The following is a 72,089-nucleotide window of genomic DNA, read 5'->3' as shown; positions in this document are numbered from 1 at the left end:
AATACTTGTCTCGGGAAACTTGATAAAGTATTATCTCGAGGTCCAGTACGTAAAATACATAGTATTTGCTTCTACTCTTTCGGTGATTCTGTATATTCTAATACTTGCCACCAGAAGAGTAGAAATGGAAGGTACGAAAATGACTGTTTATGAAATATCTGTAATAACAGCTACATTTATGATAATGATGATTGCAGAATACTATGATGATTATGTGATGTGTGGTATAGCAATATTAATAGTTAGTAATGACTGGTTTTATGTAACAAAACTGTTAAAAGCTGGTAAAGAATATTGTCTCCATATTGAGCTGACAAACCCTTTTGTAATTTACAAATAGGATGCCTCAGCCCTTGGAGGGCAGAAGAAAAAATACATAGATTGCACCTCAGATGGAATTTGTGGACCCAAAAATGTGACTAAGAGACGAATGAACTGTATTATATGTGGAACACTTCCAGGAGGCTTAAGAATAAGATGTTTTTTGATGAATGAATGGCAAGACCTCTGTTCAAATTGTACTGTGATACAAAATGTGAAAATGAGTGAAATTGCACAAGTGACTGTAATTGAACGAGAGAGACGAATGAATCGTCACGGTCCCTGGGTGTCGGGGAGTTTTATAAAATGGTGTATGGCTATGAAATTTAAATGCTGTAAAGCCAGTGAAATTCTAAATGTGCAGGCTGGGTGTAGAAATACTTATACAGCTAGTAGATATCACCTGGAACCAAGGGTATTCCGAAAGAAAAAGAAAAATGGAGGCTTGAAAGAAATAATAGGAATTATTTACAGGCATTGGATCTTGGATAAGCCGAGCCAGCTCGACAATACCAAGCAAAAATTCAGCTATAGTTGTGTTTATGTTCCAACAGAACATCCTCATGCCAGAGGCCCCGGGAAAGTGGACAATGGTACCGCTAACTCTCGACGTGGCCGAAAGAGGACTCATCTTCGCAGTCAACCAATTGAATTTGGACAAACTGCTAAAAGTGTGGCGGAAGAACCACGAATTTCAGTGGCAGCCAGCACTCAAAGCCTGGCACCGGCAGAAAGTTATCCAGAGTCTGAAAACCTGGTGTCTTCAAGCTGGGATGAGCCAGGATCAAGCCAATTCATTAAAACTGATGATATGTAAAAATGATGGAATCAGTCACCGCCTGTACCAATTAGAAATTGACGGCTTTACACCTAGCATTTACTGTACTGATTTTGTAAGCAAAATAGATAGATTTGGTGTAAGGGATTTTGTAGGTAAACTGAAACGTAGACCTAAAGCTAGGCTGAACAAATACAGAAGAGTTAAGGAAGCTCATTCAATGACAAGAGGGGATGTGGAGAAAGGTGAAGAAGCTCCACCTGAAAGTGTCATTTCATTCACTTCAACCCCGCCTCAAACTCGACGTCAACGCAGAAAGGGTCACAATAAGAAACCTGTAGGAGCTGCTGAAGAATTGTCTGGTTTGCTAAAACACATGACTCTGTGAAGACATATTGTATTGAATGAAAAAGTCTTTTGTTCGTCCCTGTCTCTCTCAAATCACATGAGAAAGCAATGACAAGGGTCTGTGTTCTCCCATACAAGGGAGCTATTGTAGTTTCAAGAGGGACAGTCATGTGTGTGTGTAGAAAATAGACCAGGCTAGCTGGTATCAGCAGATGTGCATGTGATGTTTAGTTTATTTGTTCTTACAGTGAATATGATGTAATCACCTCGATTAAGGATATATAAAGCAAGGAATCTGGACGGATCTTTGCTCGTCCTTGCAATCTACAGCCCAGGAGGACATCAGTGCCTGGGCGCAGGAAGCCAGAAGACTTAATTGCCTAGCTAACATCACTCTGTTAGTTCAGTACTCTATTATATTCTGTAACAAGTTTTCTTTTCATTTTGATTCTTTTAATAAATATTGTTAAACATTTATTATAATCATCTGACTGGAACTTGGAATTCTTGAGTACGCTTTCACTTTTCTTCCCTGGACCAAAAGGATCCACTCCGGGAGAAAACACCAGAGGGTGAGCATTCATTTCTGTTAAAGAGAATTTATGCACTGTTTGATTGATTATCAGCCTAGCCAAAGAGGCAGTTAGCAACAGGGTTATTGTTGTGTAGCAATTCACGGTTGAAGAGTACCTAAAAAGGTAGACTTATACTACAAAGGGGAAATTTGTTATATTTATAATTCTTATTATCTTTATAATAAAATACGAATTTGTAGAGACTGTTCACCTAACTCTTAGAAGTACGACTAAGGGAGAGGCGCCTTAGTTACCGCGGGATTGTTTATATGTCCTTATTGGATGTAAAATAATTTGGAACGGTATTAATCGTAAGACATTCTTCTACACTATCCGATCGTGAAAAGACCAAATGTAAATGCCCTCCGAAACGCATTCGAGGCGGATTTAAACCCGATCGCTCAAACCACTTCAGGAGGAGATCTGAGACGCATTCCAGACGAAACTGGACAAGAGTAAATGCATCTGGTTGTTGAAACTACATATGTAAATTTGACTTATCCCAAAAATGCTAAGAAATAAACATGTGAGAGCGTTTTATAGGCCTAGGCTATATGTCATGTTATAGCCAGATATGACGGCGTTACTGGAACACGCATCACCACAGATGAGCATCTATTCAAGCCAACGTGCAAACTATCGCAAATCAAAGTGAAAGTCATTCGTCAAAACACAATCATCTTCATTAAAAGTAAAGAACCGAAATGATCTTACCAGGGCTGTTGCCGCAATATTGTTGCAGTCTTTGATTTAGAAATTTTCGCTGATGATCAATAAAATGCAGCTCATATCAGTTGCTTTGGACGTGCAACAATTTAAATATGTAGCGCGGGAATTCAAGATCGGATTTATATCCGTTTTGCAAAAACACATTTATATGACCGGGTGTAAATGGAATCGTTTTGATAAATCAGATAGCTATCCGATCTGAGAAAACGCATGAAGTTCCCATAGAACTTCTGCACCAGTCCACTGATTTCTGTTGAGAAAGATAAGCATGTTGACATGATCTGGGATCAGATGCGACCGCAACCTGGTGACAGCCAGTCAGCTGCTGAAAACACCCGCTCTGAGGGGACTGACGTTGCCGGGATGCACAGGTACCTCCGCGCTAAAATCAATTCCATTGCTTCAAGACTCACACTACGCAACGCAACCTGCATTAGATTAATCGATAACAAATACAAGTGATCGACGAAATTCTTAACAAACGATTATCGATCGTCGATTAATTATGCCCATCCCTAATTGAAAGTATGCTTGTTTTTAGCATATTTCTTAAAAATGTAATTAATCATATATTTATTACCAATGTACTTATAGTGCACTTGTTAGAAATATATTAAAAGTATGCTTGTTTTTAGCATTTTTTTAAAGTGTATTTAAGCATACATTTATTACCAATGTACTTATAGTGCACTAGTTAGAAATATATTAAAAGTATGCTTGTTTTAAGCATATTTCTTAAAAGTGTAATTAAGCATATATTGTCACGATCCACACAAGGAACAGGCAAGATCCAAATGCAGTGTAAGTTATTTATTAGGTAATCCAAATCGTAGTCTTCCATGCAAAAAGGTCAAAATCCAAATATCAATCCAAAAACAGAAAACAAACTGGGAATACAGGGAACTGAAGTGGTGTGAACAAAACAAGGACTCCGTAACACCTACTAAAACAGACAGGGTTATATACACAGGGAAAACAAGCTAAACAAGATAACAAGGGGGTGTGGTAAACTGAAACACCTGGGAAGACTAATCAACATAACGGGGAACAGTTGAACATGGGACAAGACACATGGCAGGATCACATGACAAGCAGGGAATACATGACAGACAAAAACAAGGAACAAGACACAAAACCCACACCGTGACATAACCCCCCCTCTACGGAGTGGCTACCAGACACTCCAAGACCACAAAACCCAAAACACAAAACAAGAGTCCAGGGCGGGAGGTGGACTGGTGGAGGATCAGGGGGAGGGATGGAGGGCCAGGTCCATGGAGGGAAACGGGGATAGGGAGTGACAGTCCATCAGGCAGCCAGGGCGGAGATGACCATTCATCAGGCGGCCAGGGCGGAGACTCTCCCTCGGGTGGCCAGGGCGGAGCAGACAGTCCATCGGGCGACCAGGGCGGAGCAGACTTTCCCTCGGGCGACCAGGGCGGAGCAGACTTTCCCTCGGGCGGCCACGGCGGTGAAGACCCCTCGGGCGGCCACGGCGGTGAAGACCCCTCGGGTGGCCACGGCACAGGAACTGGAACAGACACCAATGGCTCAGGAACTGGAACTGGCACCAACGGCTCAGGCACTGGAACTGGCACTGGAACTGGTACCACCCGCTCAGGCACTGGAACTGGCACCACCGGCTCAGGCACTGGAACTACTGGAACTGGCACCACCGGCTCGGGCACTGGAACTGGCACCCCCGGCTCGGGCACTGGAACTGGCACCACCGGCTCGGGCACTGGAACTGGCACCACCGGCCTGGGCACTGGAACTGGCACCACCGGCTCAGGCACTGGAACTGGCACCACCGGCTCAGGCACTGGAACTGGCACCACAGGCTCAGGTTCAGGAACAGACACAGCCACAAACACAGACACAGACACAAACACAGACACAGACACAAACACAGACACAGACACAAACACAGACACAGACACAGACACAGGCTCAGGCTCAGGAACAGACACAGACACAAATACAGACACAAACATAAACACAGACACAGACACAGGTTCAGGAACAGACACAGGCTCAGGAACAGACACAGACACAGACACAGGAACTGGCTCAGGAACAGACACAGGCTCAGGAACAGACACAGGCTCAGGAACAGGCTCCGGCTCAGGAACAGACACTGGCTCCGGCTCAGGAACAGACACTGGCTCCGGCTCAGGAACAGACACTGGCTCCGGCTCAGGAACAGACACTGGCTCCGGCTCAGGAACAGACACTGGCTCCGGCTCAGGAACAGACACTGGCTCCGGCTCAGGAACAGACACTGGCTCCGGCTCAGGAACAGACACTGGCTCCGGCTCAGGAACAGACACTGGCTCCGGCTCAGGAACAGACACTGGCTCCGGCTCAGGAACAGACACTGGCTCCGGCTCAGGAACAGACACTGGCTCCGGCTCAGGAACAGACACTGGCTCCGGCTCAGGAACAGACACTGGCTCCGGCTCAGGAACAGACACTGGCTCCGGCTCAGGAACAGACACTGGCTCCGGCTCAGGAACAGACACTGGCTCCGGCTCAGGAACAGACACTGGCTCCGGCTCAGGAACAGACACTGGCTCCGGCTCAGGAACAGACACTGGCTCCGGCTCAGGAACAGACACTGGCTCCGGCTCAGGAACAGACACTGGCTCCGGCTCAGGAACAGACACTGGCTCCGGCTCAGGAACAGACACTGGCTCCGGCTCAGGAACAGACACTGGCTCCGGCTCAGGAACAGACACTGGCTCCGGCTCAGGAACAGACACTGGCTCCGGCTCAGGAACAGACACTGGCTCCGGCTCAGGAACAGACACTGGCTCCGGCTCAGGAACAGACACTGGCTCCGGCTCAGGAACAGACACTGGCTCCGGCTCAGGAACAGACACTGGCTCCGGCTCAGGAACAGACACTGGCTCCGGCTCAGGAACAGACACTGGCTCCGGCTCAGGAACAGACACTGGCTCCGGCTCAGGAACAGACACTGGCTCCGGCTCAGGAACAGACACTGGCTCCGGCTCAGGAACAGACACTGGCTCCGGCTCAGGAACAGACACTGGCTCCGGCTCAGGAACAGACACTGGCTCCGGCTCAGGAACAGACACTGGCTCCGGCTCAGGAACAGACACTGGCTCCGGCTCAGGAACAGACACTGGCTCCGGCTCAGGAACAGACACTGGCTCCGGCTCAGGAACAGACACTGGCTCCGGCTCAGGAACAGACACTGGCTCCGGCTCAGGAACAGACACTGGCTCCGGCTCAGGAACAGACACGGGCTCCGGCTCAGGAACAGACACGGGCTCCGGCTCAGGAACAGACACGGGCTCCGGCTCAGGAACAGACACGGGCTCCGGCTCAGGAACAGACACGGGCTCCGGCTCAGGAACAGACACGGGCTCCGGCTCAGGAACAGACACGGGCTCCGGCTCAGGAACAGACACGGGCTCCGGCTCAGGAACAGACACGGGCTCCGGCTCAGGAACAGACACGGGCTCCGGCTCAGGAACAGACACGGGCTCCGGCTCAGGAACAGACACGGGCTCCGGCTCAGGAACAGACACGGGCTCCGGCTCAGGAACAGACACGGGCTCCGGCTCAGGAACAGACACGGGCTCCGGCTCAGGAACAGACACGGGCTCCGGCTCAGGAACAGACACTGGCTCCGGCTCAGGAACAGACACTGGCTCCGGCTCAGGAACAGACACTGGCTCCGGCTCAGCAGCGGCCATCTTGTCCAAAGACCCAGGCTCAGCGGTGGCCATCTTGTCCAAAGACCCAGGCTCAGCGGTGGCCATCTTGTCCGAAGACACAGGCTCGGAAAATGTGACGTGAACAGGCTCGGCGGCGGCCATCTTGTCCGAAGACACAGGCTCGACAGACGTGACGTGAACAGGCTCGGCGGTGGCCATCTTGTCCGAAGACACAGGCTTGGCGGCGGCCATCTTGTCCGAAGACACAGGCTCAGCAGTCGTGACGTGAACAGTCTCGGGATCGGCAGACGTGATCTTCCTCCCTCTTCTCCGTCCGCGACAGCGAGATGGTGGTTCCGGTCCGTCCCTCACGAGCCCAGGGTCGAATGGGGGCCATGGTGGAGCAATGCTGGACCTCCACTCGACCACCTCCTGCTCTGCGACCTCCCCGGGTTCCACGGAAAATGACAAGGTGGGTTCCTTTAAAGTACTCTCTCCTCTCCAGTTCAGTGGCTGGGGAAAAAAGGCTCGAACTCACACTACTGGATCTCTGCAGGACGGAGTCCTTCTGTCACGATCCACACAAGGAACAGGCAAGATCCAAATGCAGTGTAAGTTATTTATTAGGTAATCCAAATCGTAGTCTTCCATGCAAAAAGGTCAAAATCCAAATATCAATCCAAAAACAGAAAACAAACTGGGAATACAGGGAACTGAAGTGGTGTGAACAAAACAAGGACTCCGTAACACCTACTAAAACAGACAGGGTTATATACACAGGGAAAACAAGCTAAACAAGATAACAAGGGGGTGTGGTAAACTGAAACACCTGGGAAGACTAATCAACATAACGGGGAACAGTTGAACATGGGACAAGACACATGGCAGGATCACATGACAAGCAGGGAATACATGACAGACAAAAACAAGGAACAAGACACAAAACCCACACCGTGACATATATTTATTACCAATGTACTTAATAGTGCACTTGTTAGAAATATATTGAAAGTATGCTTGATTTTAGCATATTTCTTAAAAGTGTAATTAAGCATATATTTATTACCAATGTACTTATAGTGCACTTGTTAGAAATATGTTAAAAGTATGCTTGCTTTTAAATATATTTTTAGAAAATATACTAAAGTACTATTATTTTAAAGTGTGTTAAAAGTTGTATTATAAAAATAGATAAAAAGCATGATGCTAATATATTTTTAATATATTTAAAGATAGTATTTTTTTTTAATATATTTGCAATATACTATTGAAAAGGGAATATATTTCAAATATAATAAAGTATACTTTTTTTCACCAGGGAATACTGTCGTATATGAACAAAGAGAAGACCTAGAGTTCACTAACATTACAGCTAACTAGGAAACAGAAGTGAATCCAATGTTTTGTCACAAACACATCTAAAGCGTTTTTTACTCGTATGAGGAAACCTCTTGCAACATTACTAATCAATTAACCACAGAAATATTGCATGTCAGACTGTTTTAAATAAATTAAAGCATGAATAAAGATGAATCTTTATTTAAAGAATATAGAATTCTGATTTGCAACACACTGATGTATAACTGTTCAAAGTCGTTTGTGTCTTTGGTAATTTACTTCCAATCCATAGCCTACTTTGAAGCATCTTGATTTTAGGTCTGTGAAAATAGAGAATAAAAAAGAAATAACTACATGACTAACTGAGAAAAACTAAGGGTAAACTAAATCTACAATTTTGTGTCCTGTTTTAATACCAGTTTTTGTAAAGCAAGAGTTGTATTAATGTTTTTAAAAATAGTTTGAGACATATTTTAACTGTTGCATTATATGTTTTTATGCATGTGTAACGGTCACTTGGAGGATTTACGGCAATTTGAGGTAGAATGACAACTGCTCATGTACGTAGAGGGTATGTCCGTATGAGATGCGTGAGCTGTGCGTGAAGAGATATAACCCTGGTGAAAAAAAATATGTTAAGTATACTTGAAGCCAGACTAATTATTAGTATACTTCAAGTGTGTTAATGATTAGTTAACTTAAAGTGTGCTATTTTGAAACAACTAATTTTGTACTAAGTATATTTTAGTAGTAATTAAGTTGTAGTAAAGCATAACTTTAAATGTATTTAGTGTACTTTTGTGTACTAAATTCGAACAACTTTAAGTATATTTAGTATATTTTAAGTATATGCCTGTGTAGGGACTAGTTACATACTTGATTAGTGTATTAAAGTGTACTTTATTTGTGTTACAAGTACATTACAAATTAATTACAAGTGTCTTCGAAACATACAAGAAATATACCGTGAATTTATTAAAAATATATACTAAGTATACTTGCAGCCACACTAATTATAAGTATACTTCAAGTGTGTTAAGGATTAGTTAACTTTAAGTGTGCTATTTTGAAACAACTAATTTTGTACTAAGTATATTTTAGTTGTATTTAAATTGTAGTAAAGCATAACTTTAAGTCTATTTAGTGTACTTTTGTGTGCTAAATTGGAACAACTTCAAGTATACTTAGTATACTTTAAGTATATGCCTGTGTAGGGACTATTTACATACTTGATAAGTGATAATAAAGTGTACTTTATCTGTGTTACAAGTACATTACAAAATCATTACGAGCAATATACAAGTCTATTATTTTTGAGTAAAAATGATATTCTCCGTAATACCTTTGGCTTAATCCAAATACTACAAATAGCACACTTTGTCTTCAATAACAAATGCACATTAATAAACAAATATTACTTAGCTATACTTTGTACAATATACTTTAAAGCTATAGTAGGTAATGTTGGAGAGCTAGCAAGATTTGAAAGCGGCACCTCTTCTAAGCTCCACCCCCTCCCGTCAGTACTCCGTCCAAAGCTACGCCCCCACAAACATGAACGCGCATCCACAGTCGGAGTCAGCTGCAGGTCACAGGAAAGCAGAGTATTTTTGTCATGTTGGAATAAATATTTTGAAACGATAAATGCCTTTCCTTTACCATTTCAGCATAAACAAGCTATTACTTTTCTTACCTCCTTACATGCTAAATGAATAATGACAATGAATGTGGTATAACACTTTTTATTTTATTTTTTTTTTTAAACGAACAAGAGAGACCTAAGAGAAATACTTTTTTACACAAGTATCTGTACTTTCGCTGCTTTTGATTGTCATAAACAATCTGTATTTACATATAATAAATAAGAAATAAATATATATAAGAAAAGGAGTGTCCAGGGATGGCTGACAGGTCAGGCTTTGCATGAGGCGTCGTCTGCTGTGGTGATCTACTCCTTTGGCAGTGATTTACCTTTAAGAAGAATATCACAATTACACATCTGACAATAATTACTGCATCTCAAAGACACACAAAGAATGACAACAAAACTTTGTTTCCATTTCACACAGTAACAAACATTTCTTCTCGTAGATAACAAAACACATATGCCACATCACCACAGTTGTCCCGTTTATATTAACGTCATTTTATCACAATTATAATGCAGACACTTGCGACTATGGCTGTGCAATATGTTCAAAATGGCATGTCCTATAAGTCAGATAAGCAGACCTGTAACGCAACTGGCTTACACCAACAGAGAAGCTAATGTTAGCATTGGGCTAATACTAGCTACAAAAGTAGCTACGTTGCCTAACGTAACATACATCATGGAAATAACAAATCCCCCCGAAGCAAAACAAATAATTACCTGTTCAGCAGAAAGAACGCAACCTCGGCATCGCTTTTCATCACTTTTGCTCCCTCAGTTGTCTCCACCATTCAAATGCTGCAATGTTGACGCAAGTTTGTTCTCTGGCTTTATCCAGTGCCTGTTTCGTTGCAGCCTTTTCTGCCTCCGATTTTCTTTTTTTTAGGCTTTTTATCAGGGCGAGCAGTTACCAGCAAAGCTGGCATTGGTAGATTTTGCTGCATTTTCTCTTCCATTGTGCTGCAAACTCCTGCTTACTCGGTGTAGTGAGCTGAATGTTTCCGGGAACGGTGACATGTGATGAGTGCATGCAGGGCAGCACACAGTGGGGCTCGGGCACGAGACATGAAGGCATCTGATTGGTTCTTTACACTCGCACCGAATGGCAGTGATTGGTCAGAGTTTTTACTGTCCTGCAGCTGCTACAGAGGTCTGATTTTTTTTCATTCCTTTTTCTGAACACAAAATGTATTGACTACTCTCAGGATGGAAGGACCATTTCACCCAGTATAAAAAAAGTGTTTCTGAACAGGATTACCTACCCTAGTGAGTGAACTTCCATTTTTGGCCATGCAATATAGCCAGTGTTTACTTGGCTGCATGTTAAACGGCCACTTGTGACATCACAATCCAGTAGCTGCCACTTTCTGTACAGTAGAAAACACATTTTCTTGTGTGTTCCAATGGTGTGATGTTGATGTTAAATTTGTAATGGATTTGTGTTTATTGTACATTGTGCCTATCTTTAACATTGTATAAACTTAAATTAAAAATACTTAAATCACAATTACAAAAGTAGCCATTTGTACACTGCATACTCAAATCTATTTTAAGTAGATCAACATAAGTATGTTTTCTTTAAATACACAAAAACTTAAAAGGACTTGTAGTGTACTTTTTAGAAATATGTTAAAAGTGTGCTTGTTTTTAGCATATTTCTTAAAAGTGTAATTAATCATATATTTATTACCAATGTACTTATAGTGCACTTGTTAGAAATATATTAAAAGTATGCTTGTTTTTAGCATATTTCTTAAAAATGTAATTAAGCATATATTTATTACCAATGTACTTATAGTGCACTAGTTAGAAATATATTAAAAGTATGCTTGTTTTAAGCATATTTCTTAAAAGTGTAATTAAGCATATATATATTACCAATGTACTTATAGTGCACTTGTTAGAAATATATTGAAAGTATGCTTGATTTTAGCATATTTCTTAAAAATGTAATTAAACATATATTTATTACCAATGTACTTATAGTGCACTAGTTAGAAATATGTTAAAAGTATGCTTGCTTTTAAATATATTTTTAGAAAATATACTAAAGTACTATTATTTTAAAGTGTGTTAAAAGTTGTATTATAAAAATAGATAAAAAGCATGATGCTAATATACTTTTAATATATTTAAAGATAGTATATTTTTTTAAATATATTTGCAATGTACTATTGAAAAAGGGAATATATTTCAAATATAATAAAGTATACTTTTTTTTCACCAGGGAACGCTCTACCGACTTTTGGTCTCTTCCTATTATTCGCCTCTTGAGTCTCGAGTTGGTGAAAAGGAAATATATTTAAATTGTGCTTATTTTGATATACTTAATGTATTTTAAGTGTACTGTATTAATCATATATTTAATTGTGTTATTTTTAGACATCTTAAAGTATACTAAATGTACTTTAATATGTATTTAAGTTCAATTTTATGGTAATAGTAATATATTTTAATATACTTACTTGTGTTAAAATGGACCTATTTTAAGTACATTTAGTGTAATTTAATAGCACTTCTTTAAATTGTATTTTTTAATACACTTTAAATATGTTTAAGAACTACAGCTTAAGCATATTTTAAGCTTCACATTAATGTGTTCCCAGTATATTTTAAATATAATATCAGCTTATTAATAATGTATTAGAAGAACACTATAAGAGCCACTATTAGTATAATAAAAATACATTTTTATAAAACCATTCAGTATGAAAATATATATATTTAATATATTTTAATGTATTACAAATACAGTGAAAAATTATCATTCCGTAAAACACAGTAAAAAATATTTGTATAAAACACACACACACTTTGAAAGCTAGTAAACTTTAACATACTACACCCAGTGTACAGTACATCAGTACAGCAGCATAATGTAAACTGTAAAAAAAAAAAAAATACAGTAATCTGCAGAAGTATTATAAACAACAACAAAAAAACTAACTTGAGTCAATAAATCTAACTACAGTCAATAAAGTGCTGTCATTAATAGCTGCAAACAGTTACAGTACTGTTACAACTCAAACCATCTTCATCCTTCAAGTGAATTGGAGTGACTGGTCTTTGAGTTTGCCTCGTTGTATTTCCTTCGAATCAGTGCTCGCACCTCAGACGTGTTGGAAATTTTTTGATCACAGTGTCTGTGAAAGGGAAAAAAGAGGAGTTTATTTTTATATTAAAGCAAAATTAACCTCTGTCAAAAAAGTAACTGTTCCCTTTCAAAAGGGAACTTGCACTGCTTCGATGATGCTATTGGGGAACGATGTTCTCTAGGCGCCTCTTTAAAGTCCCTGTAAAGTCAAAATTAAGTATGTGTTCTGAGTTTGTCACACCACAGAAAAATGTGTTATTAGCCACCCAGTCAAATTTTAATGATAAAAAAAGCCGGCAAGTACATAAAATAAGTACGGAAGCCCTAAGAGGCCATGGATAATATTTTTTTTCTCTGTTGTTTTCTCGTGATAATGACTTAATTTTCTCGTGATCTCGAGATAACAAAAGTTGTTTTCTCGTGATCACGACTTAATTTTCTCGTTATCTCGAGATAACAAAAGTTGTTTTCTCGTGATCACGACTTGTTTTTTTCTGTGTAGTCGGCAAGAACAGTATAAGGACCAAAAGCAGAATAAAGCAGCATCATGGATGATCGCATTCGCTTTTACTTTGATAACGGGCTCACTCAAAATGAAATAGTTCTATGTCTGTCAGTGTTTGGCGACTTCCACATTAGTGTCCGACACTTAGAAGGAGGAGGCTGTCAGGTCTGCAACTTTATCGTAGAAGACAATATAGCTACCCTGAACGTGTAGTCAGTTTCATTGCCAGCCAACTTCAGGTCCTGGACGTCTGCATGTCTACCAGAATTATGTTTGAAAGATGCAGATTAATGTTTTTTTGCGGCTGACCCGAGAAATGGTCAGAGATCAGTTAAGTCTGGCCAGGTTCTCCTCTGGGACACCTCTCTCTCTCTCAAAGCAATTATAAAATCCATCTCTTCTGCGGGCTTTTTATGAAGTAGATTTCAAAATCAAAGAAGCCAGCTCGCACGTAGGCTACATCATGATATACACAACATTCAGAAGGAGCGAGATTTTCTCGCGAATCGCGATACATACACATGACGGCGTGAGAAAACGGTTTTATGTCGAGATCATATATTAGAAATTAAGTCGTGATCACGAGAAAACAACTTTTGTTATCTCGAGATCACGAGAAAATTAAGTCGTGATCACGAGAAAACAACTTTTGTTATCTCGAGATCACGAGAAAATTAAGTCGTGATCACGAGAAAACAACTTTTGTTATCTCGAGATCACGAGAAAATTAAGTCGTGATCACGAGAAAACAAGATAGAAAAAAATAACAATCCATGGCCTCTTAGGGCTTCCGTAAATAAGCGATCAAAATCTTGAAAAAATGAGCAGTAGTCTCTGCTCTCAAACGCTGGGGGCGTGTCCGCTGGCTGCGCTGAAACCACGCCCACTCGCGGGAAAGCTCGCTGCCGTCGACTCACAACAACACTCAACTGTCACCGCTACAGCCGGTGTTCTGGAGAATTCGGTTCCCCTGTTTCCCCTCAGCGCGCCGCGCGTGCGCAACATCAAGATGAAAATCATGACCTCATAATTCCGCGCAAGCTTCGTTCAGCGGATATATTGTGCATTTGTGTGTTTTTACTATTTACTCTCCATCGCAGTTATATACATTTACCTACTCTCCATCACAGTAATGTACAGTTTACGTTGTTTACTAGATAATTTGCGGTTACGTGTAGGTTTTAAAGTATAGAATGTATTGTTTTCAGATGTTTTAATGTACATTGTATTTGTTAATTTCAAGTTCTTTTTATTATTGTTATTATTATTATTATTATTACTGTGTGTTTTAATGTAGCCTACATCGTGTTTGTGTCGTTTTGTCAGTTTTGCTGCACACATAAATAAACTATATTGCACTGCACAATAAGTACTGTGTTGTTATTTTCATTTACGATATTTTATGATAGGCCTAGGTTACGTTTTGTCTACCCGGAGGCCCAGAAAAAGTGGTTCCCCCCCTGTATATTACCTTGTGAGGATTTATAACACACTACAGTGATGCTGGTGATGCATTTAATTGTCTTCTTTTACGTGTAAACACTGTCATCCACAGATCAGACTCTTCCACTGAGAACACAGGGGGAAGAGTATAACCTGGAGGCCCAGAAAAAGTGGTTCCCCCCCTGTATATTACCTTTTGAGGATTTATAACACACTACAGTGATGCTGGTGATGCATTTAATTGTCTTCTTTTACGTGTAAACACTGTCATCCACAGATCAGTCTCTTCCACTGAGAACACAGGGGGAACAGTATAACCTGGAGGCCCAGAAAAAGTGGTTCCCCCCCTGTATATTACCTTTTGAGGATTTATAACACACTACAGTGATGCTGGTGATGCATTTAATTGTCTTCTTTTACATGTAAACACTGTCATCCACAGATCAGTCTCTTCCACTGAGAACACAGGGGGAACAGTATAACCTGGAGGCCCAGAAAAAGTGGTTCCCCCCCCTGTATATTACCTTTTGAGGATTTATAACACACTACAGTGATGCTGGTGATGCATTTAATTGTCTTCTTTTACATGTAAACACTGTCATCCACAGATCAGTCTCTTCCACTGAGAACACAGGGGGAACAGTATAACCTGGAGGCCCAGAAAAAGTGGTTCCCCCCCCTGTATATTACCTTGTGAGGATTTATAACACACTACAGTGATGCTGATGATGCATTTAATTGTCTTCTTTTACGTGTAAACACTGTCATCCACAGATCAGTCTCTTCCACTGAGAACACAGGGGGAATAGTATAACCTGGAGGCCCAGAAAAAGTGGTTCCCCCCCTGTATATTACCTTGTGAGGATTTATAACACACTACAGTGATGCTGGTGATGCATTTAATTGTCTTCTTTTACATGTAAACACTGTCATCCACAGATCAGTCTCTTCCACTGAGAACACAGGGGGAACAGTATAACCTGGAGGCCCAGAAAAAGTGGTTCCCCCCTGTATATTACCTTTTGAGGATTTATAACACACTACAGTGATGCTGGTGATGCATTTAATTGTCTTCTTTTACGTGTAAACACTGTCATCCACAGATCAGTCTCTTCCACTGAGAACACAGGGGGAACAGTATAACCTGGAGGCCCAGAAAAAGTGGTTCCCCCCCTGTATATTACCTTTTGAGGATTTATAACACACTACAGTGATGCTGGTGATGCATTTAATTGTCTTCTTTTACGTGTAAACACTGTCATCCACAGATCAGTCTCTTCCACTGAGAACACAGGGGGAACAGTATAACCTGGAGGCCCAGAAAAAGTGGTTCCCCCCCTGTATATTACCTTTTGAGGATTTATAACACACTACAGTGATGCTGGTGATGCATTTAATTGTCTTCTTTTACGTGTAAACACTGTCATCCACAGATCAGTCTCTTCCACTGAGAACACAGGGGGAACAGTATAACCTGGAGGCCCAGAAAAAGTGGTTCCCCCCCTGTATATTACCTTTTGAGGATTTATAACAGTCTGCCCACCATATATTCCCGCCAGATTTATTTTCTCCCATCCCCCACCCATACTCGCACATACACACATTTGAATTTATAACACAAACACGTACTATTATTCATTCTCATTATTTCTTATAACACATCAATTTAAATAAATAAATAAATAAAAAAACGACATTAATTAGCGCCCTGTCACGGCTGTCACATACTGCGCTTCTGGTTATGTGGTGATCACACAATAATAATAAAAAAGGATTGTAACTTTTGCGTGTGAATGAAGAAACATTTATGAGGTACGTTTTGCTGTTTTATTTTCATACAACACCAAAAAATATTTGTATTAAATAATACGATGCATTTTCTGTCATGATTAATGACATACTGCCGATATTTTATAGTGATTGTTTAATTTACTAACTATTCCGAATGTGTAGCTAACTTTACTAATTCTACATTACAAGAAGTCTAAACACTTTAAATAAGATTAAATTTAGACCTTTTTATTTTTCAGAATGGATCCGACACAATATGAGGAGATATTAAACTACCAAATTAGTGGAAAATACCCCAAGAATTTAACAAAATCAGAAAAGTATGTAATTCGGCGACGTGCTATGTTGTCCAGGGTAAGATACTGTACTGTAATTCACACTTGTTTATAGTTTGCATATATCCGACAATATCAATATGTGGTAGGCTATTGCATAAAAAAAGAAATGCTAGCGCAGGTGGATGTCCAGTTTTCACTACAGTCAGAGTCGTCATTGCCCATTCAAACCGAGGGGGCACGTACGCGCTCAGCGCTCGTCATATTTCATATATCATAACTGTTCAGTGTTTTCAACCATAGTTTATCTTATATTTTTGTCTGACATTTAGATACAGATAAGTACTAGCAAAATATATAATAATAAGCTGCCAAATCTCACGCATTCACCGTGAGACACACGCAATTGACACTTTTCACACGCTCTCATGCCACATTTTCTCACGCACAGAAAAATCGCTGAGATCATCTAGCTAATAGTAAATAAACACGAATGAATGTTTGAAAGATACAGTACAACTTACCGAAATGTATATTCCTCATACATAATATCGACCAATCAATCAAACAAAGGGGTCAATAAAACCGCTGGAGAACAATTGTCACACAACATTTACCTCAGGAAACCATGATGACCATAATATAGGCACGTTAGTTGGCTAGAAAAAAAAGAGCTATAGAGAGTATTTTGCTAAATATGTGTACTATATTACATATTTATTATATTTTTACTTATATCATTAAATAAAGTTATTATAATAAAAACGTATTATATTTAATTTGAGTTATTTTTAACCTTAAATAATACTATCTGCTGATAGGGCTCTCTGTATGTTTACAGAATTAGGTGAGCTGTTTTTTTCATGAGGTAAATTAATGCCTATCTTGTGTAGCCTACCTAATATTTATCCAAATGAGTCAATATTAAATCAAATCAAAATAAATGAATTGCAATAATAAAAAAGTGTAGCTTACCAGAAATTGTACCATGTAAACACTGTAACATGTCACTAAACCTAATAAAATTCAGTTTAGTTACTAAAATATTTTGTCATTTTATTTTCACAAAAGTTTTTTTAAAAACATGAAAGTAGACACTTTACTTGCATTTTAATATGTTTTTTTTAATGTTTTATAAGTAAAATTACTTCTGTAAATTTAATTTGACGTGGACACACACACACACGCTAAAACACACAAACTATTTTGATTTCATTTTTCATAGATGGAGTACTCTTTTATATCCGCCATAAGGGCACAGAAAGACAGGTGAAAGTAAAAGTGGTCAGAGGTGCTGCAGAAGCAGACAGCATTTTTAAAGAATTCCATGCCAGTGAGGCAGGTGGGCATAGTGGCAAGGAGAAGACAACACATGCCATTTCTAATAGATACTATTGGCCTGGAATGTCAGTTGATATCGAAAACTGGGTGAGTTTTAATAAAATTTTGCTAAATTGTATAAACAGTGCCAGTTTCTATAAAAATAAAAAAATAAAAGAATACTAAACAATGTTTTTTGTTCCTCTCTTCAGATTAAATTGTGTTTTGCGTGCCAGGCGAATAGACCTATCAAACTCCAGGAAGAGTACACTCCAATAATTGTGTGTCTTCTTTTTCTTCTTCTTCTACAAATGTTGTCCAAAAATACATTGCCTGATTTGTTTGTGTAGGTGACTGAACCATGGCAGTTGGTTGGCATGGACTTAATTGGCAAGTTGACGATGAGTTCAAGTGGGAATCAGTACATCTGTGTACTCATAGATTATTTCACAAAGTGGGTGGAGGCTTATCCACTTGCAACCAAAACAGCCGAGGAGGTTACAACCTGCATTGTTAAAATGTTTTATCGTTTCGGGGCGCCGAAAAGAATACTCACAGACCAAGGCAGGGAGTTTGTGAATCAGGTTTGTATTTGCATTTGCTCAACTGTTTACTTTATTATTAATATTGTTATATATTTTTTTGTTATTTTTTTTACTATACCAATACAATTATTTTCTCCAGATCAACAAAGAAGTTTGTGAATTGTTCGGTATACAACGCAGTCTTTGTTCACCGTACCATCCACAAACCAATGGGTTAGTGGAACGCATGAATGGCACAATACAAAGGTAAGATTAGTAATTGTAAAAGTCAAGTCAAGTCATCTTCATTTATATAGCACTTTTAACAATGTAGATTGTTTCAAAGCAGCTTTACAGAGATAAACGTATAATTTAAGGTAAGATTGTTTTGTCTTTATAGCGGTTCTTTAATAAAGTCATGTTCCATCTAAAGTTAGTTTTGATTGATTCGCTTCCGTCACAATGATCATTTGTTATTAAATTAGGGGCCGCTAAGACAACACCATTCTCTCTACACAGACTTTAAACGCGAACCTGTGAGAAACGCTGATGGCGTTCACATGTGCATTAAGAATGGGTTCTATAGTTATGTGCGTTTGAATATATGTGTGCAGGTTTGGAATTCCCTACAAACCAAGCCTAAACAAAGTACTGGTGTTTTCTTATAATTTTAAAACAGAAATATATATAAATATAAATATATACAAAAACACCATAAATATAAAAGTATTTATGCATCTGTCTTTCAGGTATCATTTAATTGCATTTATGAGACATAAAAACTTGATGTGTGAAATATAGTAAATTTCTTTTTATGTTATATATTTTTTTATTTACTTTTTAGAATTTGAAAGAAATAAAAGAGATTATTATTGGAATATTACAATATAAGTGTAATAATGTAATTGAATTGTAGTCCTTGAAAACCAAAAATAGTGCTTGAAAACCCCTTGAAATCCCTGGAATTTCAATTTACAGTGTCTGTATGAACCCTGCAAATAATACCTACATCGGTGGCCTATGGGGCCTGAACATAAAGAAAAAGCAAACAAATTATACAGAGAAAGGGATGGATGACTGAAGGTGCACAATATACACCTACAGTGGGGAGAACAAGTATTTGATACACTGACAATTTTGCATGTTTTCCCCACTAACAAAGCATGTAGAAGTCTTCAATTTTTATCATAGGTACTCTTCAACTGTGAGAGACTGAATCTAAAACAAAAATCCAGAAAATCACATAGTATGATTTTAAAGTAATTAATTTGCTAAATTAATTTGCATTGTACTCCCCACTGTATATGTTAAGTGGACCTGATAACATGGACATTGAGTTTTCATACATTGGTAGGCATGAGTCCGGTTCATAGTACTTTAATAAAGCAGTGTTTTGCTTCATTTACACATTGTGTTGCAGAAAGTGGAAAGCAGTAAAGAACTTCACAAACAAAAATGTATAAACAGTAACCATATACCATTAAAGTAGTTGTTTTTTTCAGCGCCCTTGGAAAACTGTGTCAGGACAAACCACAAACATGGGACAAATACCTTGATGCTGTGCTGTTTAACATCAGGTCCAAAAAACAACTGACTACACAGTATTCACCATTCTACCTGATGTTTGGAAGAGAGGCACGCTACTTCTCAGAAGTTCCTGAATCTTTTAGTGTGAGTTAATTCACTGCATATCTATATCTTGTTTCAATCATTTTTAAATATTTACTTTTATAAATATATAATTTCCTATCATTGTCTAGGTAACTGAAACAGTGGAAGATGTGCTCCAGGAAGAGCTAATCAAGCCTGCCATACAGATGCAGGACCAAGTGTATGAGGCAGTAAAGAAAAATATGCAAGCCTCCAGGGACAAAATAAAAGCAAAAAAACAAGCCTCAAAGGCTGTAATTCACAAATTTGTTCTTGGGGAAAAGGTGCTCAGAAGGAACATCAGAAGTCAGCAGAGGAAAGGAGGGAAGTTAGACAGAGATTTTCTGGGGCCCTTCACCATTATTTCCTTACAAGGCAAAAGTGCAGATTTAATTAGTGATGATGGAGTAAAATTTAAGAAAATTAATCTAGATCACTTGGTCCCATATGTGGAGGAAGTAGCTCGAGTTCCTCACAGGCTCAGAAGGTTTGACACAGTGAACCCAGTGCCTCAGGTCCCAGACACAGCGTCTCTGGTCCTGGTCCCAGACACAGTGCCCATGGTCCTAGACACAGCGCCTCCGGTCCTGGTCCCAGACACAGTGTCCCTGGTCCTTGACACAGCGTCTCCGGTCCTGGTCCCAGACACAGTGTCCCTGGTCCCAGACACAGCAGTGCCTCCGGTCCTGGTCCCAGACACAGTGCCCCTGGTCCTTGACACAGCGTCTCAGGTCCTGGTCCTAGACACAGCGTCTCCGGTCCTGGTCCCAGACACAGTGCCCATGGTCCTTGACACATCGTCTCCGGTCCTGGTCCCAGACACAGTGTGCCTGGTCCTTGACACAGCGTCTCCGGTCCTGGTTCCAGACACAGTGTCCCTGGTCCTTGACACAGCGTCTCCGGTCCTGGTCCCAGACACAGTGCCCCTGGTCCCAGACACAGCAGTGCCTCCGGTCATATAAAATATCTCTTGAACAACTGTGAAGTCTACATGGTATGTCACTGTATCACAGCAAAAAACAGGGTTCGTACACCTTTTCCAAGGTCAAATTCAAGCACTTTCAAGGTCCATTTTAAAGCTTTTTCCAGCACCTTACACCACCGTTAATTACATACCAATACAGTCAAAATTATTATTTAGCGTTTTTATCACATTAAAAGAGATAATGCTATAAACAGCCAAAATTGTGTTTCGTACTCAGATATTTAAGCAAATCACAAGATATTTTTTTTTCAAAATGTATCTAAGTAGATACTGCATAATACTTTTCATTGTATAAATGTCCAAATATTGCTTCTCAGATAATTTTCAGATGAAAAAAAAAAAAAATTATTCTGTTCAGTATCGCGATATTTTGCGCACGCAATTATATCGATACAGTAGCGCAAAGTATTGCAAAATTTTATTAAAAAATGATCTGTTTTCATTTTTTTTTTTTTTTTTTCAACGGGCTGTGACGGTGGGAGGTTTTTTTTACCACTGCGGTGGTAATGGACCAACTACCGGCGGTGGTTGGGGGGTTTTAAAAAAAAATAAAAATAGTGTTTATTTGAGCAATTCCGTCAAAGAAACAACACACTAAAGCCTGTAAAGCATTGAAATAAATACTGTATCAGTAAATATTGGCAAATCAAATCAAATAATTTTAAAAAAAGGTGTGTGATACAGCCTGAAATGGGCATTTTGCTAACATTTGCCTACCAAGACTAACCGAATAGCCTTTCAACAAGCCTGATTCAAAAATTTCTATAACAGAGTTGATATGAGATTAAACCATACTTACAACTCTACTCTTTGTTTGTCACTGCACTCAGATTTCAGTTTTTCTTCTCAGCTGGTCTGAAAAACAACAAATATTAATATTTTAAAAAAGAGAGAGATTTACATACATATATACATATTTATATATCAGTCAGGCATGGCGCGTTTACATTTGTTCACATTAAGTAGCCTCTGTATATGGATAACTGATCGGATTTCTGTTTCCTGCATAAATTTAAATTAGGTCTGAAGCAGGACACCAGATTAAGAGAAAAGATGATACAAATTAAACATCTTTAACTCTATTAATAATAGAGTATCATCTATCATCATTCTATCATTATAATAAATCTATCATCTTTAGCCTAATCTATAATAAGATTTTGTAAACAATCTTTTTTTCGAAAAGTTTGCAAAAACTGACAAGCCAATTATGGAAGTGTGTACTGATTGGAAATTGATTGCAAATAAAGAAGCGCGTTTACACTTGCCTTTTAAATATGTAAGTGGACAACTTCCGGATACAGGTCGCATGTTAAAGGAGAAGTTCACTTTTAAAATGAAAATTCTGTCATCATATACTCACCCTCATGTTGTTTCAAAGCTGTATGAATTTCTTTCTTCTGCTGAACAGAAAGGAAGATATTTAGAAGAATATCAGTAACCAGACAGTTTCTGGGTCCCATTGACTTCCATAGTATATTTTTTTCCAACTATGGAAGTCAATGGGACCCAAAAACTGTCTGGTTACTGACATTCTTCTAAATGTCTTCCTTTCTGTTCAGCAGAAGAAAGAAATTCATACAGCTTTGAAACAACATGAGGGTGAGTATATGATGACAGAATTTTCATTTTAAAGTGAACTTCTCCTTTAATGTCAAAAAGTGTAAACGCAGCCATAGAAAGTTATCAAAAAGGCAATAAGGTTGTCAAGCTTGAACAAATATAAACACCAATCACACACTTCCATAATTGGCTGGTCAGTTTTTTTTTTTTTTTCCAAAGATCATTTACAAAATAACAATAAAGCCAACATTTTCAGGTAATCAGAAATAAATACACAGCTTCATTTTGCAAATACAAACAAAATTAATGTCATGTTGTACATGTTATAATAACTAATTCTGTTTTTTTGCAGATGCATTGGACAATGTTTTATAGTTGTTTTAAGACAGAGACAAATCTCTCCACATTGATTTTTTAAACACATTTATCAAAGACTTTAGACTTTGACTATATACCCAGTGCTGAAGTTGCTAGAAATCAGTATCAGCATCATGGTACAGCGGTTAACGTCAGTATTACACGTACACGTCATATTAGCAAATGCATGAGACATATCCAACTAAGAAAAAAAAAAACAGTGAGCTATTTATTTATGTAAACAGCAACTAAAACTTACCAGTAACTTCTGATAGCAGTATTCATCTCTTCGAGTCTGATTCGACTTCGACTTGAAAAGCTTGGCTCTGATTGGTCAAATTGAATATAGCTGAACTGAAAAAGACGTGCTGTTACACTGAGTAAAAATACGACTGGCAAAGACAACGTAAATGTAATACAAACCTAGAATCACAACATAATGAGGTTCCAAGTGTCACACGTCTTGCAAACTTGAAGTTTGGGGGGGTGGGGATAAAAACAACACTAACAGTTACGTTTTCTATTAACGTTAGATAAAAAAATATATATATAAATGCTGTCATGATCACTCAACCTTAAGCAGTTGTAAAACATTTAAGAAAGTTAATCGCAAAAAAAAAAAAACATCACCTAATCCATATGAATCGCGTGGTTTCCTCCAAGTCCTCTAAAGAAACACGATCTTAAAGGGGTGGTTCAGGATTTTTGACATCGGACCTCATTTTTAAGTCAGCCTGGTTGTTATTCATCAGTGGAGACACTTTTTAAAAAAAATTATCCAGTCCTTATATTTGGATAGTTAGCCGATGCTAGGCTAGCGCGAGTCAAGGGTAGATGTTAGCCAGCCATTAAAAACCGTTTTACCCACTCCACAGTGCACCAAACGCAAATCAATTATAACACTAGACTATCGATGCAAATGTACGTTGAGAGAATAATGTTAGAAATCAAACTTACCTTGTAAACTTATATTGTGAATTGAAACACAAATATATCCCCTGTATTTTATTCTATTCTTACTGAGAAACAGCTGATTGAATTATGAAAATAATTAGAAGATTGATGTCCATTTTCCTTGCCCCTTACTTCCCTTTCCTCAACTCCATTGAGGAGTTTTCTCAGCCTGGAGATGAAAGGTTTTTGACCATAGTCCACAGGACCAAATGTCCCTCCTGTATGCAAAAGATGCTGCATACCAAGACATCACAGCTGAACACTGCCAGGGGTGGATAAGGCATGTTACTGTAAAAGATTCTTCCCAAGATGCCTTGCCAGGGAAGATATCAGGTGTGATGTGGATGAGAACATGTGGACAAATGCAGAAGACCGGGCAGATTAGAAGATGGCCTTTTCTGTTTGTATATTTTGTATTTTCACATACAGTAATACAGTAAATGGCAGCTATATTGCATATTTTTGTTATCTTGCAGAAATGTCCTGTTGCAAATAAAGCCGTTACTGCAGCAATTCTGTTTGTCTTCTTTTTTCATAAACCATACATTCTATAAAGCTACTCTAAGAAGGGTCATTTATTTTGTTTACATTACAAACAAAACAAAAATGTAGAGACTTCAAAAAAAAAAAAAATACAATATAGCCTACTGTCTATTAAGGGCATTCCTGACACATATAAAATAATGCAGTTTCTGTAATTTCAGCTGATGATAGTGTTTTTTTATTTGTCATTGTGTTATGATTGACTAAATGTTCCTGTTGGAAGAGAACATGTGTTAGTGTTTTGAATAATTATTTGATTTTGAAACATGTTTGCAGTGTTTTGTTAGACATAGTGTATTGTGTTAGTGTATTATTGTATTTTGAAAATTAGTTTTGGAGTTTAGTTTACGTGTGATTTTGAGCATGAAATTAACCGTTTTGCCAAATGTGTGTTTTAGGTGTGTTGGTGCGTTAAGAGTTTAGGAAACTTGTTAAATGTATTGAAAAAAACTGTCATAGCGATTGTAAAAAACTGTAGTTATAAAATAATTTGACAGTGTAGGAAACTCAGAATCGAAGACCAGGAGACGTTGGGATCGCGTTCAGAAGTTATTCTTTATTGAGAACTTCGCTGTGCATTGCTGCAGTTCTTCCAACAGTCTAATCTAAAGTAACTTTTCATGGTATCTTATAGGCATTTTAGAAGGAGGGACTTCTGGAGGTGGAGAAAATTTCAAACAAAGCATGCAAATGTAGGGATGATTTGATTCTATCAAGTGAAAACCGGTTAGGCAGGTTATCTGGCTTGCCCAAGAGAAACAGGCCCAATCAGCATAACACTATCATTCAAATTGCATAGACGCTAATCCCATCAGTCTGAGTGAAACTAGGACTCCAAGAGCCATTAAAGACAATAAGGAGAAAACAGGAATTGCAACTTTGCTGAGCAGAATCATTCGTGTGATATCATCATCTTAACCTTAAAAGCCAAATACAATATTATTCACCATGATGTTATGTAAGGAAGCATATCTGAAATAGTTTCTTAAATTTGTTATTCCACAACAGTATTTACACTTAATGACAAATTAAATTTGTATCACTGTAGTTGAGGTCAAGAAAAATATTCATGACACTGTTATAAAATAATTTGACAGATTATTAACACTTAATGACATTTTATTGACAAATAAAATGTTTACCACTGGAAAAAAAAAGTGGTCAGCAATATAATGTAATGATAACCCATAAAGCTAAGTAGTTTCTTAAGTTTGATGATTAATCTGCTATGTCATGTTTATGACATATTTATAACAGGTTATGTTGTCTTGGTAATGTCAAGTTGTCATGACAAAGACACTGACAGGTTATGATGTATTGGTTTATGTCAAGTTGTCATAACAAAGCCATCTCAAACAATGTCATTTTTTGCATTAAAAATGACATAATTCAGCGAATGACACTTAATGACAATTGCCATTAACATGCATAAAACCTCCTTCATTTTAATGACGTGTCATGTCATGATTATGAAGCTGTCATGTCAGTCTTATGCACACCCCTTCAAGTAAAGTGTTACACAATACTTTATATAGATAGATTACAATAGATTTTTTCAAAGCAGCTTCATATACTTGCTGCTTGTTGGATCAGCACTGATCTATTGAAAAGCTGCACTGAGATGCAATACTGGAGTCAATGAGCATTTAAAGTTGTTAGAAGTTCTTATTTACTTGACCTAAGAATTTTTCAGAGAAGAAGTTTTACAGTGTTATTTGTTTAAAAAAAAAGAAAGGGAAATAAATCCAGGGACTCATGTGTTACTGTAAAAGAGGATTGTTAAAAATTGTCCCATAGATGATAACCAAACCTCCCTTAAGCCTCAAATGTTTTGGCCTAAGTCAAATCTTTTTAAATAAAGAAAAACATATGCCTTTTTTTATAGAGGTGATACCGGTTATCCATGGGTTGTAATGTGATGATTAAAAGATGGCGAGAAGACAAAATGTCCTTTTTCTTTTATTGTTGTACAGTAAGAAAAATAAAAACATGAAATACAAACGTGCTTAAAGATCTTCTGGGATGATCTTCTAGTATTAAGCATCTCTACATTCTACATGTATAACAAATAGACATATATTTTATAATTTTATTCAAAATCAAGTAAGAAAACATACGCACCCTTTATTCAGAGCATTCCTTATTCAAAACCACAACATTCCTTGATTTAACAGGAACTACTTATTGGCACACACAAATCATGCCATAATTCACTTGAATTACAGTTTGTTTTGTTTTTTCTCCCAATTACTAACACCCAAAGATCATGTGTGAAAGAACTTATACATAAATTGTTCACTTAGAAATCAAAACTCAGTGTTTTGAGAAAGAAAGAAATTATTTTACCCCCTTGCATTTCTGTTTATAGTGTAAATATGTATTGAATATATATTCAAATTCTGCTGTAAAGCAGCTCTAACAAGCCAATAGTGTCATAATTCAGTTCAAGTTAGTTCAGTATTGATTCAGTTTAGTTCCATAACAGTATAAAATTCATCAGTTGTGCATACACACTGTATTTACTGTATATTTGTGCACATGTGCATGTGAGTGCTTGTGTGTGGCTAATCATTTTATGTTTGTGTAGAGTTACTATGCAAAAATACAATTTTAAGAAGAGTTAAAATAGTTTTGAATGAAGTATTTGCTTTTGCAAGATATGTGTGACATTTTGCATGTTGTGTGTGTGTTTTTTTTTTTTTTTTTTGTAGAGTTTTGATAAATGGAGCCATAGTTTCAAGAATTGTGTGTAAGCATTTTTTAAAAAAAAAACCTGTGATTCTTTTTATTTAACAGTAATTATTAATTGAGGTAAGACTTAAGAGAGATCTTTCCTCAGACAGTGATACAATGGCAGAAGTACAAACATAATTACAAAAAACTGTATGTGAGTTAAAGCAAAAAAGTGTTCAAAGTTGTCAAAATTATTAATTTAGGGATAATTTCGGACTCCCTTCCTAAAAATGATATATTTTCAGGTGTTTTCAGATTGTTAGAATAAATGCTGTTAATGGTTGATGTATAATGTATCAATATAATGTATTAACACTTACTAAATAAGCATACATATGTTGTTACTAAGCAGCTTTACAGAAAATGTGAACACAATCCCCTCAGTGATTAAGCTAAAGGTGACAGTAGTGAGGATAAACTTTCAAGAAAGATACAAAAAACTTTTTACAGGACTATAGATTTGGATTTTATTTCCTATTGCTGAAAATATATATATATATATTTTTTTTTAAATAATCATGAGTAGTGATTTTTTATGTATTTCTGACCAGGCATATTGATATATTTAATCAATTTCAAAATAACCTTGACAGCCATTTTGACAACATTTTGTAAAATCTTTCCTAACATTTTCAACACACCTCCTTATACCCTCCTTGGCCCTATAGACCCCAGTTGGAAAACTAGTGTTGAACCCCAGTTACTAGTGATGAATTTAACAGTTATAGTGCTCCCTTCATGCTCCCTAAACCCACATTCCGTTGTAAATGTAAAGAGAAGTGATAACACTTTACAATAAGGTCTCATTAGTTAATGTATTAACTAACTTGAACAAACAGTGAGCAATGTATTTCTTACATTCATTAATTTTTGTTAATGTTAGTAAATAAAAATACAGTTGTTGATTGAGATAAATAAATGCTGTAGAAGAATTGTTTACTGTTAGTTTGTGTTAACTAATGTGGTGAACTAATGTTAACAAATTAAACCTTATTGTAAAGTGCTATACCAGAGACATTGAGCTGATTTTTAAGTCTTTGTAATCTTAAAGTCATTACAACAATCAGTAACTCACAGTAACATTACAGTCGTGTGAAGCAGCTGCCATTTTCTTTATACCTTCACTTTTGTTTTAGGTTAAATGGTGGCTGTGCTGACCTCAGTATGAAAATCAGGGCTTAGTTTCAATTTCAGAGGCTTCAAAGATTAGGACTAAAAAAAAGACAAATAGAGAAGTCAAATTTTCAATAATATAACTTATGAGCTAAAACAAATAACGTGTTAACTATTAACTAATATTAAATCGTAATAATCATAACATTGCATTGATCTGTGCCTAAAAGCACAAATTAACTGTGGGCCTACCGTGTTGCATGATTCCTCATCATCGTCAGCAGTTTTTCCAAATTCATAATCTATTTAAAAAAAACATGATATATTGTTAATTGATAAGTAACATTAGTGTAGAACTATCATTCCTGCACAAGATAGAGCCCTTCATGTGTTATTCACAAGCCCAGAAAATTGGGTCAAAAAAATAAACAAAAGTGGATTAAAATTGGATTATCCACTTTGGTGACCCTTCACAATATTTGGCGGAAAAGTACTGGAACTCTGTCCACACACACACACACACACACACAATTAGTGTGTGTGTGTGTGTGTGTGTGTGGACAGAGTTCCAGTACTTTCCCACCAAATATGCTTTCAAACTTATCCACACAGATGTATGTAACTCAGATTAACCATGAACATGGAAAAGTAGAAAAACGAAACAGAAATGATCTACAGGGAGACTCTATTTCAAGCTGCAACTGATTGTTAAAACAGAAACAAGAAATGTTTCAGAGAGAGGATGTTTATCCCAACACCATTGTAAATATAAAATCACATGCATTTGTGTAACATACTTAGAAAAGGATGGGCAGAAGGTCGTCTACCATCTGTGAATAAATCCAGTGCAAAATTATATATCACTATGACTACTCAAACCCATATTGTAGAATAACATTTAATTAGAGAAGCAGTTATGAGATATTGAGCTTCAAAGTTTTTGCATTCCAAGCGACTTTGTTTTCTAAATAAAAAGTCCCAAAATGTACACTCAACATTAAAACAATCACGTAGCCTAATATAAATAAGTTGTCACAGAATAAGAATGTGAATAACTCAATTTTGAGTTATTCAAAATTGAAAATTTAAAGTCATTGTTAAAGTCATTCAAAGTCAAAGTCATTGTTAAAAACGCTATATAAATAAAGATGACTTTGACAAAAATGTCAGATAGAACCTTATAATTCCAAGTTGACGAACTATAGAGAAGTAAAAACACCACTTCATAAAACCTATGACTGCAGCTTAACTTAAACAGAAGTCACAAACAAATCATGATAAGGAAGTACTATACGTCTGTGCTATCTAAGGACTTTTGGTACCACAAGAATTCCCCTTAGACAAGATCTGCTGAGGCCTCTTATTTCTAAACTAAGCATTGCCACATTTCCCCTTTTGGCTCCAAAAAATGTTAAACATCTGTTTCACAGAGATCCTTTCTCAGACATAATAATCACTGAAATGTGTATATAATAGAAAATACAAGTAAACAACAGGTTCAGTATTATTTAGAACAAATGTTAAAAGTATACTCACTTTGAACATTTTTTTTCCGGAATATCAACAGAGCACACAGAAGACCAACAATAAGTGATCCGATGACCATCACACCAGCGACAATGTGTGTTGTATTAGATGTTATAGAAGATTCCTTGTCAGAAGCATCTGAAGAAATAATATACAAACAATTGACAACAGCACATATTCTCCATGAAAATGTTGTAAAAATATATACTGTACTACACAATTATCTACATGACAATGCGCAGATTTACAAATTTGCTGACTCAAAGTAACCTGAGACATCTGATATGTGGCAATATCAATGCTTTATTGTACTAATCTAAATTACATTGCTGAGAAAAAATGATACCAATAAAATGCCATAATATGGCCAGCTCCCTAAAATTTGCTTTGTCTCAAAACATGCCCAGTGTCTTCAGAATCTTCAGAATCCATTATATGGTTATGTAAACACTCCTGAAACAGTGCTACTGTTAACCCTGAGTTGACATTTGTCTAAGAGCTAAAAGCAAATCTATTCAGCAGATCATATTTTTACACAAACTTCTAACTATGTTAAATAAGCACTCATAAGAGATGGTAAGAAAATTAAGCTTAATTACTTAAAGCAGATGTGATCTGTAATGTGCTTTCTCCGTCTTGCATATATTTGCTGGTCAAGACAATGCATCTAAATGGTGCCAGGTCCAAGTTAATTGACTTGAAAGTCAGTTTGCTAGATAAGGCCACATATTTTAAACCATTGGTGTCCTTGGTGGTTTTTGTCAGGTCTGAATTCATGGTCCAATTCGTTCCAGAACGGTCAAACCAATGGATGAAGCCTGCTGGGTAGCCATCAGTAGCATTGCAGTAAAGGTCGACGGGCCCTCCATCTGTTACATCTTTAGGCCATGTGCTTGAGAATATATTTTTGTACTTGGCTTTATTGAGGGGAAGAAAAATTCGATAAGTGTCAAGAAAGTAAAAAGTATTATAATAACCAATTTTAAAACGAAATGGCTACGAATTTCAGAATATTTTTTTTTATTTCATGTGACTGAAGAAATTCAATCTCACCTGTGATAGTGATTTTAAGTTGCACCATTTTTGCACCTCTGTCTGTTAAAACACTGTACAGATATTCACCCTCATCAGAAAACTTAGTGTCGGAGATTTGCAGCGATGGACCCAATGCTGGGTCTTTAAGACTAAAGCGTGGATTTCCTGAATTTTCACCATCATATTTGAAAATTGTCGTGTTCTCTGTGACTTTTGTTAAAGAAACTGCTTCTATTTCAATTTCTTGGATGTCTTTGAAATTGCAGTTGATAACTGTGGTCTCAGCAACAATTCCAACAGTAGGTAGGCACTCCAATGTCCACAAATCTGTTGAACATAGAAGTACAAACATAAAATTCCATTATGGTATTTAAGTGAAAGCATAACTAGATATTTATAATCAAAGGAATGTTCAGAGCGTGATAGAAGTATCTATTGACAGAATCTAGGGCATGCTAACCACAGAAAATAATTTACAATGTAAAAAAAATAATTATCTTGAGCCCAGAACATTCTTTGAAACTGCTTTAAGCACAACAAACAGTCTTAGTCTCTACTGGATACAAACATAATTGTGACAATAATGCTACTGTGCAAATCAAATAAATCTCTGAATATTAATGCATTGTACCTGAACTGGGCCTCACAGCAGGGATGAAGAGAGAAATTATTACAAGTGCCATAACCATCACCGAAGACATGTTTACTCTGAAAGGAAAAGCTGAGAGAGAGAGAGAGAGAGAGAGAGAGACTTCACAATAATGCAATCATTGTACTTTGTTGCTGTGTGTACGTGTTGGGAACCTTATCTCTACTATTGTAAAAGTTTAAGCTGGGTTTCAGAAAGCAATACTAAGTAGAAATCAGTGTTAGTTCCTTCAAATAAATAAAGCTTAAACACAATATGGTCATTAATCAGAAAATGTTGTGCATGTCAACATTCATACATTGTTAATGGTGCAAAAACTTTGATAGGCATAAGTAATTAATTGCAATAGAGAGATGTCATTAAATCTCTCAGACAAACTAAAATATTTTGTCACTAAAATACAATTATTAACTATTTCATATAAAACAATGGCATTTTTAATAATGCAGCATAATTCAAAACATAATAATAATAAATAATTTCTGAACATTGACTTTTTCTTATGATTTCTCAATATAATTCATAATACAAATATAGAATATAATAGGTTAGTTCTAATAGGGGCACATTAAATATAAGATATAAGATCAAAATAATATCAGATTTGTCCAATTAAAATAACACATTCTAAAATCAGAGATGAAAAATTAGTTTAAGAAATTTACTGTTGCTATGGTCAAATAAATGTTCCGTTATATCTTCCACAGATTTAAAAGTTTTGGCGCAATTGTTCTCCTGCCTATAGTGTTGAATACACTAAGTTTCATCATGCTGGCATGTGTGAATGTTTTAATTCATGTGTGTTACACTTAACTAACCCTGCGTTAGGTTGTGCCCTCACTGCCCTGCTCACCCTCAACCTCATTCTGTCTTCAACAGAATTTTTCCATCTCATTTGGTCTCGAAATCTCCATCTCCATCTCCAACAGTCTCCTCTTTCGCGGTTTCTTTCTAACCTACAATATTAGCCCTGTTCTTCGCATTGTGTAGCCTAACCTATAGCCTACAAATTATTAAACCAAACGTTGCTACCTGCCTTCATTTTAACATTCTGTTGTTCATTTTTGCTCCTAGATCCATAACGTAATGACTTTATACCATTTAATGAAAAGTGGTTGGTATGTGTTAAAATAGTAGCCTACTAGTCTGTTTCTAAAGCCCGAGTTACTAACGCAGGCTATTTTTGTTGTGTTGACGCATGCGCAGTTTTTACACAGATATTTCCGTGTATGAAATAGGCTACGTTAAAATAAACTATACAAAATAGCCTAGATGTTAAGAGCCAATAGGATATATTCCATCCACATGTGCCCTAATCTTACTGCTTCTGTCTGTTTAGCGCGTCAGTAAGGGCTAAACATTTTTTAAGGTAAAAAATGTTTTACCTTAAATTGCTGTTAATGTTTACAATCCTAAACCGTATAACATGGTTGTTCAACCTTACGGATATTAAAAAACGAAACCCTCGAATATAGGCAAAAGATTAAACAAAACTTACGGTGTAAATGCTCTTCAAATGGACAAGGAAACGAGAATGCAACCGCATGAAGCACGACGGACTGCTTTGTAATGGAAATATTGCATGCTTTCACTTTCAGTATGACGGTAGACACGTACGCCTACTCTCATAATAGCCTAACAACGAATAGTTTTACAAACCCTTTAATTATTTTGCAAGCAACTGTTAGTGAAAATTATTTTCAATAAAGTTAAATCCCAACATATAGTCTACATTAGACTATGTAAATAAACCAATATAAGGCTAGGTAGCCTACTAAATAAAACAATTAAAGAAGTAAAATTAGGAAGAATGACCGAGACATTTTAAATACATTTTTACTGATGTGTTTGAAGTTCTTCATAATAAAGTCACAGTTTAAGTCGAGTTTCTTTCTTTCTTTCTTTCTTTCTTTCTTTCTTTCTTTCTTTTTTTTTCTTTCTTTATAAATTCCAATTCAGCAACAGGTTTTCTGTTCTTTTTAATGACATTTTTGAGGTCTAAAATGGTATTTAATTCAACATTTTATTGTTTTATTTGTTTAGTTTTCTGGCAAAATGTGAAATGTCTTAAAGCAACACTATATAACTTTTTTTTTTACATCTTCATTTCATTTTAACATCTTCGTTTCTGATGTCGCAATACATCATACTTTCATAAAATCATGCACCATGCTCTACCTTGTCTGTGGAAATCGTTCATTCCAAATCCGATGCTGGATAAACAGTGGGCGTGCGTGCAACAGCTGCGGTAAGCTAAATGATTTACGACAGCGGTTCTGGACAATTCCGTTTCCAACCATAGGGGGACCGCAGAGGAAAAAATCCATAGTAAGTGCATGTTAGGAATCAGCTGTTTGTGACTTTTTGTAATGTCTTATCATCCCATGTTAGCTGCAGATTCAGGGCTAAGGACTAAAAATGAAAGAAATGCAAATATATAAAACAAAACATAGAGAACTTCCAAATAACTGAACATTTGGACGATACTAAATAACTATGAACTATTACAGTTTTTTCAGTCGCTAACAAGTGTTTGTCCAACCAGTTGTCACATTTTCAAAACTCTAAACACAATTAGCACAGCATCGGTCTTTTGTTGCCATAAAATTCACACACTTCATGTCGTTTTCACACAATATGCAGTCAGTGAACACATTTCCATAATGCTTACATTTTCTTAACAGACAAGCTATACCTCCCAACAAAATTATGGATTGTTTTTGTAGTATTTACGAATGTTAACACACAACATCCCACAATAGCAAAAACAATATTCCAAAGATACAGTATAAAAACCTCTGCTTCTGCAATGATATCAGTTAAAAAACGTACTCGGTTACTAACGTAACCTCGGTTCTCTCTAGAAGAGGGAACGAGTGCTGCGTAATATCTTATGCTATGGGGAAATCTCTTTTCCGCGAGATACTGAAGCCAAAAATTATCTTTAATTTTGGAATAATGTAAAACGCGTTGCGGCGGCATGCAGACATAGGCGAGACAGCTTGCGCACCTATTTGGCTGCCCTGCGGCAACTGCAGCAGCCTATTGAAAGGCCCCATCGTGACGCCAGCTCCAATGGGGGTGCTTCGCGCCCACTGCGTCACGTCCCGCCGAAACGGGCGTGGCCTTGGGCTATAAACAGGGGTTGAATTGGGATTTATTATGTGGGGGGGCTCTCCTTAGGGGGGTCCGGGGGTATGCCCCAACCCCCCCCCCCCCCCCCCGGGAATTCTTTTGAAAAATAAACTATTAACAGGCATTTTCTGGAGAGTTTTGTGCAAAGAAATTGAGAAATTGAGTCTTACATGATATGTGAAAAACTGCAAGGTTATGAGCATATTTGCATTGTTGTAGTATCAACAGGTATTAGGACATTTAGCATTTACATTACTGTTAATCAGCAGTGGTGGAATGTAACAAAGTGCAAATACTTCGTTTCTGTAGGCCTACTTTACTTAAGTACAATCAATAGTGCATACTTTTGACTTTCACCTAAAAGCTGTCACAAAGAACTGGCAAAAGTAATGATTATGAATATGTAAAATATAGCAAGGAGACATTTTAATTGTTTATTAATAAACAAGTGTTTTCTGTGTCAGTGCCCTGCATAGATAAAGTTGACGATGCAATCCTCGCAATCTTCGCAGTAGTGAAGAGAAATGCACATTTTATACGGATTACACAAGCAGCAGTCTGTTTTCTTTCGTTTTGAATTGTTCTGTTTAAAAGAAGACCTTCCAAGCTTTCTATAGATGTATTTATCAGGTCTGTCAGGCAAGTAGGCTCCCTTATACGCTGAGTTTCGGTTCATTTATGAGACAAGAGTCCAGTTCACTCGCCGGCGCGTCCGTGTCATGATTATCTATTGTCTATATACTATATACTTAAATCCAGGCAATTGGTTGATGAAACATTAATTAAAATTAAGATACAATTAATACAAAACGAAATTCATTTTAAAGAAAGGCTTTGTGCTTTCTGTTTGAGGTCTCAGTGAAAGTTTTAAACAGTCTTTTAGTGCCGCTTTCAGAGCGGTCCCGTAACATTGTTTTTTCCTCATAAATGCCAACATGAAAAATAAAATAAAATGAATATGTTATGTTCTGTGGAGAGCCAATCCTTCTTCATCCGATGGGTAGTATTACTTTGGTTTGCAGTGTAATTCACAGAATTACAAAAAAATATTTTGCCACCTAAAAGTTAAAGATTTTTTGTGTCACGTCCACGGCATGTGTAGCCTATTTCCCTCATATTAAATATAAAACGCTTGATTACACATTGTATTACCTTTTTATGATATAGTGACCCATACAATGTGCCAAACATATTTTCCTTACCTTGTCATTCAAAGCCAGGGCACTTTTTGTACAACCAACGTTGTGCTGAACTTGACAAAATTGATCTGATGCTGCAGAGTTTTTTTTTTTTTTTTTTTTTTCAAGGCAGTAGAAGGTTCTGGAACTTTTGTGCACTTCCACATCCCACGCAACTACGGATCTCCCAGGAACATTCATTATTGCTGCGTACATTTACCCATGTCGGAGTTCTGAGTAGTAGCCTACCTAGATGCGCATGGCATGCGCGAGCGGTGAGCGATCATGGTCGACTGACAACGAGATTAAGCAGCTGAACAAGAATACGTCCGTGTCCCGATTGTTCTCATCTCAGCTCCGCCGATACAAAATAGACATGCCATTTCAAAATCTTTCATTTATAATCAGAAATATGTTTTCAAAAGCATCACTTTCATCAAATTTTATATGACATAATTTCCAGTAGGCAACTGACTGCAAACGAGCAGGCTTATGTGCCGGGGCTGAGCCCGGCCCAATTTAACCACTGGCTATAAATATAGCTTCGTCAGGCTGGTTTAGCTGGTTTTTCATCGCCGGAGCGAACCAGAGCATGTAGCAGGCACAGCAAAGATATGCAGTACTCGTTCCCTCTTCTAGAGAGAACCGAGGTTACGTTAGTAACCGAGTACGTTCTCTTACGAGAGGTACTCTCGTACTGCGTAATATCTTACGCTATGGGGAACACAGTGTAAAACGCTGTGCATGCTGAGATCCAATACCAAAGACCCAAGGGCAAGTGCCCGGGGCTCATATAGTACATGATCATCAGGAACTCACAGAGAGTCCAGGAAGAGGGGCTAGAATAGCATTGTTCCTGTAATAAACAGCCTCCCATAAGGAGCAATTATGCTGATAGTGTTCCACACAGCCAGGGCGTGCAAACTCGGCCTGGTCTGATGAATATTGTGGTTCTTACACACTGCCCATAGAGCTGCGTGATCGATCAGCGAGCGTTTGCTCAAACAGTTTCAGTATCCTGGACCGAAAGCATCGGGGCAGACAATACCGATTTATTAGACCGAAAGCAGCTTAGCCTGCAAAGCGGGAACCTCAAGGTTATAAAACCTTATAAATGTAGACGGGGAGGCCCAGCCTGCCGCCATACAGATATCTTGCAAGGCAATCCCACTAGACCAAGCCCACGACGAGGCCATGCCTCTTGTGGAGTGCGCTCTAACACCTAACGGGCACTACAAGCCCTTTGAGGCGTAAGCCAGTGCTATAGCATCAACTATCCATCTGGATAGGCTCTGTTTCGACACGTCTAGTCCCTTAGAACGTCCGTTGGACCGGCTCGAATGGGGCACCTTTCATGGCCTCCAATACCGTAGAAAGGTCCCATATGGGAACTGAGGGAGGTCTGGGAGGATTTAACCTCTTAGCTCCTCTAAGGAAGCGAATGACCAGATCATTCCTTCCAAGTGACTGGCCAAGCGTTGGTTCAGTGAACGCTGCTATAGCCGCCACGTAAACTTTGAGCATGGATGGGGTTCTGCCCTTATCCAGTAGCTCTTGCAGGAAGGAGAGAACCTCCGTCACCCCACAATTTGGGGGTGATATGCCACGGTTCGTGCACCAGCTAGAGAACACAGACCACTTTGAGGAATAGAGCCGTCTCGTAGAGGGGGCCCTAGCCTGCGTAATCGTGTTTAACACTCCATCCGGGAGGTCAGTGGGTACCCGTTGATGGCTCACGCATGCAGGGACCAAAGCTCCGGGCAAGGATGCCAGATCGAGCCCTTGGCTTGAGAGAGGAGGTCCTTTCTCACTGGTATCGGCCATGGGGCAGTGCTTGTCAGCTGCATCAGAACTGGGAACCAAGCCTGGTTCTTCCAGAATAGAGCCACTAGTAGCACTGAGGATCCGTTTTCCCTGATCCGCTCTAATACCTGAGGTAGGAGCGCAACGGGGGGAAAAGCATAGAGCGGGCAGCAGGGCCAGACGTGGGCCAGCGCATCCTTGCTCTTGGAGAAAAATCTCGGACAGTGAGCATTTTCTTGAGACGCAAACAGGTCTACTTCCGCTCTGCTGAATGTTTCCCACAGCAGCTGGACTGTCTGCGGGTGTAGAGACCATTCTCTGCTGGAACATTGTTCCTGGACAGTCTTTCTGGTCCCACATTCAGGAGGCCAGGCACGTGCGCTGCTCTCAGCGAGGGCAGATTGTGCTGAGCCCAGACCAGGAGGCGTTCCGTCAGCCTGTAAAGGTTTCGGGACCTGAGACCTCCCTGGCGATTTATATTGGCCACCACTGACATGTTGTCTGAACGGACCAAGACGTGGTGTCCTGCTATCTGGGGACAAAAGCGCTTCAGCGCATTGTCGACTGCCATCATTTCCAAGCAGTTTATGTGTAGAAGCTTTTCCTGTTCTGACCACTGGCCAAAGAACGGACTGCCCTCGAGCAGCGCTCCCCACCCCGAGGTGGAGGCGTCCGTAGACACCACCTTCACACTCGAGGAAGTCCCCAGGCTTACACCTGACTGGTACCAGTCGATCGCTCTCCAGGGTTTCAGATCTGAGACGCATTTCTGATCGATCTTGAGGCGAAAAAGACCAGAGGTCCAAGCTCGGCGCGGCACTTGCGCTTTTAGCCAGAACTGCAGTGGGCGCATATGAAGCAGACCCAACTGAAGTACTGATGATGCTGAGGCCATGAGACCTAGCATCCTTTGAAACTTTCTGAGCGGGACTAAAGCGCTGCAGCGGAAGGTTTCCGTCATGTGCTGAATATCCAGTCTGCGCTGTGGTGATAGCTGAGCTGTCATAGACAGCGAGTCCAGTTCTGTGCCCAGAAAAGATATTTTCTGACTGGGAGACAGTGAACTTTTCGCCCCAATTGACTTTGAGACCCAGATTCTCGAGATGCTCGAGTATTATGGTCCTGTGTTCTATCAGCTCCGAATGAGACTGAGCTAGAACCAACCAATCGTCCAAGTAGTTCAAAACTCGCATTCCCCGAAGTTTCTGGGGAGCGAGGGCCGCGTTCATACACATCGTGAATGTACGGGGTGCTAGGGACAGGCCAAACGGTAGGACTGTGTATTGATATACCTGGCCCTCGAAGGCGAATCTCAAAAATCGCCTGTGACGTGACGCTATTTGTATCTGAAAATACGCGTCCTTCAGCTCTATTGACACAAACCAGTCCCCTTGGCGAATTTGCGAGAGGATTTTCCTGGTTGTGAGCATGCTGAACCGGCATTTTGAAAGCACTTTGTTCAGCCGTCTTAGATCTTGAATGGGTCTGAGACCCCTGTCTTTTTTCGGTACCAGAAAATATCTGCTGTACAGACCCCCTTCGCTCTGAGCTTGAGATAAAGGCTCTATGGCCTTTGCTCAACAGTTTCGCCATTTCAGCTCGAAGTAGATGTGCTACTTCCTTTTCCACCGTGGTTTCGATTCACGCCGCGCAACGGCGGGGGCGTCGAGCGAACTGTAGCGAATAGCCTCTTTCTATAATGTTCAGCACCCATTCTGATACCCCGGGAAGCTTTGCCCACGCATTTGCATGAATAGCTAGCGGTTGAATGAGATCTGGGCTCTGGCCGTGACCTAGTGGCGGCCAGGGAGCTTTGATATGCTGTAACATAGACGCTGTGCTTGCAGCGTTCGAGGCGGGGGGCGTGCTGATCACAGCGGGCAGCCTGCCTGCGCTCGACTCTCTTATGGCGGATAGCTGAGAGAGAGCGAGCGAGGAGCCCCGTGGGGCTTGTCATGTCTGTGAGTGAATGTGGGTGCAGAACAGCGGGCACATTTACTATAGTAAAAACTATGTCGGCCTGAGCTGACTGTATGTGTGTTGGTTTCGTTTTTACAGAAACCGAGAGACATGCAGTGTGTAGTGTTTGTGGGCACTGGGTCGTGGGCACATTCACTACATTTAATGCGCAATCGACATGAGTCGATTTTATGTGCGCGAGCCCTGTGGGACGGGCTGTGTCCGTGTGTAGGAACGAGCACTGGGCAGTGGGCATTTTTACTACACTCATAACACCATCGGCCGTGGCTGGAATACCAGGAAAAACACTCTTTGAGAGATTCATCTGGGTCGCCGTAAAAACGGCGTTTGTGTGCAAGCAAGCGGGCCGTGGTACCAGCTTGTTTACTGCAGAATACACGGGAACAGTCGCATGTTCTGGAACTGAACGAGCAAGAAGTTTTGGTGGAAGTCTGGCCACAGTGGGACTTGAACACTGTCGTTTTCCTAGGTGGGCTAGGAAGACTTTGAGGCCTTGGGCTTTATCTCAATCTTCGGCCGTGGCCCACGTGGGGGGCGGCGGCCGGTAGAGCGAGAGCGCCTTCTCGAGCTTCGGGCTTGTCGACGCTGTGAGGCGGTGGCGGCGGGCTGCGGCTGCGGTTGGGAGCTTCGAACAGACGGCTGTTTAGAGCGGCCTGTTGCAGAGCTAGTGCGCTTCGGCAGAAAATGCTTTATGGCCTGTGATGTTTTCTGCACCTCAGTGAATCTGTCCACGAATTCTTTGACGGACAACCCAAAGAGACCGGCAGAAGAGATGGGGGCGTCGAGGAACGCAGCGCGCTCCGAGTCCGGCATCTCAGAAAGCTTCAACCATAGATCTCTCTCAGCAACGGTGAGAGAGGCTATGTTCCGCCCTATGGCCTGTGCAGCGGACTTAGTGGCGCGGAGTGCAAGATCCGTGACGCTTCTTAAATCCGGCACGCAGATAGCTTCTGGTCTTTCCTCATCCAGCTTACGGAGAAGGTTGGCCTGGATGATCTGCAAGGTGGCCATTGTATGCAACGCCGATGCAGCCTGTCCAGCGGCGGTGTAAGCGCGACTGTGCATGGCTGAAGTCGTGCGGCAAGCTTTTGATGGCAGCGCCGTCTTAGCGCGCCGTCCAACAGAGGGTGGGCAAAGATGGGCTGCTACAGCTTCTTCCACCTGAGAAAGAGAATGGTACCCTCTACTTTTAGCACCGTCCACCACGGAGAATGCTGCTGAGGCAGACGTACGCACCCTGGCTCAGAAGGGGGCACTCCAAGACTTTGCGAGTTCTTCATGAAGCTCAGGAAGAAACGGCACGGGTCTTGAAGGCGGCGAAGCACGGTCTCCTTGCAGGAAACAACCATCCAGCCGGTTGTGTGCAGGCTCCGCGGGCGTCGACCACTCAAGGCCGAGGCTCTCCACGGCCTGTGTGAGCAGGCGCGTCAGCTCTGCTTCAATGCTTGCCCTTTTCCCGGAAGACTCGTGAGCAGAGGGGGCGAGATCCACAGAGCTCGACCAATCCTCACTGCCCGACGCCAGGATAGAGCAGCTGTCCTCCTCTACAACTGCCACTTCTTCGTCATCATCCACAACGGAAGCGGCGGCAGATGGCGGCCATTGTCTGGGAGTGATAGACTCAGGTGAAGCAGGCAGTGAAGCTGGCGGGCGAACCGGCGAGCTTGTGTTGGTTGGAGGAGGCTACGGGACCCGCTGAGCACGGCGCTTTTTAAGGCGCGGCACCGCAGCGGGCGGGGGTGCAGTCTCGTTGAAGAATGCCAGGCGAGTCCTCAGAGTCACCATGGGCAATAGCTCGCAGTGAGGGCAGCCGCCGTCAGCGAGCGTGAGAGCTGCATGATCCTCACCCAGGCTGGAAACGCAGATGACATGGCGGTCCCCGTCGCTGAGTGGGGCTCGGCATCTTGATAAAGACGCTCGGCTCTTTTTGTCACGGTTGATAATTCATTGTTTCCTCTGTGTCGCGTGTCACTGTTTGTTTACATGTCTGTGAGTTTGCGTGAGTGGGCGTTGTCCCGCTCACGTGTTTGTTCAGTGCTCCAGCTGTCGGCAATCATCTCATTCCCCTCCTCAGCTGTTTCCCATCACCATTTTCTATATATACTCACTCATCTCTCCATTCCAGTGTCCATCCGTTGCTTGCAGTCCCTCGTGTTTGTTCGTGCTGTCTTCCGGGTTTTTGTCGCCGTCTTCTGTGGATGTTTCCTGCCTGTTTCACCGCACCCGAGCACCGATCACCGAGCACTGAGCACCGAGCACCAGACCATCGAAGTCCCTGTGTGACCGAGCCTGAGCGTCTTTCCCCTGTGTCTTCCGTCAGCCCTGTGGCCAGAGAATCGTCTTCGCGACTTCAATCTGAGAAGGATCTTCCTCACTGACTTTGAGTGATTTTCACTGTATTGTGTGTTGAGTCCTAATAAACACTTGTTCACCTGCTATTGCTTCCAGTGATTTGTCATGACAGAACGGATGGACCATGAAACGGGAGCAGCGGGTGATTCATCTGCTTCATTGGAGGAATTCATTCGCGGGTGCATCGGCCGGATGGATGCACAGGATCGCAACCAGGGGGAGACGGGACGTGCTATTCAGGCTCTGGTCACACAGGTGTCCGAGCTCACCCAGCGATTCCATCAGCTGCCACCTCCCACTGCGCCAGCACCCCCGGAAGCACTTGCGGTTCCCCCCACACCAACTGTGCCTCTCTCCCAGTCTGAGCCCCGATTGCCTACTCCTGAGCTGTACTCCGGTGAGCCTAATCTTTGTCGTTCGTTTCTAACACGTTGCAGTATGCATTTCTCATTACAGCCCAGAACTTTTGAGAGAGAGGAGGCTAAGGTGGCATTCGTGCTCACGTTGCTGACTGGGAGAGCGGCGCTTTGGGGAACTGCAGTGTGGGAGAACCACGACCAGTGCTGCTCCTCGTTCCAGGCACTCGCGGCGGAGATGAGGCGTGTATTCGATCGAGCCGTCGCGGGGAGGGAAGCTGCCAGGGTCTTGGCGAATCTACGCCAAGGAGATCGTTCCGTGTCGGATTATTCCATCGAGTTTAAGACCCTGGCGGCCGAGTGTCGCTGGAACGAGGAGGCGCAGTGGGACCATTTCCTGCATGGGCTGGCCGAACGTGTCCAGAGAGAGATCTACGCCCTGGACCTCCCATCCTCTCTCAACGAGCTCATGGATCTGGCCTTGAGGGTGGACGCCCGACTGTCTCGGATTGGTCAGAGGACGTCACCCAACCCGGTTCGTGGTGGGATGGAGAACCAGCGGTCCAGTGGCCTGGACGCGTTCGGTCCCCACGATCCCGAGCCCATGCAGGTGGGGCGAGCTCGGCTTTCCCGGGAGGAGAGAGAAAGGCGGAGATCCCAGGGCCTTTGTCTGTACTGTGGTGGCGCCGGACATTTTGCTCATAGTTGTCCGGTAAAAGGCCCAGCCCGATAGTAAGTATGAGGCTACTATCGGGTGGGATCTCCGCAGGAAAGACCTCATCCACTTCCACCATCCTCCCGGTAAGACTGAGATGGTCTACCCAGGATCACCACTGCAGTGCACTCATAGACTCTGGAGCCGAAGGTAACTTCATGGATCACCGGTTTGCACTACAGTTACAGATTCCCCTCCGAACACTTCACCAGAGAATCACTGTCAATGCGCTCAACGGACAAACACTACCTACTATCTCTCAAGCCACCGAAAGACTTACCCTCATCACATCAGGAAATCATGCCGAAACCATTTCATTTTACATTACGGACTCACAACTCACACCCATAGTTTTAGGACACCCCTGGCTTAGCTTGCACAACCCCCGAATCGACTGGAAAGGCAGAACCATCTCAGCTTGGAGCACTGAGTGTCATAAGTCGTGTCTAGTGTCTGCTTGTTCTGTTGTTTCTGTCCCTGTGTTTCAGGAGGAAGCCGTGGACTTATCAAACGTGCCCGAGGAGTACCGGGACCTGAGTGAAGTGTTCAGTAAGTCAAGGGCTGCTTCTCTCCCTCCGCATCGTCCCTATGACTGTGCAATAGATATTCTGCCAGGTAAGTCTCCGCCTAAGGGCAAGATCTATTCGCTCTCTGTTCCGGAGAGAGAGGCTATGGAGAAATATATTTCTGATTCTCTGGCAACCGGGTTCATCCGTCCTTCCTCTTCTCCAGCGGGGGCGGGGTTCTTTTTTGTGGGGAAGAAAGACGGATCTCTGCGACCTTGCATTGATTACCGAGGGTTGAATAACATCACGGTAAAGAATACTTATCCTTTGCCGTTGATGTCTTCAGCCTTCGAGAGGTTGCAGGGAGCCTCACTCTTCACAAAACTGGACTTGCGTAATGCTTATCATTTGGTCCGCATCAGGAAGGGGGATGAATGGAAGACTGCTTTTAACACCCCTAGGGGGCATTTTGAATATTTGGTTATGCCTTTTGGGCTTTCCAATAGTCCCGCAGTCTTCCAGGCACTAGTCAATGATGTGTTGCGAGACATGATCGATCAATTCATATATGTTTACCTGGATGACATATTGATTTTTTCTTCGTCTCTCCAGGAACACGTGCAACATGTTCGACTAGTGCTTCAAAGGTTGTTAGAGAATGGGCTTTTTGTCAAGGCGGAGAAATGCGTTTTTCATGCACAGTCGGTTCCTTTTCTGGGACACATTGTGTCGGCTGAAGGTATGCTGATGGATCCTGACAAGGTTAAGGCTGTGGTAGAGTGGCCAATCCCAGATTCCCGCAAGGCCCTGCAGCGGTTTTTGGGATTCGCCAACTTCTATCTGCGTTTTATTCGCAATTTCAGCCAACTAGCCGCACCTCTGACTGCCTTGACCTCTCCCAAAACTGCGTTCAGGTGGTCAGACGCAGCTGAGGCTGCGTTTGCCAAACTCAAGAGCCGCTTTGTTTCAGCTCCCATCTTAATTGCCCCTGATGCTTCACGTCAGTTTGTGGTAGAGGTCGATGCGTCAGAGGTGGGGGTAGGTGCAGTGCTTTCACAACGCTCTCCTTCAGACGACAGAATGCATCCCTGCGCGTTTTTGTCTCATCGATTATCTCCTGCTGAACGAAATTATGACATTGGTAACCGTGAGTTGTTGGCAGTCAAGCTAGCATTGGAGGAATGGCGTCACTGGTTGGAGGGTTCTGGGGTACCCTTTATAGTCTGGACTGACCACAAGAATTTGGAGTACATTAGAACCGCCAAAAGATTGAACTCCAGGCAGGCTCGGTGGGCACTTTTTTTCGGCCGTTTCGATTTTACTCTTTCCTATCGTCCGGGTTCCAAGAACATCAAACCCGATTCTTTGTCGCGTATTTTTGATCGTCCCGAACACGAATCTACTCCCGAGCGCATTTTTCCGGAGACCCTAATTATCTCTGCGCTCACTTGGGAGGTCGAATCGAAGGTCAAGAAGGCCTTAGAAGGGGTAACGCCTCCGATCCGGTGCCCACCTAACCGCTTATTTGTGCCGGAGGGATTACGATCAGACGTTATCCAGTGGGGTCATTGTTCCAGTCTAGCTTGCCATCCAGGGGTGAGTCGTACCATATTTCTTGTTAAGCAGCGATTCTGGTGGCCTCTTATGGCTCGTGATGTTCACAATTTTGTTTTGGCTTGCTCTAGTTGTGCCACTGGTAAGTCGTCCAATCGACCCCCAGATGGGTTACTTCAACCGCTGTCGGTGCCTTCGAGACCCTGGTCCCACATCGCTCTAGATTTTATCACCGCCCTCCCACCCTCCCAGGGTAACACGGTAGTTTTGACCGTGGTGGACCGATTCTCGAAGGCAGCCCACTTTGTTCCCTTGCCCAAATTACCTTCAGCCAAGGAGACAGCGGTGGCAGTCGTTAACCACGTCTTTCGGTTACATGGCCTCCCGACAGACGTGGTTTCTGACAGGGGACCCCAGTTTGTGTCCAGATTTTGGCGAGAGTTTTGTAGATTGCTGGGGGCGACGGTCAGTCTGTCCTCTGGGTTCCATCCCCAGAGCAATGGTCAAACTGAGAGAGCCAACCAAGATTTGGAAAGAACGTTACGATGTTTGGTCTCCAGGAATCCCTCCTCCTGGAGTCAACAACTTGCTACGGTGGAGTACGCCCACAATACGTTGCCAGTGTCATCCACGGGCCTATCTCCATTTGAGTGTAGTGTAGGGTACCAACCACCTGTTTTTCCTAGTGCTGAATCCGAAGTTGCGGTCTCCTCTGCCCACGCCTTCATCCAGAGGTGTCACCGTACTTGGACGAGGGCCCGAGAGACACTCCTCCAAGTGCGGGAGCGCACCAAGGCCAAGGCCGATCGCCACCGGTCAAGGCCTCCCGTATACGTCGTCGGTTCCAAAGTGTGGCTTTCTACCAAGAACATTCCTCTCCGTTCCGTGTCGAATAAGCTAGCTCCTAAATTCATTGGCCCGTTTTCTGTCACCAAGATTGTTAGTCCGGTGGCAGTCCGCCTCAATCTTCCTCCGGCGTACAGGAGAATTCATCCCGTCTTCCACGTTTCTAAAGTTAAGCCTGTGTTTTTTTCACGTATTAATCCGCCTGTCCCGGTTCCCCCACCGCCGCGACTCGTAGACGGGGAACCATCCTATTCGGTCCGTCGCATCCTGGATTCTAGGCGGAGGGGACGTGGATTTCAGTACTTGGTGGATTGGGAAGGTTACGGTCCGGAGGAGAGGAGTTGGGTTCCTGCTCGTGACATCCTGGATCACTCCCTTATCGATGATTACAATCGACAGGTAAGGAGGTCTGGGAATGCCGTGAGGCATTCCTAGGAGAGGGGGTACTGTCACGGTTGATAATTCATTGTTTCCTCTGTGTCGCGTGTCACTGTTTGTTTACATGTCTGTGAGTTTGCGTGAGTGGGCGTTGTCCCGCTCACGTGTTTGTTCAGTGCTCCAGCTGTCGGCAATCATCTCATTCCCCTCCTCAGCTGTTTCCCATCACCATTTTCTATATATACTCACTCATCTCTCCATTCCAGTGTCCATCCGTTGCTTGCAGTCCCTCGTGTTTGTTCGTGCTGTCTTCCGGGTTTTTGTCGCCGTCTTCTGTGGATGTTTCCTGCCTGTTTCACCGCACCCGAGCACCGATCACCGAGCACTGAGCACCGAGCACCAGACCATCGAAGTCCCTGTGTGACCGAGCCTGAGCGTCTTTCCCCTGTGTCTTCCGTCAGCCCTGTGGCCAGAGAATCGTCTTCGCGACTTCAATCTGAGAAGGATCTTCCTCACTGACTTTGAGTGATTTTCACTGTATTGTGTGTTGAGTCCTAATAAACACTTGTTCACCTGCTATTGCTTCCAGTGATTTGTCATGACACTTTTAGAAAAGAGTGTGTGTCGTGGCGGCGAACACACACAATGCAAGAAAAGGATATAGTGCGCCGGATAGCGCAGCAGGAACGGTGGCAGAAGGCGGAGCGGCCAGCGGCTTCAGATGCACAGCTCATCCCGCTTAAAGGCTTTCTCCTTGACGGCGCGACTTCTTCTCTCTGGATCCAGCGATGCGTAAGCTCCACTGAGGAGATAAAAAATCAGCTAAACCAGCCTGTCGAAGCTATATTTATAGCCCAAGGCCACGCCCGGTTCGGCGGGAAGTGACGCAGTGGGCGCGAAGCGCCCCCATTGGAGCTGGCGTCACGATGGGGCCTTTCGATAGGCTGCTGCAGTTGCTGCAGGGCAGCCAATAGGCGCGCGAGCTGTCTCGCCTCTGTTTGCATGCTGCTGCAACGCATTTTACATTATTCCAAAATTAAGGATAATTTTTGGCTTCAGTATCTCGCGGAAAAGAGATTTCCCCGTAGCGTAAGATACTACGCAGTACGAGAGAACCTCTCGTAAGAGAACAATATATCTCAACTGATAATATAGTTTTTCTCAATTGCTGAAACACAATTTCTGAAACCTTGCTCCTTTTTCTGAAAACATTACAGTTTTTTTCAATTGCTTACACACTAAAATTAGAACTTTCCCACAATTAGCAAAACCTTACACTCAAGGAGCAAAACACCGGCCTAGATTTGCACAACTGTAAGCACATTGTCAGCTTCACACTTTTTGCAAAACATTACACACAGTTATTTGCAAAACACTAAACACACTTGTATGCATTTGACACAGAAATTTATCATGGTGTCATTTCCTTGCAATTTCAAAGCAAAGGCTTTCAAATGAACACACTCATGAACCAATTGGTTAAACACAGGCACCAGGTGTGCACACACACTGGTGCTTAATTGTAGACACACCAATCAGGTTTAAGCACTATAAAAAGGCAACAGGTAAGTTCACCTGTCTTCAGCAAAAATGGACGGTGTCAGAGGAAGAGGGAGTTTGCGGATGAGAGGGGGAATCCAGAGAGCACCAGGAAGAGGAAGAGGGAGAGGGAGAGGGAGAGGGAGAGGAAGAGGAAGAGGAAGAGGAAGAGGAAGAGGGAGAGGGAGAGGAAGAGGAAGAGGAAGAGGAAGAGGGAGAGGGAGAGGAAGAGGAAGAGGAAGAGGAAGAGGGAGAGGGAGAGGGAGAGGAAGACCTGGAGGATGGGTAGGACATGCACAAAGAAGAAGACAACCAAATCTGTGTGATGAAATTCGTGCTACAATTGCCCCTTTGCAAAGACCCGCCCCCCTTAGTTACTGTAACTATGCCCGACAAGCTACGCTGCTCTCACACACACACCATGTTCTCACGCAGTGAAAAATACATCGCGGAGCAGAGAGGACACTGACAACACGCTGACAGACAGGACAGACCAGGTTACTTTTCGGTTACTTTTGATATTAAACATATTAAACAAAGTCTCACCTTTCAAATTTGGTCATTTTTTTTAAAAGAAATGTAAACAATACATACTGTTTTGTGGCTCTTAAATGTGTCTGACAGATCGCTGTAGAGCATCAGTTAAAGCTGCTCGTGAACCAATCATCTCTTCCTTCTAGTTCATTTAAAGCATCAAATAAACATGAATGAACATAAGAAGGATTGTTGTTTTAACCGCGGAAAGACGTCAGTAGGCCTACACTCCATTTTTCAAGTTCAAATCCTCCCATGTTAATCTGCTATCTCTCCTGACTGCTTTGTCAGACAAAATGGCGGATGGCAGATTATGATTGGTTAGATCACCTGTCAGTCAAGCTCCCTGCGAAGGGTCAATTGTGGACCATGTAATAAAACACAGACTAACACTGAGGGAGGCTGGACTGAGAGTACAGCCTAAGCAGGTACACAGTGGCATCAATAGTTCAGACATTTCGTCAAGAGCACAGGTGAGAAACTTCGCTTCAGTCAACAGAAAATCCATTGCTTACTGCATGTTCTATATCAACAGTTTTGGTATATATTCCTGTATGTTTCATTTTACAGTAAGCTCTGTATTTTGTTTGGCCAACATAGGACTGAACGTCTTGAACACCAAGGAGGGAGGGGCCCCATATTCACACAGGAGCAAGAGAGAGAGATCATAAACCTCGTTTTGGCCAATAATGCAATCAGACTTCGAGAAATTCAAGCCCATATTGTCAATGATCACCTAATTTTCAATAATGTCCAACAGGTCTCTCTGTCAACAATAGCCCGTATCCTTAAAAAAAACATCAAGTTCTGATGAAACAACTGTATAAAGTGCCATTTGAAAGAAATTCAGACAGGGTGAAAGTCCTGCGGCGTGAATATGTGATGGTACGTTTTGTTCACTGACTGTAGTATTGTGTACTGCACACATAACCTTTTTACTGTACATGTAATTTTACTGTATAGCAGACCTACAGTATATTGATCTACACAATGTGATCTTTTGCTGTATTTCAGAGAGTTTTGCAAATGGATGCGGAGGAAGTCCCGCATGAGTTTATATACATTGAGGCTGGATTTAACCTGACAACAGTACGAAGAAGGGGAAGAAACATCATCGGCCACAGGGCTATTGTCAATGTACCAGTGCAACGTGGGGGTAACATTACCCTTTGTGCTGCCATTACACAGAATGGGGTCCTCCACCGCCATGCCAACTTGGGTTCTTGCAACACTGACCTCATTCTTACATTTTTAGACCGATTACACAATATTATCACAGCAGTAAACCAAAGGGACCAGATGCAATACATTGTCGTCTGGGACAATGTAGCTTTCCATCGTTCTGCTCTGGTCCAAAACTGGTTTCAACAACACCCACAATTTACAGTTCAATACCTTCCGCAATACTCCCCCTTCCTGAACCCCATCGAGGAGTCCTTCTCAACATGGCGGTGGAAGGTTTATGATCTCCGGCCCTATGTCCAGATGCCCCTCATTCAAGCTATGGAGGAAGCATGTGATCAAATTGAACCAGCATCCATACAAGGGTGGATTCGTCACTCGAAAAGATTCTTCCCACGTTGCCTTGCAAATGAAAATATAGCCTGTGATGTTGACGAGACCCTGTGGCCAGATCCAGCAAGGCGGAGAGATGTTTATTTTTTTTATTTTTTTCGGTACTGAACTGGATATGTAATATATGTTACAGTATTACTGTAAGCTTAGAGTACAATTGTACGTTCAGTAATAATATATGAAAACTGGTAAATGTTTTATGAATGTTTTGTTGAAATGTTCAGTATTGACTGACTTGAGTACATGAAAATAAATTATTATTTTCATCAGTCTGCACAATTGGTGTCATGTGGTGTTGGTGAATTTATTTTTACACTTTCTCTGTGTAAATGCTAAAAGTGTTTTAGGTTGAGCACAGGAGTGTTTAACTGATTCAAACAGAGTCAGACCATATGATGGTTGTGTTTGTTATGACAACAAAATAAGGTTTTTATAAGACATTGTAAAGTTTTGACAAAAGTGTTTCATTTTGCAAATGATCTAAGGTGTTGTGCTACTTTGGTGTAGTGTTGTGCTAATTGTGTGAAGGGGTTAGAAAAACCGGGCCCTGTTTTTAAAATTGTACTTAAGCAATTGAAAAAAACTGTAAACACAAAACCTCATCTTCAAGCACTATTCACAAGACCTCTGACTCCTCTTGCAATATGAAACTTTCACCTCAAAACAGTTTTACCGGTGTTCAAAATCAAACACTGCTCTCAAATCATAAACAAAGTGATCAAAATGATATACACTATCAAGCAGTCAGTAAACAATACACCAAAAAATAGAAAACACATTGTTCAAAACATATAGTTCTCGAAAGATATCGATGGACTGCTATTCTGTTTGTAAACTTACCCGTGACACCTTACTGTCCCATCAAAAAGTTCAGGGAGAAGTACATTTTTACAGTTTTTCTCAATTGCTAAAACACTAAAATCCATTGGCTGAACAAAGTACTCAGTTGCCTGAACTCATTTAGCTAATTGTGCAGTCTGTTCTCAAGACCTTAAACCATTTCACAACAAATTTCCTATGTTTCCGTCATTGTCTTTTGATGAACAAAAACATGTTCTATCATAGTAGCTCAAAATTAATCAGAAATTACTACTCTGCTTTGCTCTTTGTAATTTTTTGTGTGTTCTTCCTCCTCCTTGTACCCCTATTTTTACAGTACTGCCTCCTGCATCTCACAAACTTGTCCTTTGTCTCTGTGATACTGTGATTCTTGTTCTTTGTTGATATGAATCTGCAACCAGTCAAAATCTATTGAGCAGTCCGTACTGTTAACAAATGGAAAGCACAATGTTCAGGGAAATACAATGTGTTCACTGTACAGTATACAGCCTACAATGCAATGTACTACAGAATACGATACTAAAAGGGACAAAAATCAAAGGAGTAAACATGTGATCAGTGTGCTTCTTCTTGTCTTTGGGCATCATTTGAAACAGGTTAAATCAATTTTGAGTGGTTGTGTTCAATCAATGACATGTGTTCTCTATTTGTATTTACAGTTTTTCTCGATTGCTTAAACACTATAACCAGGCTTTTGAACTAAAATTTCAAAACCATAACGCCATTTATCAAAAAGCACACTCATTTCACTAAACCCTATTCCCTGTTTTGACACATGAGTCAGATTTGTTGAACTGTCACTGCAAAACTCTACACACAAATCCCTTAATTTCTCATTGCTTAGACCATGTTGTCATTTAGAAAGCACTAGCATTCAAAATTGTTCACTCAAGTCAGCACAGCTTCAGCTCAGTTAGCACACAATTACCCAAGTGGAAACATTAAGAGTCAAAATTTAACACACATCAATCAGAACCTTCAATAGATATATAAAAGGGCCCAAATCAGTTTATTGCGTTTTGGAACAATGGATCCAGAAAGACATGAAGGAAGAGGGATAAGAATGAGGAGGAGGAAGGGCAAGGACAAGAAGACAAGCAGTCTCAGATGAAATTCAAGCCACTCTAGTTGCCCATGTCTTTGTCAATGTTATGACTATGAGGGAGGCTCGGCTACGAGTAAGGCCAAATTTGAGTCGCTTTACCGTTGCCTCGAGAACCTTCAGGGAGGTGTGGTGGCAAACAAAATTCTATCACTGAATAAGAGACAAACATTTCCAATAGTCTTTGATGAGGTGTATTTTCTTGCAAGAAAAGGCCAGCAGTCGTACAGTCACACAGAGTGGCTGCAGAGTGTGACAGTGAAGGGAGTGCATCCTTTCTCCTTTATAGTCTTGACTCCCAGAATGTTATCTTTCTAGGCAAATGATGGAATTTCAACCATATGTGGAACATTCTTAGACGTATCCATCATATTGTATCCTTGAGTGGAGGCCCTCCTGTCACGTCCCAACACTCTTTACCATTCCAATACAATTCGAATTCCATATTAGAATATGGTTTGTGTGTGCTCTTTTACTGTCATATGTTGGTCACACACATCTTACTGTAAGTAAATATATATAAAAAAAAATTAGAGGAGAGAGCAAAAAAAAAAGAGTAAAAAAAAAGAGTAAAACAGGAAAGAAATATATTTGTGTGTGTGTATGTTTTCTGTGTATGAATAAAAATGTGCCAATGTATCCACTGGTTGTGTCTTTTGTGTTCATCATGTGAAAAGGTTTGTGATGGGGGAACCACAAGCAACATAACTTACCAGTTTTGGAAATGTTGTTTTGAATTTATTGCACCAGTGTCTTAGACTATGTTGTAGTGTGTGTGATTTTGAGGGCTTGTGTGTCCTGTCTGAGGGCAAAGTTTGGTTTTTCAGCAAGAGTGAATGGTTTTGAGTGTAGAGCTTCATTTTGACCTGAAAATAGGATGTTTGGAGAATTGGGTGAGACGTTATGGATTTGTGTTTATAGTTTTGAGAATACGAGGCATAGTTTCAAGAAATGTGTTTAAGCAATCGAGAAAAACTGTAATTGTTGCCTAGTGTTTACCAGTATGGATGACATGTACATTAGACTGCAGAATACGTTTTGAGAATTAGAAATTGTTTAGAGCAGAGGTTCTCAACTCCAGTCCTCGGGACCCGCTGCTCTGCAGATTTTGTATGTCTCCCTTATTTACAGTTTTTGCCCGTTGCTTGAACACTATAGACCCATTCTTAGACTAAAGTAACACAACTTGAAGCTTTTGTTACCATACCTCAAACACATGTACCCATACCTTAAACAAATGCACCTCTTTGCACTCTAGTTGCAATTCTGCAACACACTTACTCCTTTATGCAACACACTTGGTCCTGAATACTACACTCTATTTCATACATAAGACACTTCGTTCAAAAATGAAATCTCAGGGTGCCATTTGGAAAACACATGTATCCAAAATACAAAACACATCGGGTAATTGCAACCACTCAAATACACACATGAAGACACTTACTTGCAAAACTGAACACCAATCAGCCAGCTACAAAAAGCCCTCAGTTTAGCCATTTCAAGAACTTTTCAAGCATGGATGGAGGGAGAGCAAGAGGAGGAGGAGGAGGAGGAGGAGGAGAAGGAGGAGGGAGGATGGAGGAGGGAAGAGGGAGGAGGGAGGAGAAGGAGGAGGAGGAGGAGGAGGAAGAGGAGGAGGAAGCGGAGGGGAAGGAGGAGGAGGGAGAGGAGGAGGAAGAGGAGGAGGAAGAGGAAGAGAAGGAGGAAGAGGAGGAGGAAGAGGAGGAGGAGGAGGAGGAGGAAGAGGAGGAGGACAAGTTCAAGGTCGAAGAGGCCATGCACGGACCCCTATTTCTGATGATATAAGAGCAACTTTGGTGGACCATGTCATCAACCATGGCCTGACTATGAGGGAAGCTGGGCAGAGAGTCCACCCACATCTAAGCCGCTTCACAGTGGCATCTGTAATAAGAACATTCCGACTAGAAAACAGGTATGTCTTCACCTCTCTACCTTCTACTCTACTCAGATGGTATTTACAGCAGTATATCACATTACAACATCACGTGCACAGGGTTTTGCAGGGTGCTAATGCTCCTTTTGCAGCCAAAGTGGTAGTTTTTGTGAAACATACCATGATTCAGGGCCGTCGGACTCGGGGTAAAACCAGTACTGATTACCAGGGCCCCAAGGGGAGAGAGGGCCCTTGAAAAGTCTGGAATATATTTTATTTGGAACATGGGGGCCCATCAGGACTACCTATACATAGGGCCCGGGAACTACAACCACATGCCCGCATGCCTCTTCTGCAGGCAATGGAACAGGCCTGCGGCGACATTCAGGTGACAGCAATCCATGGATGGTTTCGACATGCAAGGGGATATTTTCCCCGGTGCCTAGCGGGAGAAGACATTGCTTGCGATATCGATGAGGTCCTGTGGCCAGACCCCAACAGACGGCGGGATCCATGAGCCCACGTATGCACAATTGCCATGATTTTCTGTGTTTACAGTATAGTGTTTTTTCTATTATTATTATTTTTTATTTTTTTTTTTGCTTTATCTGAATTCATGTTACTGCAATGTACAATATTGAGTAGGCCTATTTGCTTTTTTGGTTGTTTGAAAATGTGTCTCCTGAAAATATGCCTTCTGAATAAACAGTGAAAATCAAAGACTGCAGTGTTTTATATAAAGTAGACTAGTGTGTTCCCCCTGATCTGAAAGTGTTTGCATATGATGCAAGTATGTGTCATTTTGTCATAAGAGTTACATTTTGAAAAAGGAATGTTAGGTTTTGATAGCAGAGTTTCAATTTGACACAGATGTGAATGGTATATTTCCCAGTGTTGTGTCATGTTTACTTGTGTGTAGAGTTTTGGCACAATGAGCAAAGTTTTGCAAAATGTGTTCAAGCAACGGGCAAAAACTGTAACACACCTGAACCAGATCATCAGCTCGTCAGGAGAGACTCCATGAACTGAACTGAGTGTGTCAGATAAGAGAGAAATAAAAAATGTGCAGAGCAACGGGTCCCGAGGACTGGAGTTGAGAACCACTGGTTTAGAGTTTTGCTGAAAAGTCTAAGTGAGATCTGCAAATTGTGTTTTACCATGTGAAATGGTTTAAGGTATTGACAACAGACTGCAAAATTAGCAAAATGAGTTCAGGAAACTGAGAACTTTGTTCAGCCAATGGGTTTTAGTGTTTTAGCAATTGAGAAAATTTGTAAACAAACAATTGAATAATTGACACACAGCTTTTTTATGTTGGGTAAATTGAGCCAACCACAGTTGATTCCAGTCTGGCTTAGACTCAGTGGCAGGGGTTTTTTTTTTTTCTATTACATTGACACTTATACAGTAAAAGGAGGACTTTGAGGAGTGATGTTTTTGGAAACAGAAACAGAAAAATACAAACACTGTAATGTCTGGATGAGGAAGAGTAAGAGCAAGGGGCCCATGGAGAAGAGCAGGCCCAGTGAGAGATGCAGTGAGAGATGCAGTGAGAGATGCAGTGAGAGATGCAGTGAGAGATGCAGGAGCAGTGAGAGGAGCAGGTGCAGTGAGAGGTGCAGGTGCAGTGAGAGGTGCAGTAAGAGGTGCAGTAAGAGGTGCAGGTGCAGTGAGAGGAGCAGGGCCAGGGTGAAGAGCAGGCCTAAGGAGAGGACAAGGTAATGCGTGGTGGTGGCATTCCAAGGGCTGCAAGAACAGTAGTCAGTGATGAAATTCGTGCCACTATCGTTGTCAACCACTATCGTAATCTTTCACTAAGAGTGCAGCCCAATTTGAGGTGGTCAACGGTTGCCTCCATTATACGCATCTTTCAACAAACCAACAGGTAGGTATTGCATTTTACATGGATTGGATTGTTTCTATTCTCACTTGACATGTCAATAAGGTCATACAGTAATGCATATGTTTTGCAACGTCTTCCACCCTCTAGGGGAAGAGGAAAGCTCCTCAATAATGATCAAGTGCTTGCCATTGTAGAAATGGTTGTTGCAAATAATGCAATAAAACTGCATGAAATTCAAACTAGAATTATGGAGGACCATGAGATATTTGACAATATCGATAGCATCAGCCTCACAACCATTACGCGGACATTGTCCAAACACAGAGTGCGGATGAAGCAGCTCTACACTGTTCCCTTTGAGAGGAACAGTGAGAGAGTCAAGGAGCTACAGAACAACGACAATAAGTCCAGGTATAGTGTATATCCAATTCAATGTCCAAATGCAGGATTACTCCTTCACAGATGTCAGGTTGGACCCTATAATACCGAGCGCCTCCTTGCCTTTCTCAATGATCTCCACCAGCGCCTGGTTCCAGAGCGGGATCAGGAGGGTGAAAACATGAGGACCTTTGTAATTACCTGGGACAATGTGGCTTTCCATCATTCGCAAGCAATAACAACATGGTTTGAAGTCCACCCAAGACTGGTAAGTCTCTTCCTTCCACCCTATTCAACTTTCCTCAACACCATAGAGGAGTTCTTTTCTGCATGGAGGTAGAAGGTTTATGACCATCAGCCATATGACCAGATGTCCCTCCTTGAAGCCATGGATGCTGGCTGCAGGGACATCACAGTTCATGATTGCCAAGGGTGCAGGGGCGGACTTTACCATTAGGCAAAGGTCGGCAATTGCCTTGGGCCCCAAGCTACCTAGGGACCCCCAAAATGCCCCATTAACTTAGGCTATGCTTAAGTTTTTCGCAAATTACGTATTTCTAAATCTCCATTTGCGAAAAATGGCATCAAATCATTAGTCACAGAAAGGAGGGGGCCCCCCCACCTCACTACATTGGACTTTTCCATTATCTCACGCATCTGCGAAAGTGACAAGGCTGTAAAACTGACAGAGAAAAAAGAAGTGATTGACAGAGTGTAGCCTACAGAGTAGTAGAGTAAAAATGAAGCGAAGCTACCCAAGCGGTGCTGAAAAAAGGAGGAAAAACTGCCGAATAAGGTTACAGACTTTTTTGTGATGCCCGCTGACAATGACAACAACGCTAACGATACAGGAAATACACAAACAGAGCAAGATGAGTCTAAACGTGAAAATGAAAAGTTTTGAAGTTACCCAAGCGTCTCAAATAAAAGAAAAAAAAGACTCAGATACTGTAAGTATTTGGGAAAGCTGCCAAAGATTACAAACTTTTATATGGCTAGGAACAACAAACGTCCAACGCACAGAAAAATCGTGAAGCAAAGAGGACATGGAGACTGACAGACAAAACAGAGCAGGTTAAATTACTTATGATATGAAAAATCTCAGCTCTCAGATTCTATTACGAAATTCAAACAATAAATACCGTTTGGAGCTTGTAATGTTATGTGACCGATCCCAAGGCACGTGAACTGATCATCTTCGGTAATAACTTATATTCCTTATTCATAATATCGACCAATCAGTGTTTTTCAACCGCGGAAAGATAAAACAGCTGGAGAACAATCGTCACATAATATTAAGCATAACGTTACCTCAGGAAAGCCATTTAATGAATATAGGCTAGGCCTATAGCATGTTAGTTGACTAGAAAAATAAGAGATAGAGTATTTAGCTAAATATGTGTAGGCTACTATATTATTTATTTAGTATATTGTTTACTTATAATTGAATTACAATAAAAACGCATTGTTTAATTTTTAGTTATTTTTAACCTTAAATAATACCAGCTGATATGGCTCTCTGTATGTTCACAGCATTATGTGAGTTTTTTTTTTTCTTGAGAAAAATTAACGTCTATCTTGTGTACCTAATATATATCCAAATGAGTCAATATTGAATCAAATCACAAGAATTGAATCGAAATGGTGAAATTTGTCAAGCAAAAAAAAAAAAAAAAAAAAAACAGAGCTTACCAGAAATTGTACCATGTAAACATTGTAACGTTTCTGTTTAGGAGTGAATAAGTGTATGCAAGGTTTAAAGGGGAAGTTTTATTTCTCCTCTCCAACCTTTACCTGCCTATTCACCATTCAGTCTGTAAAAAAAGATTTCGCTCTCTTTTAAAGGTGCAGTGTGTGATTTTTAGACGTCACAATATGTCGATCTTCATAGAAGGGGGTTCCCGCGGTTATGTAGATGTAAATGACTCATTCTAAGGCAGGGGTCACCAAACTTTTTTCTCTGGGGGCCACATTATCATTCCTGACTGTGATGGGGGGCCGGGTCAGCTATATAACATAGAATTGTATGACCCAGACCAAAATGACCACCAGCAGGCCTCATTGTGTAGTAGAGATTACTAGCCTGGCACAGCCATCCCCTCTACTATATCCACACTACTATATCAACACTTGATTCCTGGCACATATTTGTTTATCTTTACTAGTGGTTTGCAAAAGTTGTAATCGAGTCTTCACACTTTGTTTTATTTAAAGTTATTCTTCACAAATAATCGTGGTCCACTGTTCTTTTAGGGGTGCACTCTCTTTTAGGGGTGGAACGGTACACAGAAGTCACGGTTCGGTTCATACCTCGGTTCAGACATCACGGTTGGGTACAATGAAGGGAAAAGCAAAACAAAAATGCAGAAGGCTTGTGCATGTCTCAGGCTGGACCACCAAAAGAAAAATAAATGTCTTAAGCCTTGTATTTTTTTTTTAAATAAGTTTTATTAATAAAGTAAAGGCATAGAACCAGTTTATTTGTAGTGCACTGACAATAGTTTTATATAATTAGTTCATTAATTCAATAAATAAAAATACCTTGATATGGTTGGTAATTGGACCTGAATTAATTGAAAATTAATCTGCTACATTTCAGATTAATATATTTGTTTTCCTTAAAAATGTAATTAACAGTAACTTAAACACTTTGCAGTTTGAATGATGTCCTGCATAAACTAAATGACGGAGTATGTTTTTATGTTTCCACTGTTCGATCGCGGCTGCGCCACACACACACACACACACACACACAAATATAAGTAAACACTTTACGACTTTTCGATCGCGCCCACACCTCTCTCTCAACATATTCCAGCATTGCAATCTTTACACCGCAGCCTGCTTCAGAGCTTCAGAGCTAAGGCGGAGCTACAGATTAGGTGTCCCTAAGAATCCACGTATCTAACAGTAGTTCCGCATTACATTAATTAAATTGCACGCAAGTTTTATTTATTTTTATACCGTGTATTCTCCGTGTAAATGTATGCACCAAACTGTGACGCCCATACCATGACGTACCGTCCGTGACGACTTTTGGGGATTGCCTCATAGGGCCGATTCAAGTAGTGGGGGGCAGAGGGGCTGGGGGGCCAGTCAAAGGGGGGTGGCGGGCCTGAGTCGGCCCGCGGGCCTTAGTGTGGTGACCCCTGTTCTAAGGTAATAAGAACATAACGGTTCATTAAGTAAGGTCTTTATACACCACTGAAAACATAGTTATGGATCTTATATTGCATTTCTGTCAATAGATCCTCAGAATTATGACACATTGCACCTTTAAAGATCGGATGGGGGGCCCATACATATCTTCGCCTTGGGCCCCCAATTTGCTAAATCCGCCACTGCAAGGGTGGATCCAACATACCAAGCGGTTTTATTCCAGGTGCATCGCCTTGGATAACGTCAGATGTGATGTTGATGAAAACATGTGGCCAAACCCTGAAGATCGCAGAGATTAGATACAGTAATTTTGTGGGGGTTTTTTAGTGAAGAAATTAAGAACTTTGAAATGAAGAGTTAGAATATATTTAACAAAATGTGTTTTTGAGAAGAAAATTATCCATTTGGCCAATTGTGTTTTGTAGCTGTGAGTCTGTGTTAAGAGTAAGAGTTTAGAAAAAGTATCTGAAGTATGGGTAAGCGCTTGTTAGCGATTGAAAAAAACTGTAACGATCAACAATTATGTGGAAGTAACCATATTTTTATCATTTGGTCTAGAAATTTTACTTGATTCCAAACTGTGTCTGATTCCCCATTGATTACAGCAGCATTTACTGAGTAGCCTGCTTTTGCATATAAGAACATGTACTTAAAGTTTAAACATATAAAGTTTATTTTCATCTTACAGTGCATATACTGTAGCCTATGCATCTCTGTAACAAGTATGTCAGGATGACCTATACTTTTCCACTTAATATGTTGGACAAGTTTCAATCAGAAAGATTGTGACATAGAGAAAACATCTGGCCGGAAGGGAAGATCTCCAAAAACTCCCCACAACTATTACAAGCAGCATCTATCCCAGGGCTTTTAGAATTGACTATTACAGCAAGCTGCGTGTAAAAAAAAGTTATATTTTTTATTCCTGCATTTATACAGGAGTAAAAAATAAGTGACTGGATTATGCTATTAACCCTCTGGTATTGTTCGTTTTGGAGTCACACTTGTGTTGTTCATGGTCAAAAAATTACCAAACAGGCAAAATATTTTTTTTATTTTGAGACAATTTTATGTTACTAATTAATATTTACACAACATGATAATTTTTCCCATTGAAAATATTACACTTTAAAAAAAAAAATCAATAAAAGCTGTCCAAGGCCTTTCAAATCCAATTTTTGTAGGCAGATTAGTGTAATCTGATGGGAGTAAAAAAAGAAAAACATCTGTAATGCCATGGTGTGTAGATTCCTAGCTCTATATGAGGCTTGCCAATTAGTTGTTTTTAGACATAAAACATACTTTTATTAGGTTGTGGATTTGGATATATATTTTGACAATAGGCATTCTTAAAGACTATTTTGTCAAGTTTTAGATATTTTTGTTTCAGATTTTGATTTTAAGCATCAGTTTACAGTAAATTCACTACAGTCATTTCTGAACACAGAGAAATACATTTTGTTACATCAAAACTCAATAAAAATAGAACAAAATGAAAATTAAACAATCTGGGTCTGATCTAATTTCAAAATGTGTGTGTGTGTGTGTGTGTGTGTGTGTGTGTGTGTGTGTGTGTGTGTGTGTGTGTGTGTGTGTGTGTGTTTGTGTGTGTGTGTCTGTCCAAATGTACTGTTGTTTTGTGTGTGTGTGTGTGTGTGTGTGTGTGTGTGTGTGTGTGTGTGTGTGTGTGTGTGTGTGTGTGTGTGTGTGTGTGTGTGTGTGTGTGTGTGTGTGTGTGTGTGTGTGTGTGTGTGTGTGTGTGTGTGTGTGTGTGTGTGTGTGTGTGTGTGTGTGTGTGTGTGTGTGTGTGTGTGTGTGTCCAAATGTACTGTTGTTGTCTGTGTACTGGCTCTGGAAGCTTCTTCTGTCACCAAAACAGATTCCTTGTGTGTGCAAACATACTTAGCAATAAAGCTCTTTCTGATTCTAATTCTGTTTTGTACTTTTGAAGTTTTACAGTGTAACCCCTTCCTTGCCGTTGTTTTTTACTGCAATGTGCCTAAATTATTGATTTTATTTTATGCATTTGCAAAAACTTGCTTTGTGTTTGAGCCACTTCTGCATCATGGCTGATTTGTAGATTGTAATGTACCCCCGAAAACAATTCCCATTAATTTCCTATCGGGGTCATTTCTGGTATGACCCAGGAGCAAGGGCATAAAAGAGATAGCTGTAGCTCTAGAGGGAGCTCTGCTGAAATGTTGACTTATTTTTCCCCCTAACCTAACTGCTTGAGTAAATTTATTTTTGTAAATATTCTTACTGTTTCTTTTGTTGTTCACTTTAGTTAGGAAGTAAAGTATAGGTATCGTGTTTTGTTTAACATTTTGATGTATAATATAATTTAGATCAGTTTGGGATGTGTTGGTTTGTTGTCTTGGCTATGCGCACATCAACTTTCCCCCACTTTACGGTACCCCTGCATAGAAATAGAAGAATTAATAAAACGTCTCAGGTTACGACTGTAACCTATGTTCCCTGAGAACAGGGACACTGCGTCGGATGACGCTAGGGGAAACGCCTCAGCGTGACTGATGACTGAAACACTGTATAAACACGACAATCGTATTGGCCGGCGTCAGCCATGACGTCATGCTCTAGCACGTCCAGGAAGTATAAAAGGGATGCCCAGAGAACATGTCATCCACTTCTTCATCTGAAGGGACTGAACAAGCAGACCTGAAGGCATGGCAAGGAGACATAGTGCTCGTTCCCTGTTCTCAGGGAACATAGGTTACAGTCGTAACCTGAGACGTTCCCTTTCGAAAGGGAACTCCCACTGCGTCGGATGGCGTTAGGGGAACAATATACCCACGCCGCCATGCTAAGGGGATGCTTAACAACTATGGCTGTAACAAGCACAAAAAACACATTAACCCAAGGTTAAAGCCCCTTACTGCTTGCACGTCAGGCTAACAGTAGCACTTCTCCCTATGGCTACTGCCGAGCTCCAGCTCAAGGCATGGATACCACATCTACTCCCAGAGAGGGGTTCCTTTAAGGGAGTACGGCCCCGAGCCTAAGGGCCCTGGCCTGCTACTTTCGGCGGGACCAAAATCGACCCCCATGCCAGGGAGGCTATCGCGCTTAATGCTGAAGCCAACAACCTGTTTAGACCTAAGGGAAGCGGAGGCCTCCACAGGAAGACTCAGAGAGCAGAGGAAGCCTGCACACTTACACCAACGTGGTCTCCAGAACTTATTCTTAAAATGTGAAAAGTTCATAATGCAGAGCTCAGACAGAGAAAGGCTAAAACAACTCTCCGATATTGAGAGGGCCCTTATTCTAAACTACTGCCTGCAATGCCATTCGCATGGAAGCCTCAGCAGGATGACTCTCGAAAGAGAGGAGGCCTGACATGCTAGAATACAGCTACTGCACTCTAGGGAGTGAAGCCGAACTGTATATATGGAGGCCTCAGCAGGATGACTCTCAAAAGAAAGGAAGCCTAACACATTTCTAGCAATCATAATCAAAGCTCAGGGAGCGAAGGGCCTGAAGCACCTCCTCAGAGAGGGAGGGGCCACTTATCAAGCTCTACCTGTAACGTCTATTTGCATGGAAGCCTCAGCAAGATGACTCTTGAAGGAGAGGAGGCCTAACACATATTTCATGAGTTCACATCTACATATAATTAGTACAATAAGTTTATGCGTATTTGGCGTGCTGTCCGGGGGGAGGGCTCCGAGCTCGGAGTTAGGCCCGAACCCAGAGTACTCCCCCCAGTTGGTAAGTGTAGATGGAACTGTAAGTGAGGAGATGGGGTGGAGGAGGGATGCTGACAAACTTTCAATGAACAGAGATAGGTCTGCTGTGAATTTATACTCTGTCATTGAGTTGATTACTGATTAATCTCCAGCTGTGCATAATTTGGTTAATTATCTGAACCTGCTCCTCCCGAACTTTGTTAATAAAATATCATTTCACGAGTTCACATCTACATATAATTAGTACAATAAGTTTATGCATATTTGGCATGCTGTCCAGGGAGAGGGCTCCGAGCTCGGAGTTAGGCCCGAACCCAGAGTACTCCCCCCATAAAAGCCAGGTAAGCGCAGGACAGCAATCGTAAAATGATGTGGAATTAATCCCCCCAAAAGTGCAGGGCCTGAGAAGGTATTTACTAAAAACGAGCTTGACTGTTCGACCGGGGAGGGCTCTCGCGACATCCGACGGGAACTTGGATGCTCACGGCATCAGACGGATAAGTCCATTCGGCAGTTAAACTGTCAACTCGATGACGCAAGATTTTTACGAGCGTGATTTGATAAAGAGTTTAGCCATTCAACTGGGAGGGCCCTCACAGCGTCCGACGGGAACTTGGATTCTCACGGCATCGGATGGGTAGGCCTCGCCAGTGGAAGGGAGGGGGGCCGCTGGACTCTGTCGGGGGGCTCGACCGGCGCTTCGAAGGGGGCTGGGACATGGGAACAGAACCCTCGCGGCCCGACGAATGGGGAGCCCACACAGCGACACGAGCGCGGCCGTCCCACGACGACTAAGACGGGCAGACTCTCACTGCGATTCGAACGGGAGGGCTCGATCAGCGCTTCGGAAGGGAGGCAGAGCCCGGCCCTTGAACGAGGAGCCGTTACGTGTGCGAACGGGGGAGCCTGCCATTGTTTGTAAAAAATACACTGTATTGTAGATGTTTATTGTATCGAGCTAGAACGCAGCGAACCAAATTATACTGGAAGTGGGTTGGAACTTGGTACTGGTACTGAGAGTGACAATGGATAGAGCGCAACAGGTGATGGAAATGAATGATTTAATTATGGCTTGGTGAGCGTTTTGATGTGGAACGGCTGGATCTGATGTAGGTTTTGAACGCTTCTGATGTGGGCCGAGTAGGGATTTGAACATTGAACGTTTATACTGCAGTAAATCAAACGAGAGTGGTACAGTAGGATGGGGGTTGGCAGATTGAAAATATAACGAAGTGACCTTTTTGCTCGATCAGTTTACTACTTGTTTAATGAAGAAAATATGGTTTCGATATCTATGATCTGTAAATCTGAGATTGAAGGATAGGTATTTGAGTCGACGTTAGATGTGATAGTCAATTCGGAGCGGTGGAGAAAACCGAAGACAGCTAGGACAGACGTTCTTCCAGTGTGCAGACGGAGTTGGTGGAATGGTATGCGAGACAGAGTGTTGGAATACATTTGGTGAGTATGTCAATTGCAATAGATTGACTGGTATCCGGACGAGTGGGATAAGTTCTTGAATCCTTTAATGAGCAGGGATGTTATAGATTTATGGCGGGGGCAGGCTTACCGTAGACTAATTTATTGAAAACTGAATGCTGGTTAGATAGCTCTATTAAGCTTTTTATGCTTCTGGCACCAACGTCCCAAATTTCTGGAAAGAGTAATGGGAGAGAGTCAGCGATTTGATTTTGTGCTCCTGGAACGTGTTTGGCAGTTATTACAAACTAATCAAGCGGAGTTCCAGATGAGGCATCTGAGGAGTGGCAATTAACGCGGGTGAGTAAGAACGACCTTTGTTGATGCAGTGCATAGTTTAGTTTGTCGCGATGGACCAGGATTCTGTTAGTTGACCACTTTCCCCCCTGAGAAAGCCATGACGACGATTAGAAGGAGCTGTCAACGGCTTAAATCGAGGGGGAGAGAGATGTAATCGAAGAAAAAGGTTAAGCCATTCCACTGATTAGAGTAAGTTATCCATAAACTCAGGGCGAGGAGGTGCGTGATGAAAGGGCGGCCTTGCGGAATTATGTGTATAGCATGGTTTAGGTGGCCGAGCGGCGAGAAGAATTCGTGTTTGGAATTATTTGGGCAGTTTTTGAGGTTGGACGGAAGGACTGCCTCCGCTGTGAGACCGATGCTTGCAGAGAAGAGAAAACATAGATGCATGCAGTGTCCGCTGGGAGACCAATGCTCGCTGGACAGAGAAGAAAGAAAAATGGATGCATGCAGTGTCCGCTGGGAGACCAATGCTCGCTGGACAGAAGAGAAGACTTAGATGCATGCTACAGCACATCCTCTGGGAGACCGAAGCTCGCTGGATGGAGAAAGGCTGTAGCAGAAGATGAGATTAGCCGGAGAAACAGTTCTCCTGCTGGAGCAGACACATCCCTGCTAGCAGTAGAGAAAATGAACTGGAGTAACAAATCCTGTGGGAGCAAAAGCAAACCTCACTGCCGTGGCAGTAGAGAAATAGCCAGAGAAACAGAGCTTGCGGGAGCATAGGAGACATCACTACTGCGGCAGGGGAGAAAGTAGCTAGAGTAACAGAAATCCTGAGGGAGCAAAGGAACCTCATTGCTGTGGCAGTAGAGAATTAGCCAGAGAAACAGTTCCTGCAGGAGCAGAGGAGACATTGCTGCTGCGGCAGGGGATAAAATAGCCAGTAACAGAAAACCCATGAGAGTGAAGGAAAACCTTACTGCTGTGGCAGTAGAGAATTAGCCAGAGAAACAGAGCTCTTGCGGGAGCAGGAGACAGCCTTGTTACAGCAGTATAGAAAATCAGTCAGAAATAGTTCCTGCGGGAGCAGAGGAGACATCAGGGCAGTGGCAGTAAACAAGATTAGCTAAAGAAACAGGGCTCCTGCGGGAGCAGAGGAGACAGCAGTATAGAAAATTAGCCAGAGAAATAGAGTTCCTGTGGGAGCAGAGGAGACATCACTGCTGTGGCAGTGGAGAAAATAGCCGTAGTAACAGAAAACCTGTGGGAGCAGAGGAGACATCACTGCTGTAACAGTGGAGAAAATATCTGGAGTAACAGAAAACCTGCAGGAGCAGAGGAGACAGTGCGGTGGCAGTGGAGAAAATAGCCGGAGTAACAGAAAACCTGCGGGAGCAGAGGAGACATCACTGCTGTAACTGTGGAGAAAATAGCCGGAGTAACAGAAAACTTGTGGGACCAGAGGAGACATCACTGCAGTGACAGTGGAGAAAATAGCCGGAGTAACAGAAATCCTGCGGGAGCAGAGGAGACATCACTGCTGTGGCAGTGGAGAAAATAGCCGGAGTAACAAAACCTGCGGGAGCAGAGGAGACATCACTGCTGAAGCAGTGGAGAATTAGCCGGAGAAACAGTTCCTGCAGGAGCAGAGGAGACATCACAGCTATGGCAGGGGAGAAAAATAGCGAGAGAAACGGAAATCCTGTGGGAGCAGAGGAGACACTGCAGTGGCAGTAAACAAGATTAGCTAAGGGAACAGAGCTCCTGCGGGAGCAGAGGAGACATCACTGTTGCGGCAATGGAGAAAAAGCCGGAGTAAGATAAAACCTGTGGGGGCAGAGGAAACATCACTGCTGTGGCAGAGGAAAAAATAGCCAGACTCACATGAAACCAGGAAATGAGCTCCTACAGTGTGTGGATGAGCAAAGGGAGGAGGAGAGTGGGGCTTGGAGAGCCGATGGTCATCTTTTTGTGCGTTAATCTAAGACGTGATGAAGAGGAGGTTAGAGATGAAATGCATTTCTGTTGTTTAAGTGGCCGAGCACAGATATCAGTTTGCTTAGAACGATATTGACTGTCTGAGAGGTGGACGAGATCTGAAAGTCCTATTTATTTATTTTTTGCCATGAGGACTGGAGATCAACTGTGTTTAAATTAATGGCCAGGATTCGATGAGGCTGAACCCATGGTTTTAACCTGCGTTTGGAATCCAGAGCTGAGCCAAACTGTGCAGGGCTGAAAGATCAATTATTGAACGTTTGATGATTAACAACATCAAAGTACACTCTGATTTAGATAACGATTGTTCGTTTATCTGTTGCTGGTTTCTAAGGAGACAGCTTACGTAAAAGACGACGCTTTGCATGAATTTAGTTTAGGCACTTTGTGTTTGTTTAATTTTGTTTCATTTAAGGATCACTAAACTATTGGTGTGAAGCACATTGCTTGTAACCATGTGTAAAAACATTTATGCTATAACTAAGTTTCTACGCGATTTATGCAGATGAATTGCAGGACATAGTTAACGATATAAGTTAGGTTAAAGATTCTGAGCGCATGCGTTCAGCACGTAATGCACGAGGCCGCGAGCTACTGTACGTGTGAGTTTTAGCCACAAGAAAGCAGCGCGTTAATGACAGAAAATAATTTGGACCGACACCATTTAAAACGTGTTCCCCTCATTATAACTGAACAACTGAATGCAATGCGAAATTTAACCACGGAGCGGAGCGCTCGCGGAGTTCAGCCAACGGGGTTGAGAGCGTAGGCTGGCCGACCGGTACTGAATCTGCGGCGCTGCTCTTTGAGGGCCTGCGGCTTCGGCCTAGAGCTGCTGGAGAAGCCTGTTCTTTCGCGTGAAGAGGGCGGCATTGCCCGAAACGCGAGCGTGGTGCTTTGCAGGCCTTATGACCATTCTCCATGGCAGGAAAAAAACGTTACTTAATTGATCTGGTTAAAAAAAATGCGGAAGAAGATCGCTGGTATCTCGCCTGGTGGCAAGGACCCGTTTATTTGGCTTGACGCCCGCAATAACACCTGAGGATTCTGGCAAATATTCCAAAAGGACGGAAAATTCCTTCATCGGATGGGAGAGCTTGGTTCGGGAAGATAGGGCGCAGCCAAATGCTGACAAACTTTCAATGAACAGAGATAGGTCTGCTGTGAATTTATACTCTGTCATTGAGTTGATTACTGATTAATCTCCAGCTGTGCATAATTTGGTTAATTATCTGAACCTGCTCCTCCCGAACTTTGTTAATAAAACATCATTTAGGAGAGCTAGCTCGACGATAATCAGAGCTCAGGAAGCGAAGGGCCTGAAGCACCTCCTCAGAGAGGGAGGGGCCACTTCTCAGGCTTCAACTCAAATGCTGCTTGCATGGAGGCCTCAACAGGATGACTCTCAAAGGAGGGGAGGCCTGACACATGCTACAGTATAAACCAAAACAGCCAACTGTATATATGGAGGTGTCACGGGGTGACGTCAAGCGGAACTATTCTCTTCCATTGTTGTTTCCCTGTGGGAGCGTTCCCATGTTAGTTACTCACAGTTGTGTTCAGTGAAACAGTCCCTGAAGACAAAAAGAGGATGACATGTTCTCTGGATAGTAAGTGCCCTTTTATACTTCCTGGACGCGCTAGAGCATGACGTCATGGCTGACGCCGGCCAATACGATTGTCGTGTTTATAAAGTGTTTCAGTCATCAGTCATTTCCCCTGAGGCGTTTCCCCTAGCGTCATCCGACGCAGTGGGAGTTCCCTTTCGAAAGGGAACTTTAGATTCATAGTTCCCTTTCGAGAGGTCTCTCGTATTGCGTAAGTAGCTTACGCTATGGGAAAACTCCTTTTCTCGAAAATATTGAAGCCCAAAATTTTAAAGGGGTGGTAAAACACCTTTTTCCGAAGGCTTGATTGTGTTTGTGTGGTGCACTGTAACATGTGTTCATGCTTCGTTTTTAAAAATGCACATTATTTTTCACATATTTAACCATTATTCTACACTGCTCTGTCCCTCCTTGTAAAAACGGTCGGATTATTTCCGGGTTCTATGAATTAGCATTTAACAAACTGGTTTGTGGAGCCAAACAGCATTGTCCTTCATTTACTTTCTTGCTACAACGTACAATTAACAATACAAACTATTAAAGGGAAAACAAATCAACGAAAAAATCATACTTACAGGTTGTGGCTCGTAAACAACAGCTTCTATTTTTAAAGTTGGAACTGCTCCATCTTTCAGGACAAGCCGTTGTGCGAATCCTGCATTGAACTCGTGCAGATTGAAGCTTTCCTCTGGAAAATGTGCAGCACAGAGAGTGGCATTTGGATTATAATTATGAGGGACAGAGTTAAAAATAAATTGTAACCATTGCTCCCTAACAAAGTGGACCTGCAATCTGGGTGAAAACAACAGCGTTTCGACGGCATGGTGGCAACGACCACAACAACTCTTCTCCAAAGCAACATAAAATGGCCTCGCCCCCTTTATTTATTGCGTTCCCAGAGGAGGAGTTTATGTAAATGTTGGGGTTAGTGATGTCACTAACCCTGGAGGAATGTCTTGTAGTCCCTACCGGCCATTTGCTGTAGTCCTTAGAAATTGATTTCTTTAAAAGCAAATATCTCCCTTAGTGTTGAACTTTGAGCATTGTAACTTTGCAGATGTTGTTTATGCTCAAACAGCAACATTACACACAAGCTAAAGTTAAAAAAGTGAAATCACATTTAACCACCCCTTTAAAACGCAGTGCAGCTGCACAGTAGACATAAAGCTGAGCATCTAGCGTGCTCATTGGCTGTGCTGCAGCAACTGCACGAACCTATGGCGAGGCGGCTAAGACGCGTGAACCAATCTGGTCGCTTGGCACCCAGGCGTGTCAGAGCCCGCCAGAATGGGTGTGGCTTATAGCTATATAAGCCCCCATTTTCGCCATAGAATCAGATTTAATCTCCTTCAGCAAGTTTCCACTTCGCTGACCTCCGGTTTGAGAAGCCTTCTTTGCCGCCGTCGAAAAGCCTTTAGCAGAACAAGCCACCTGCTAAGCAGTTCTGAGGCCGACGGCTTCCTGGTCTCGACTGGACGCGGCCTTCAGCCCGCTGTTCTGCTTTGCCATCTGGCACGCATATATCCTTTATAAGCTAGTGTGTTTGCCGCTGCGACTCACTTTCTAAAAGAGCAATTTTCTTAAGGCGTTGCTTCAAATGCCTCGAGACAACTGCACCTCGTGCAAAGGCCCTCTCTTCGGCGGAGATCATCACATCCTGTGCACTCCCTGACTGGGCCTGAAGCTGCACTCTCTAAGGGCGGTTGCCCGGAGTGCGATGAGATGGCGCTTTCCACCGTACGGGCTCGACTGGCCAGCTTCGCCGCCAACGACCCTGCCCCCCCACTCTCTCTTTTCCTATGCTCGGACCGTGCAAGAAGCAGCGCCGTGCTCAGAGAATGTCAGAGTGGACAAATGCGTGCGAGCGAGCCCACGTCGGCCCAGTCCTCTCGTGCCTCAATCTCACCCAGAGAAACCCCCTCGCCGGTCCTGTTCATAAAGGCGGACCAGGGCCCCTCTCAGCAAGCGGCCAGTCTCGTCTCCTTTGGGGAATCGGACGTGGAAGAAGAAAAGGATGACTTTTCTCCTGCTGCATCCGAAAGTGAAGAGTGGCAGAAACTCAGCTTAGTTATTTGATGGACAGAAAGTTATTTGATTGTGACTATAACACCATTTTACACATATTAGGATGATGCATATAAATTGTGCCACACTAAAGTAAATAGAATTTATTTTTGAAAATGTTGAGCAATTGATGTCTTTGTCTTTGTTGATGAGTGAATTAAGTGCCTAAATATTTTTTCTGATTAGACAAGTCTGTGGATGATGTGAATGGTATGCAGCACGGTCTGTTGAGCTTGAAATGGGATCATGAGCTTGTAATGGGATCTTTATACTTACAGTAGCTTTGATTGAGAGTTTCAGTCAGACTCATTTTGAAAATAAAAGTAGCACTGAACAATTAGCATTTGTGTTTTTTTTTTGTGAATACATAACTCATGTTTAAAACTTAAACAGAAAGAGATTATACTTTTTTTTTTTTTTTTTTACTCTTCATGAAAGGAAAAGCAAGAATTAATAAAGAATGAATCATGGACATACCACTGATATCTTCATTTGGACAAGCTCTCTCTTGTTTGAGAATTATACAAATTTGGCCCAAAAAATAATTGTGTTGAATGCAATTTTAATGTTTGCTTTTGTAAATACCCTTACGAAAAAAGAAGTATACTTCAAGTTCATTTTATGAAGTATACTTAAGTAATGGTCAAGTACATTTTTAAGTATGCATTATGAAGTAAGTATACTAATGTCAATATGTACTAGTAGTAAACTTGTAAGTGTACTATTTTAATACCACTTGGGACTAAATTGGCCCACTTTTAGTATATAAAAGTATATGTTTAAGTATAAGTGTAACAATAGTAAACTTTAAGTGCACAACTAGTTCATAATTACGTTTTTCATTTGTACTGCAAGTGAACTTATGGGTATACTAGTAGTTTACTATTTTAATACTTGTAGCAACTTTGAAGTATACTCTCAGTAAAAGTACTAGTTTAGTAGTTTTATACAGCAAGTATACTTGCAAGTTTTCTTTTAGTGTACTCTCAGTAAACTACTAGTTTAGTAGTTCTATACAAGTTTTCTTTAAGTGAACTTAACATTATACTTATAGTTTACTATTTATATATAATTTTTGCACTTGCAGTAGGCCTATACTACTATGTTCAAATGTTATTTTTTATACTTGAAAACTACCTTTAACTGTACTTTAATTTTAAAAACATTTTATTAGCTTCATGCATCCCTTTTTATCAACACTTGAATGTTGGTAAGTTTCATAAAGAAAGGCAACATTTTAAATGAAAAAGATGAGAAAATCTCATTTTTGTCAAAGACTACGCCTTGATCAGATTCAGAAACGTGATGAAAACACAGATGGAGTAGATCGAGTCCAACACCCCCAAAGCTTCACTGTCGCGGCGAACGCCCCTTCTCGTCAGCGATCAGGCGGAACGAATTATCACTCACCTGTGTGCACTCGAGCAGAAAAAGACGCACGCATTTCCTTATCAAGGTGCCTTATCAAACTCACTGCTTGACTATTTAATTGTTGAGCGATTTATTGTGTTTGGTTACTCACGTAATTAATTGTGCCTCCCGTAGTTTAAATTGTAATTTAATATTTGTGATGAATTCAAATTGAAATAATTCATTTAGAAATCTGTTTATTTATATATACATATACATATGTGTTTAGAGAAGTTCTGATAATTATTCATTTTGAGCCCTGTATGTCTGTTTTTACAAAAAGAAATGTGCAAATTGGTAAATCGTTGGTGTTTTCTGGTTTTAAGGTTTTTCACCTGTAAATATCTGGGCTGCAAAAGGTGAAGACAAATAAAAGGTCAAAGATGCAACAGAGGCCTGGTTATTGAGTGAAACCCAGTTTAATTGT

General features: G+C 41.4%; 1 protein-coding gene across 2 annotated transcripts; it reads right to left on the bottom strand.

The window, feature by feature from the left end:
• Positions 1–27,134: 27,134 nt before the first annotated feature.
• On the bottom strand, positions 27,135–33,079 carry LOC308699555 (uncharacterized protein). 2 transcript variants are annotated; one of them, XM_081380429.1, is made up of 8 exons: positions 32,983–33,079; positions 31,467–31,556; positions 30,854–31,162; positions 30,400–30,717; positions 29,810–29,938; positions 29,071–29,103; positions 28,526–28,575; positions 27,135–28,372 (listed from the first exon to the last, which is right to left on the bottom strand). In XM_081380429.1, exons 2-8 carry the CDS (start codon positions 31,534–31,536, stop codon positions 28,367–28,369), a joined length of 915 nt encoding a protein of 304 aa, XP_081236555.1. In that variant the 5' UTR covers positions 31,537–31,556; positions 32,983–33,079; the 3' UTR covers positions 27,135–28,366. The 2 variants fall into 2 exon arrangements, with proteins under 2 accessions (XP_081236555.1, XP_081236556.1); XM_081380430.1 differs by lacking the exon at positions 29,071–29,103.
• Between the last annotated feature and the right edge of the window lie 39,010 nt (positions 33,080–72,089).

Source organism: Scardinius erythrophthalmus, assembly GCF_964197995.2.
Source record: "Scardinius erythrophthalmus genome assembly, chromosome: 12".
Classification (NCBI taxonomy): domain Eukaryota; kingdom Metazoa; phylum Chordata; class Actinopteri; order Cypriniformes; family Leuciscidae; genus Scardinius; species Scardinius erythrophthalmus.
This window is presented reverse-complemented; position numbering and strand designations above follow the sequence as displayed.

Coding starts and splice junctions, on each gene's coding strand:
- LOC308699555 (XM_081380429.1), bottom strand. CDS start 31,536: ATGTCTTCGGTGATGGTTATGGCACTTGTAATAATTTCTCTCTTCATC. Junction 29,939..30,399: donor ACAGATCACATCTGCTTTAA/GTAATTAAGCTT, acceptor TTATTTCTTCAG/ATGCTTCTGACAAGGAATCT. Junction 29,104..29,809: donor CCGGAAAAAAAATGTTCAAA/GTGAGTATACTT, acceptor ATTTATTCACAG/ATGGTAGACGACCTTCTGCC.